This window comes from Neoarius graeffei, chromosome 7 (genome assembly GCF_027579695.1).
Source record: "Neoarius graeffei isolate fNeoGra1 chromosome 7, fNeoGra1.pri, whole genome shotgun sequence".
Lineage (NCBI taxonomy): Eukaryota > Metazoa > Chordata > Actinopteri > Siluriformes > Ariidae > Neoarius > Neoarius graeffei.
In genome coordinates this window covers 83,419,219-83,491,307 of record NC_083575.1, presented here as the reverse complement: position 1 = coordinate 83,491,307, position 72,089 = coordinate 83,419,219, and the positions used below count along the sequence as shown (strand labels likewise).

General features: G+C 40.9%; 1 protein-coding gene across 1 annotated transcript; it reads left to right on the top strand.

The window, feature by feature from the left end:
- The first annotated feature begins 16,334 nt into the window (after positions 1-16,334).
- smarca5 (SWI/SNF related, matrix associated, actin dependent regulator of chromatin, subfamily a, member 5) lies at positions 16,335-71,138 on the top strand. The gene is made up of 24 exons (XM_060926519.1): positions 16,335-16,616; positions 20,139-20,249; positions 20,353-20,519; positions 29,996-30,096; positions 38,146-38,246; positions 38,379-38,558; positions 38,639-38,794; positions 38,966-39,097; positions 49,054-49,122; positions 49,232-49,341; positions 49,443-49,669; positions 49,952-50,073; positions 51,611-51,763; positions 52,306-52,438; positions 52,534-52,682; positions 52,795-52,914; positions 55,912-56,019; positions 56,140-56,253; positions 56,395-56,517; positions 62,004-62,136; positions 62,234-62,352; positions 70,066-70,278; positions 70,404-70,514; positions 70,664-71,138. The coding sequence occupies exons 1-24, from the start codon at positions 16,512-16,514 to the stop codon at positions 70,727-70,729; spliced, it is 3,123 nt and encodes a 1,040-aa protein (XP_060782502.1). The 5' UTR covers positions 16,335-16,511; the 3' UTR covers positions 70,730-71,138.
- The last annotated feature ends 951 nt before the right edge of the window (positions 71,139-72,089 follow it).

Below are 72,089 nucleotides of genomic sequence, written 5' to 3'. Positions count from 1 at the left end.
CTAATACAGTGTCCATTACAATTTTGTTCATCTTGGGGCACCCCACACACCTACCAAATTTGACACGGATAGAGGAAACTATATACCAGGCAAAAGTCTCAGTGACATGTGGGGGCGCTATGGAGTCCCCAAGACACACCTGGGGTCAAGCCTCTATCCCTGAGTAGCAGTGGCCAGGACTGATGTGTGCACCAAATGTCATGAGTTTTCGCCCATGGGAACCACCTCAAAAATTGCCAAATGTTTAATAATAATAAGAAGAAGAATAAAGAACCTGTATGAAAACAATAGGGCCTTGCACCTCCAGTGCAGTGGCCTTTGGTGGACACCAGAGGCCTTGCACCTTCGGTGCTCGGGCCCGAATAAACATGATATCATAAAAGTGTAAGATAAGAATGAAATATGAAGGTGTGGTATAAATAATAAATGTAGCATAACCATAATATAAATGTAATGTAATGTACACATGTAAAATATGTGTACATCTGCAACCAAGTATACAACCCCGATTCCAAAAAAGTTGGGACAAAGTACAAATCGTAAATAAAAACAGAATGCAATGATGTGGAAGTTTCAAAATTCCATATTTTATTCAGAATAGAACATAGATGACATATCAAATGTTTAAACTGAGAAAATGTATCATTTAAAGAGAAAAATTAGGTGATTTTAAATTTCATGACAACAACACATCTCAAAAAAGTTGGGGCAAGGCCATGTTTACCACTGTGAGACATCCCCTTTTCTCTTTACAACAGTCTGTAAACGTCTGGGGACTGAGGAGACAAGTTGCTCAAGTTTAGGGATAGGAATGTTAACCCATTCTTGTCTAATGTAGGATTCTAGTTGCTCAACTGTCTTAGGTCTTTTTTGTCGTATCTTCCGTTTTATGATGCGCCAAATGTTTTCTATTGGTGAAAGATCTGGACTGCAGGCTGGCCAGTTCAGTACCCGGACCCTTCTTCTACGCAGCCATGATGCTGTAATTGATGCAGTATGTGGTTTGGCATTGTCATGTTGGAAAATGCAAGGTCTTCCCTGAAAGAGACGTCATCTGGATGGGAGCATATGTTGCTCTAGAACCTGGATATACCTTTCAGCATTGATGGTGTCTTTCCAGATGTGTAAGCTGCCCATGCCACACGCACTAATGCAACCCCATACCATCAGAGATGCAGGCTTCTGAACTGAGCGCTGATAACAACTCGGGTCGTCCTTCTCCTCTTTAGTCCGAATGACACGGCGTCCCTGATTTCCATAAAGAACTTCAAATTTTGATTCGTCTGACCACAGAACAGTTTTCCACTTTGCCACAGTCCATTTTAAATGAGCCTTGGCCCAGAGAAGACGTCTGCGCTTCTGGATCATGTTTAGATACGGCTTCTTCTTTGAACTATCGAGTTTTAGCTGGCAACAGCGGATGGCACGGTGAATTGTGTTCACAGATAATGTTCTCTGGAAATATTCCTGAGCCCATTTTGTGATTTCCAATACAGAAGCATGCCTGTATGTGATGCAGTGCCATCTAAGGGCCCGAAGATCACGGGCACCCAGTATGGTTTTCCGGCCTTGACCCTTTATGCACAGAGATTCTTCCAGATTCTCTGAATCTTTTGATGATATTATGCACTGTAGATGATGATATGTTCAAACTCTTTGCAATTTTACACTGTCGAACTCCTTTCTGATATTGCTCCACTATTTGTCGGTGCAGAATTAGGGGGATTGTTGATCCTCTTCCCATCTTTACTTCTGAGAGCCGCTGCCACTCCAAGATGCTCTTTTTATACCCAGTCATGTTAATGACCTATTGCCAATTGACCTAATGAGTTGCAGTTTGGTCCTCCAGCTGTTCCTTTTTTGTACCTTTAACTTTTCCAGCCTCTTATTGCCCCTGTCCCAACTTTTTTGAGATGTGTTGCTGTCATGAAATTTCAAATGAACCAATATTTGGCATGAAATTTCAAAATGTCTCACTTTCAACATTTGATATGCTGTCTATGTTCTATTGTGAATACAATATCAGTTTTTGAGATTTGTAAATTATTGCATTCCGTTTTTATTTACAATTTGTACTTTGTCCCAACTTTTTTGGAATCGGGGTTGTACATCTGTACCCCTCTATACTATCTTTACAGCTATAAATATATTGAGGCTATGACATGGTTATGCAAAGATGAAGTTTATCTTCAAGTGGTGAATATGTTTCATGAATGAGTGAAGATAAACTTCACATCTTTGCACCACAGTGTAATGCTCTTTATATTATATGGACACATCCACAAAAAAAAAATACACAAGTTAATCAAAAGAATTTTAATTTTAAACCTGTTTGCCATTTTGACAATGCACGTCTAGTCAGTGGGAAAACACTGGGAGTGACATCATTGGAGTAAAATATCGGAAATTATTATACATACAGGCCACTTTTTCCATGGAAGAAAAACATGTACAGGTAGTCGTCGACTTACGACTGCGTTTGGTTACGACTGACCGGTCGTAAACCGATCTGGTCGTAAGTCGGCCTATGTTAAATGAACGTAAGCATATTGTGACGTGTAATGATATTGTAATCATCTTAAAGTCTTATTTTATCAACATTTTCTTATTTCATTACCTTGGCTCATTATTTGGTTTAAGTCAAACACTGCATACTACACTGCGTACAGTACAATTCGTTTAATATGTGCAAAACAAAAAATACGAAATACAGGTGTGAAAAATAGAAAACCTTTCAGTTTGAAACATACCAAAATACAAATGTTAAACATAGCAAAATACAAAATTTAGTGACCGCTGGCATCACTGCTGCTTAGCTGTGGGTCATCTACGTCATCATCAGCTGTTGCAGCGCTCGGGCTGGCGGGAGGATTTGCTCGTTTCATAAACCAGGAGCTGGGGCGGAAACTGTATGACGGAGTGCGCGAGGGAGCCCGAGAGAGACTGCGCATGTGCCTGGAGCTGGGGCGGAAACTGTTGTATGCGGCGAGAGGCGCTGCCGGGAGCTGGGGAGGAAACTGTCGTACGCTCAGCTAGCTCAGCTGGGAAACACTTGCCAGTCATAACCAGACGGTCGTCAAGTCGATCGGTCATAAGTTGCATAGGTCGTAAGTCGACGACTACCTGTATTCTATTCCCTTCTAGTGGGTTTACTGATGGCATGCAATCTTGTTATCATATCGCTTATCCTTCATGTATCATACCACTCTCCCCAATGAAGAATGAGTGTGCAATATTGTTATAATATTGCATGTTGTCAAGACAACACGACGTCACACATCGGAGCTGATGCGAAGATCCAATGACAACAATTTTCTGCTGCACATGCACACAATAATTTCTTTGTCAGCCGGGAAAGAGAGAAGATCCAGTGCTAGGTTTAAGCATGAAATAAATAAACTGAAAAACTGAAACTAAAGACGCGCGGAACACCCGAAAAGCTACCAAAACTTCATTATATATTCTTCATGCATATTTCCAAGAGAAAAACATTCCAACGGACATTGAAAAACTGGAAAAGAGACACATTGGAGATGTAAAGCTTCCGTGCAAGCGAATGACTGTGACAGCTTGTACATAAACATGGCCGTGAGGTTTGCTTCATTAAAAGCAGAAGATTTAAAAAGAAAGACACGGTGGACACTCAAAAGGCTACAAAAACTTCACTGGATATTCTTCACGCACGTTTACAAGAGAAAAACATACCAATGGACATCGAAAAACTGGAAGAGAGAGCAAAAGCAGAAATATTGTCAAAGTTCTACTTGGAGGTGAGGAAAAGTGACGGAGACTTTTACAAGAGGACGTCACTGGTGGACTTCACTCAGCAAAGCCCTTTTGTTTTGAACAACTGCAATGGAACAATTAACTACGACCAAAAGTAACTTTGAACTCGAACTGTCAACCTGTAGATAGCTTGTATATAAGTTGGGTTGTTGTTCAGGCTTTTTGGACTTGTACCATTTTTATCGTAAGAACTTTGACTTTGTACTTTGGATTGACAGAACATTGAATTACATTCAATCAGAATCAGCATTCAATATTGGTAATTTACCACCCTGTTTTTAACTTTTTGTAAAATCTATAATTGTTCCATCAAATGTGTATGTACAGTATAATAATAATATTGGCTGTTTTTTTCGTCGTATATCATATATATTCCATTCAGCTATTCGTCTTTGACTCATTCAGTATCATGCTAGCTGAATGGAATATATAATTCAAATATGTCACTCAGATCTGTGATATACACTACTGTTCAAAAGTTTGGGGTCACTTTGAAATGTCCTTGCTTTTGAAAGAAAAGCACTGTTCTTTTCAATGAAGCTCACTTTAAACTAATCAGAAATCCACTCTATACATTGCTAATGTGGTAAATGACTATTCTAGCTGCAAATGTCTGGTTTTTGGTGCAATATCTCCATAGGTGTATAGAGGCCCATTTCCAGCAACTCTCACTCCAGTGTTCTAATGGTACAATGTGTTTGCTCATTGCCTCAGAAGGCTAATGGATGATTAGAAAACCCTTGTACAATCATGTTAGCACAGCTGAAAACAGTTGAGCTCTTTAGAGAAGCTATAAAACTGACCTTCCTTTGAGCAGATTGAGTTTCTGGAGCATCACATTTGTGGGGTCGATTAAATGCTCAAAATGGCCAGAAAAATGTCTTGACTATATTTTCTATTCATTTTACTACTTATGGTGGGAAATAAAAGTGTGACTTTTCACGGAAAACACAAAATTGTCTGGGTGTCCCCAAACTTTTGAACGGTAGTGTATTTCGTATGAAAAATATGAGTTTTTCAACACAAGAAGATAAACTTCATATCTTCAAGCCAGTGTGCAATTTTCTTTTGATTATATTGACACATTCACAAACAAAAAGTACCCAAATTGATTAAAACAATTCATCAATTTCCTCACGAGTGACATATAGAGATTTATGTCATTAGATTAGATTAGATTAGATTAGATTAGATTAGATCAGATTAGATAAAACTTTATTGATCCCGTTGGGAGGGTTCCCTCAGGGAAATTAAGATCCCAGCAGCATCATTACAGATAAACAGAGAAAAGAAATAGAGAAAACTTCTAGATGAATTAAAATAAATTAAATTATGGGTTTAAATTCATCTCATCTCATTATCTCTAGCCGCTTTATCCTTCTACAGGGTCGCAGGCAAGCTGGAGCCTATCCCAGCTGACTACGGGCGAAAGGCGGGGTACACCCTGGACAAGTCGCCAGGTCATCACAGGGCCGACACATAGACACAGACAACCATTCACACCTACGGTCAATTTAGAGTCACCAGTTAACCTAACCTGCATGTCTTTGGACTGTGGGGGAAACCGGAGCACCCGGAGGAAACCCACGCGGACACGGGGAGAACATGCAAACTCCACACAGAAAGGCCCTCGCCGGCCTCGGGGCTCAAACCCAGGACCTTCTTGCTGTGAGGCGACAGCGCTAACCACTACACCACCGTGCCGCCCTGGGTTTAAATTAATGAATTAATTAAAGTCATGGGTTTTGTTCTCCATGTCCCGGATGGAGCTCGTACAAAAAATACGAGTGGTGTATTTCCCAGGAAAACACTCGTGTCTCCAGAATGAATAAATATATGAACAGGATGTGTATGTCTATCGGGTGTTTGAGGTAATTTGGGAGTGCAGTCCCTGAGAAGTGTCCTAGTTTCGCACTCAGTCCACCTGAGGAAAGAAGGTCCCCCTGAGTCTGTCGGTGTTAGTTCTCAGACTGTGGTATCTTTTGCTGGACCTCAGCACTGAGAACAGGGCGTGGTCCTGGTTTCCTCTTTGCTCTGTTTCTGCACAGCTGTGCGTAAATATCTCAGAAATAAAACAAGTGCTGCCAGGCAAAACAAACCTCGCTCGGTAGCACTTATGATGAATATGAAGGAAGACATCGTGAAAAAAAACAGGTACCCTATGGGTACATGTGGCGACTGCTTATAAATAAATTGTTTTCTGATCCCATGTCCATACAGTAAATATAGTAAATATATTTACTCTATGAGACAGTAGCCACAAAAATGAAGCGCAATCCAAAATTGAACAATTTAAAAATCACAGAAGTAAAATATACCAAGTGTCTGTACTTTATATTATTCTACTCTTACCTCTTACAGTTTTCCAAACTGAAACCTCCGAACCGAGGCAGACATACACACGCTGTCGCCATGACCCAAACTCTTATTTCCTGGAAATGGCCTGGTGCTAGAGCTCAGTGGAACGCAGTTTCCCTCTGTAATAAGCATAAACATGTCTGAAAGCGATTTCTTTAGTCTAGTCCATTTATTTCGAATGGTGAACCAAATTGTATACACTCACCTGCCATTTTAATTGGAACACGTGTATGAGCATGCACAGTACGCGACTGTTACACTCTTACATTCTTTCAGCATGATGACGTAGTGACTACTGCCTCTACATGAGGCAGTAGCCACAACAAAAACGATTTTGACCCTCAAAATGTTGGAGGTTCTATTTGAGACCAATGCCCATCTCTCCTGAAAGTTTCATGAAGATTGATCCGGCCGTTTTCCCGTAATATCGTTAACAAAAAAACCCAAAGAAACGCGACCGAAAACAATACCTCGCCCTGCTTACTCCGTAGCGGGCGAGGTAATAACAGGTTTCCCACTCCAAGTCAAATATCAAGTTCCCGGACTTTTCCTTGACTTTCACTGACTACAAAGCTGAATTTCCATGACCTATAGTGAATAGAAGAACAGGCCACCTTCGTGCTGAGCAGAAAAAAAACAACATCAATGTGCGAGGTTTATTTACTAATTCACAGCTGTTTTCAGTACATAAATTAGTTTTCGCTGCTTAAAGGGGTACCAAATATAATATATACAGTTGCTGATGTGACAAAGTAACGTATTCTTAAGTATTCTATCAAATTTATATACTAGAAAACAACGAAATATCTTGGTAATTGTAAATATAATAGTCGGTACGCTAAACGGCACAAGAGTCGCCATTTTTAAAAGACCGTGACGTCAGCCCTACCCACTGCACTAGGAGAGAAGCATGTAATCATGGCGTCGGGCGCATCAAGTGAAAGCGACAGCTCTGTCGAATCGTACGAAGAGATCCCGCAAGACACACTGCAAGCAGGCTATGGCTTAGAAGGGTACCAGTTTGAACCTAGGAGAGGTACTCTCGACTCCGGTGATGACGAAAGAAGAGAAGAAAGCTCGAACTCGCTTGGTGTTTTTCAGCGGAAACGAGTGAAAAGACACGTCTGGAGGATCGTTATGCTTTTCATCGGTCCTGTTATTACACCCGAAAGCAACACACTGTGGCGTTGTGTAGCCGATCACTTACAATTCATCCTACTTTCCGATTCACACGTGCTATTCCCAACCTCAATGAGCCAACACAACTGGGCACATACATACGTCATGAGTGTTACGCAGAGAAAATGAACGTGCATTCTGATTGGATAAAATTAATATCATGGCGGGCTGTTCAAACTGTGGAAATAGTTTGCTCGAGCTACTTTCAAAACACTATAACTTTCCAACCTTAGAACAAAAAACTTCTGTAAGTCTTGAATAAGGTTCGTTCATGTGTGTTTTATTGTTATATTTACTCTATATATTGCCCTCTGTTCCCCTTTAAAGCTAATGAAATACTGTATCTACAGTTGTGGTCAGAAGTTTACATACAGTGACGAATGTCATCTTGGAGATGAATGTCATGGTAATATTTGGGCTTTCAGTGATTTCTTGGAACTGTTCTTTTTCTGTGGCAGAAGGATTGTACAGCGTACATCTTTAATTAATAAAAACACTCGAATTTGGTGCACAAGTTTTAATTTTCTTTGGGTTTTCTGAAATCAACACAGTGTCAAAATTATACATACAGGGTCAAAAATTTACATACGCTCACTTAGATTATTAATTCAGAGGTGCTGAAACTTCCAGAATGTCTCTTATCTTGCCAAGTCCGAGGTCTGTTAACTTCCTGTTAGTGATCATGATTGACTACAGCTGGTAGCTTCTCTGTGCCTTCAAAAAAAGGGTTTGTTTACAGCACTCATTGGATTGACCAACACACAGTAAAATGGGAAAGTCCAAGGAGCTCAGTGCAGATCTGAGAAAGAGGATCGCAGATATACACAACTCCGGAATGTCTCTTGGAGCCATTTCTAAACAATTGCAAATTCCAAGATCAGTTCAAACAATTGTATCCAACTTATTGTGAGGTGTAGTCACTTTGCCAAGCCACTTTGCTTCAAGAAAACCCAAACTGTCACCCTCAGCTGAAAGGAAATTGGTTTGTATGGTCAGGAACAACCTGGGAACCACCATGGCAGAGCCCTGCCATGAACTGGAAGCTGATGGATCACTGTCTACAGTTCAGTTTTACATCACCATGGACTAAGAGGCTGCTTTCCAAGAAATAACCCCCTGATCCAAAATTGACACCTTCAAGCTTAACTAAAGTTTGAAGCTGACCACACGGACAAAGAAAAAGCCTTCTGGAGGAAAGCCGTATGGTCAGATGAGACAAAGATTGAGTTGCTTGGCCACAATTACCGGACTAGCTGGTAGTGGTGGTAGGATCATCATGCTCTGGGGCGCTTTTGCTGCCAGTGGAACTGGTTCATTGCACAAAGTGGATGGAAACACGCATCAGAGCTGGTTGTGGAGGATAAAGCAGGCTAACATTAAGCTTAAAGCAACCCTATTGAAAATATATGGACCATGCTTATAAGTTGAGTCCATGCCAAGAAAAAAAATTTAATTGAACTCTACCAGTTCTACCATGAATAGTCATGAAATATCCAACCAGAATTCTGCCAGAAACTTGTTCATGGTAAACAAAAATGTTTGGTCAAGGTGAATCTTGCGAAGAGACGTGCTGTATGTAATTTTTTGACCATATATGTATAATTTTGACCCAGTGTTGATTTCAGAAACCCCAAAGAAAATTAAAACTTGCGCACAAAATTCTAGTGTTTTTTTTAATTAAAGATGTATGCTGTACAATCTGCCACAGAAAAAGAACAGTTCAAAGAAATTGCTGAAAGCGCAAATATTGAAGAAGAAGAAACCTTTATTTGTCACATGCACACTTCAAGCACAGTGAAATTCATCCTCTGCATTTAACCCATCTGAAGCAGTGAACACACGCACACACACACCCATGACCACATCCAAGATGACATTCATGTCACTGTATGTAAACTTCTGACCACAACTCTATCTATCTATCTATCTATCTATCTATCTATCTATCTATCTATCTATCTATCTATCTATCTATCTAAAGGCATCATCTCTTCTCGATCTACCCATCCATCCATCCATTAGCCGCTTATCCTGTGCAGGGTCGCAGGCAAGCTGGAACCTATCCCAGCTGACTACCGGCGAAAGGCGGGGTACACCCTGGACAAGTTGCCAGGTCATCACAGGGCTGACACATAGAGACAAACAACCATTCACACTCACACCTACGGTCAATTTAGAGCCACCAATTAGCCTAACCCGCATGTCTTTGGGGGAAACCGGAGCACCCGGAGGAAACCCACGCAGATACGGGGAGAACATGCAAACTCCACACAGAAAGGCCCCTGTCAGCTACTGGGCTTGAACCCAGAACCTTCTTGCTGTGAGGCGACAGTGCTAACCACTACACCACTGTGCCACTCCTTGTCTGTCTGTCTATCTATCTATCTATCTATCTATCTATCTATCTATCTATCTATCTATCTATCTATCTATCTATCTATCTATCAACAGTGTGCATGCGCCAGCTCGTGTGAAGCCTGCAATGAATGCTCCTTATCCGTTTTCTCTATTTTCTATTTTTCCTACTTGTCTTATCTTGCCTTTTTTTTTTTTGCTATTTTTTCTCCGTTACCATAACACTGTAATCAAGCCACTATGAGGGTTGCAAGAGTTTTGGTGTTTTTGCTCACAGTTGCAAAACTTTTTTTCATCGCAGCCACGCAACAACTCCACGCCGCCCACATTGTTTACACCAGGGATCAGCTGATTGAACTGAAGCCGGCCACTCTAGCGACAAGACCAGAAGAGATCCCTGCGGTAATTTGGTGTAAAACACATAGAGGATGCAGAGGAAATAAGAAGCTATGGAGGAAGAGGGTGGCTTTGAGATCACGGAAGCTGATTGAAAAATCTTATAAGCCGTGTCTCCCCTCTATCATCATGGGGAACGTGAGGTCCCTTGGGAATAAAGTGGACGAGCTGACAGCACTGGCCTAGAGTCAGACGGAGTATCGGGAGTGCAGTTTAATGTGCTTCGTGGAGACATGGCTGCACTGGGATGTTCCCGACGACAACGCTACAATCAAGGGCTTCCACATGGTGCATGTGGACAGAGACTGCGCCAGGAGCGGTACATGTAAGTGCAAAGGGGGAGGGCTTGCCGTTCTTGTGAACAACCGGTGGTGTAACCCAGCTCACATCACCATGAAGGAGCGCATCTGCAGCCCGGATGTTGAACTGTGTGCTGTCGGACTTCGTCCATATTATCTGCCCAGGGAGTTTTCTAATGTTATCATGGTGGCTGTTTCTGTTCCCCACTCTGCAAACCAGAACACTGCTTGTGACACTATTTACTCTGCAATAGCCTGGCTACAGACTCAGCACCCGAATGCATTCATTGCTATCTCAGTTGACTTTAATCATGTTAATTTGGACAAAACACTTTCCACTTTCACCCAATTTGTGAACTGTCCTACCAGAGAGGGAAGAACAATAGACCTGCTGTATGCTAATGTTAAAGAGGCTTACAGCTCTTCCCCCCTCCCCCCACTGGGCAGGTCAGACCACAACCTGATTTACCTCTCCCCCTGCTATGAGCCTCTGGTGAAGAGACTGCCCACCACATCAAAGATAGTGAGGAGATGGACAGACGAGGCCAACGAGACACTGCAGGGATGCTTCGATGTGACAGACTGGCAGACACTGTGTGAGCCCCACAGAGACGACATTGATGGGCTCACAGAGTGCATCACGGTATACATCAACTTCTGTGTGGACACCATTGTCCCAGCTAGGACTGTCAGCTGTGACCCCAACAACAAGCCATGGGTAACGAAGGACATCAAAGCCCTTTTAAATGAGAAGAGGGCTTTCAGAGCCGGCAACATGGAGGAGGTGCGAGGAGTATAGCGTGAACTGAGAGCAATGATCAGGGAGGCCAAGGAAAAGTACAGGAGGAAGTTGGAGTGGAAACTCCAACAGAACAACATGAGAGAGGTGTGGAGTGGAATGCAGACCATCACTGGTTACAAGCCAACCAACAGTGAAGGAGTGAATGGCAATGTGGAAAGGGCGAATGAGCTGAATCTCTACTTCAACAGATTCGATGGCGTGACCCCAACCCACCACCACTACTCTTCTGTGGGATGGCTACAACCACACACTTCACATTCTCTCCCCTCCTCCGCCTCTTCTTGCCCAACCTCATCCCCATTTCAGGACCTCGCTTGCACCTCCTCAACAGACCCCCTGGCTGAGCACCCCCCCAAGAAACACCTTCATCCCTCCCCCACCCATCACCTCCACACCGATCATCAACAAGGAGCAAGTGAGAAGACAGCTGAAGAGACTCCATGCAGGAAAATCAGCAGGCCCGGATGGTGTTAGCCCCAGGGCCCTGAAGACCTGTGCCCTCCAGCTAAGTGGAGTACTTCAGCATGTCTTCAACATGAGCCTGGGTCTTCAGAGGGTCCCCGTGCTGTGGAAGACGTCATGCCTCGTCCCTGTACCGAGGAAACCGCGTCCCAGTGATCTCAAAGACTACAGGCCTGTGGCATTGACGTCACACATCATGAAGACTTTTGAGAGACTCATCCTGGAGCAGATCCGGCCTATGGTCCAACCACTTCTTGATCCCCTTCAGTTCGCCTACCAGCCCTGTCTTGGAGTAGAGGACACAATCATCTACCTGCTCAACAAAATCTACGATCGCCTGGACAAGTCAGCCAGCACTGTGAGGATCATGTTTTTTGATTTCTCTAGTGCTTTTGACACCATCCGGCCAGCTCTGCTGGGTGAGAAGTTGACAGCGATGCAGGTGGATGCCCCACTGGTGTCCTGGATTGTGGATTGTTTGACTGGCAGACCACAGTACATGCGCTTGCAGTGCTGCGTGTCGGACAGAGTGATCAGCAACACCAGGGCTCTGCAAGGGACTGTCCTTTCTCCTTTCCTTTTCACTCTCTACACCACTGATTTCAACTACTGCACGGAGACCTGCCACCTCCAGAAATTTTCTGATGACTCTGCAGTGGTTGGCTGTATTACCGGTGGTGATGAGAGCGAGTACAGGATGGTGGTGGACAACTTTGTCACGTGGAGCAGGAAGAACCACCTACAGCTCAACATGACGAAGACGAAAGAACTGGTGGTCGATCTGAAGAGAATCAGGGCTCCAGTGAACCCTGTTAACATCCAAGGGGTCAGTGTGGACGTGGTGGAGGAATATAAGTACCTGGGGGTGTACTTGGAGAATAAACTGGACTGGTCCAAAAATGTGGACACTGTATACAGAAAGGGCCAGAGCCATCTCTATTTTCTGAGACGACTGAGGTCCTTCAACATCTGCCGAACGATGCTGTGGATGTTCTATGAGTCTGTGGTGGCCAGTGCCATCCTGTACGCTGTCATCTGCTGGGGCAGCGGCTTGAAGGTGAAGGACACTAACAGACTCAATAAGATCATCAGGAAGGCCGGCCATGTTGTAGGCGTGGAACTGGACTCTCTGACAGTGGTGCTGGAGAAGAGGACACTGTCCAAAATAAAAACAATCTTAAACTGTCCTTCCCACCCTCTACATGAGGAGCTGATCAGCCACAGGAGCACGCTCAGTAAACGGCTGATTCTTCCACGCTGCACAACTGAGAGACACAGGAAATCATTCCTACCTGTTGCAGTCAAGCTGGACAATGCCACTGTATAACTGTGGTACACTGTCTTACCATGTATACTGTATCCTTTACTCAGGTGCAATATATGAATCATTAGTGTGCTTGCCAAAGGCAAGCACACTATTGTTCTTCTTAAGTTTACTTATTCTGCCTTATTCCGACACGTTTTTTGGATCCACTACTCCTCCTAGGGCGTTCGAGATAGAGACACCGTTCCAACTCTGACACGTCTGGCCCAAAGTGGTGTAGTGTGCTTGTATACAGCTTTTGGATCAACGCACCTGTTCTCTTGTTCTTGTCGTTTTTCTTTTGTTTTTTTCCCATAGAGAATGAATAGGGCTCATAAATCGAATCGTCCTACTCGGACACGCTCCATCACAGATGCACCAAACCTCATGTGATACTTCAGGCCAACTCACCCAACACATACATGCAATCGGTTCTGACCCGCACTCATATTTTTCCTTTCTTTTTGCTCATCCCTTTTTCCTCCATAGGCTTGCATTGATTTTTGGCCCCATTGAAAATGAATGGTGTTTCAGGAGAAAAACTTTCACTCTCCATCAATTTTTTTCACCAAGTGACCAAACTTCAAGAAACTTCACTTGATGCCTCAGGCCAAGTCACCGCACAGATCCATCCCCTCATCTGAGACCTGCACTCATCTTTTCCTTGGTTTTCACTCATCTCTTTTTACCTCCATAGGCTTCCATTGATTTTTGGCCCCATTCAAATGAATGGAGTTTTGCTCAGTAACACTTCACCACACATCCACCAAACTTCATATGGCACCTCAGGCCAAATCACCATCACACACATGATATCGGTTCTGACCCGCACTCGTCTTTGTCTTGCCTTTCATCCGTCCATTTTTTCTCCATTTTGCCGCTAATCAATGGAAGCTTGACTGAGTCATTCCTCCCTTCCCCCATAGGTGATGATGCATTTGGCAAGGATCTGCTCATTTGAGACTTTGACAGCAAATCAACTTCAACTCAATGGCCACTTTATTAGGAATACTTACATGCACACATGATAGCAATTAGCATATAAGCATTCACGTGTTACCAAGCTAGCTGTTAGCATGTTACCCATTACAATATCATGCCTGCTATTAGCTCACGAGTTGTTAGCATGTTCACCATTAGCATGATATCATGAGAGCTGTTAACATGTTAGGATTAGCATGGTAGCATGCAGAGTTCGCATGTTTGCTGTTAGCAAGTTAGCCTGAGCATGTTAACATGCTAACTGTTAGCATGTTAGCTGTTAGCATGTCACCCTCAGCGTGTTAGCATGCTAAAAGTTAACATACTAGCCATTAGCATTAGCCTGTTAGCTGTTCGCATGCTAAAAGTTAACATACTAGCCATTAGCATGTTAGCCTGTTAGCTGTTAGCATGATAGCTGTCAGCATATTAGCCTTAGAGTGTTAGAATTTTAACAAATAGCATGTTAATCATTAGCATGTTGGAATGCTAGCTGTTAGCATGTTATCTATTAGCATGTTATCTATTATCATGTTAGCATTAACATGTTAACATGCTAGCTTTTAGCATGTTAGTATGCTGTCAGCATGTTAATATGCTAACTGTTAGCATGTTAGTATGCTGTTAGCATGCTAGTTGTTAGCATGTTGGCATTAGCATGTTGGCATGCTAGCTGTTCTGCTACAGCTCAGCAAGCACACTTTGCATTTTCTCTGCGGAAATGCAGTCTAGTTTTTATTTATTCTTTTTTCAGACAATTTTATCTTCTATTTTTAGACATGTTTACTTCTTCTTTGATTCAGGAGCTTGGCAGCAAATTTGAATTTCCCTCCGGGGATTAATAAAGTAATTCTGATTCTGATTCTGAAAGTTTGTGAACCCTTTAGAATTTTCTATATTTCTGCATAAGTATGACCTAAACATCATCAGATTTTCACACAAGTCCTAAAAGTAGATAAAGAGAACCCAGTTAAACAAATGGAGACAAAAATATTATACTTGGTCATTTATTTATTGATGAAAATGATCCAATATTACATATCTGTGAGTGGCAAAAGTATGTGAACCTTTGCTTTCAGTATCTGGTGTGACCCCCTTGTGCAGCAATGACTGCAATTAAACGTTTCCGGTAACTGTTGATCAGTCCTGCACACCGGCTTGGAGGAATTTTAGCCCATTCCTCCGTACAGAACAGCTTCAACTCTGGGATGTTGATGGGTTTCCTCACATGAACTGCTCACTTCAGGTCCTTCCACAACATTTCGATTGGATTAAGGTCAGGACTTTGACTTGGCCATTCCAAAACATTAACTTTATTCTTCTTTAACCATTCTTTGGTAGACCGACTCGTGTTTAGGGTCGTTGTCTTGCTGCATGACCCACCTTCTCTTGAGATTCAGTTCATGGACAGATGTCCTGACATTTTTCTTTAGAATTCGCTGGTGTAATTCAGAATTCATTGTTCCATCAATGATGGCAAGCTGTCCTGGCCCAGATGCAGCAAAACAGGCCTAAACCATGATACAACCACCACCATGTTTGAAAATCTGATGATGTTTTAGGTCATATTTATGCAGAAATATAGAAAATTCTAAAGGGTTCACAAACTTTCAAGCACCACTCTATCTATCTATCTATCTATCTATCTATCTATCTATCTATCTATCTATCTATCTATCTATCTATCTATCTGCTTCTTCTCTATCTATCTATCTATCTATCTATCTATCTATCTATCTATCTATCTATCTATCTATCTATCTATCTGGGTTCTCTTTATCTATTTTGAGGACTTGTGTGAAAATCTGATGATGTTTTAGGTCATATTTATGCAGAAATATAGAAAATTCTAAAGGGTTCACAAACTTTCAAGCACCACTCTATCTATCTATCTATCTATCTATCTATCTATCTATCTATCTATCTATCTATCTATCTATCTGCTTCTTCTCTATCTATCTATCTATCTATCTATCTATCTATCTATCTATCTATCTATCTATCTATCTATCTATCTGCCTATCTATCTGCTTCTTCTCTATCTATCTATCTATCTATCTATCTATCTATCTATCTATCTATCTATCTATCTATCTATCTATCTATCTATCTATCTATCTATCTATCTGCTTCTTCTCTATCTATCTATCTATCTATCTATCTATCTATCTATCTATCTATCTATCTATCTATCTATCTATCTATCTATCTATCTATGTTGGATGAAGAAAAGTGAAAAGAACCTGTTGGGATCCGAAAGAATCGACTCTTAACATGTGGTGAACTGATTCAAATGATTTGACTCACTGAAGTGATACGAGTCAACAGAAATCTCGCGATATTTTCAAGGTGGCCCGAAGGTTTAGAATTTGAAGTCTCGCGATATTTGTAACGGGCCTCACTTTTGCGGGAAACGGAGGCAAGTAAAAAGCCGGTGGGAAGTCATTGACGAAGCGCGTGGCTTTGTTGGTCTCATTGTTGTTTAGTGTTATAAATTCGTGTTGAATCGGATATTTAAATCGGTTCTGGGGGGATCAAAGCTCTGGATTTAATTTGTTTTTTTAATTAGAAGAAGATAAAATAGTAAAGGATGTCTGAGACGGAGGGAAGCGTGGACAAACAGCGGGAAGAAGAGGCTCGAGTTGATACAACAACAGCAGCAACAACAACAATAACAACAATCACAACAACACAGGTGAAATAAACAACACCTCAGACAGGGCGATAACCCGGGGTTTTATTACGCGTTAATTTACCGAGAACTGAGGAATAACTGTGTAAGACCGCTGTAGGTTTCTGTGAACATCATCGAGTGGACTAACTTTTGGGCGAAATGAATCAGCTATAGCGTGTTAGCATGTTAGCTCGCTAGATCTGCAGTGTATTGTTCTTTAGCTTAGCTGTGTGATGAGGTAAGCTAATAACGCACTGTTCGCAGGTTTTTTTTATTATTATTTCTCAAATTATATTTTGTGTCGACAGTTTTGATGCTTAACGTTTTTGTTCTTGGGTCTGTTATTAAAAACACAACAACCACAAAAAAGCCCAACAGGAAATTAATTATACTACTTCCGGAATATGTAGTCATATAAATTCGGCAAATTGTTTTTCTTCATGCTAGTCACAAGCTTTTTTTTTTAGCTTTTATTTATTTAAATCATAACTTCTAAGTCGAAAGAGAAACGAACAAACCCTGGGGAAGAGCTGTTGCTGTGGTATTAAAGCTAAAGATAATGCTAACAACCGAGCAAAGCAGAATCAATGGAGCTCCATGTTTGTGTTGAGGAAGCTACAGGTTTACATTCCCATCACGTCACATTATAGAACACAGAAGTGCCTGGAGAGCAGTGGGGGTGATGTGCCTTGCTTAAGGGCACTTCAGCCATTCTTGCTGGTCCAGGGAATCGAACCAGCAACCTTTTGGTTCCAAAGGAGGCATGGTGGTGTAGTGGTTTGCACTGTTGCTCCCTGGTTTTGAGCTTCCTGAAGGTTATTTTCGCATGGAATTATTCAAAAGAGGTATTAGGACGCCCTTTAGCCTTTACTTCAACACAAAACTTGATTTACGATTGAGCAGATTCCTGAAGAGTCTGGGAACAAACAATAGTGAAAGAATTAGATTTTTCTCGTCGATTTATGAACCGAACACAGAATGACACTGTGTTTGTCCTCATAAATTCACTACGGGGACTCAACATGCCACGCCGCCTGAAATGTTGCTCTCTTCACTTGCTTGCCAGCTGACAGCACTTTCACTGTGGCGTTTTTTTAACCGACCCCTGTATTACTGACACTGTCTGATGTGCTCGGAGACAGTCAGGGCTCTGAGTGTTTTTAACCGACCCCTGTATTCCTGATGCTGTCCGATGTGCTCGGAGACAGTCAGGGCTCTGAGTGTTTTTAACCGACCCCTGTATTACTGACACCGGGGTCAGGGGATGATCGGGGCTCTGAGTGTTTTTAACCGACCCCTGTATTACTGACACTGTCTGATGTGTTCGGAGACAGTCAGGGCTCTGAGTGTTTTTAACCGACCCCTGTATTACTGACACTGTCCGATGTGTTCGGAGACAGTCAGGGCTCTGAGTGTTTTTAACCGACCCCTGTATTACTGACACCGGGGTCAGGGGATGATCAGGGCTCTGAGAGTTTTTAACCGACCCCTGTATTACTGAATCTGTTCGAGCTGCTCAGAGACATTCGGGGCTCTGAGTGTTTTTAACCGACCCCTGTATTACTGACACTGTCCAATGTGCTTGGAGACAGTCGGGGCTCTGAGTGTTTTTAACCGACCCCTGTATTACTGACGCTGTCCGATGTGTTTGGAGACAGTCAGGGCTCTGAGTGTTTTTAACCGACCCCTGTATTACTGACACCGGGGTCAGGGGATGATCGGGGCTCTGAGAGTTTTTAACCGACCCCTGTATTACTGAATCTGTTCGAGCTGCTCAGAGACATTCGGGGCTCTGAGTGTTTTTAACCGACCCCTGTATTACTGACACTGTCCAATGTGCTTGGAGACAGTCGGGGCTCTGAGTGTTTTTAACCGACCCCTGTATTACTGACACTGTCTGATGTGCTCGGAGACAGTCAGGGCTCTGAGTGTTTTTTTTTTTTTTTTAAAGATATTTTTTTGGGCTTTTTGCACCTTTATTGGATAGGACAGTGTAGAGACAGGAAATGAGTGGGAGAGAGAGAGACGGGAAGGGATCGGGAAACGACCCCGGGCCGGAATCGAACCCGGGTCGCCCGCATTCACGGCATGGCGCCTCAACCACCTGAGCCACGACGCCCCCGCTCTGAGTGTTTTTAACCGACCCCTGTATTACTGACACCGGGGTCAGGGTATGATCAGGGCTCTGAGAGTTTTTAACCGACCCCTGTATTACTGAATCTGTTCGAGCTGCTCGGAGACAGTCAGGGCTCTGAGTGTTTTTAACCGACCCCTGTATTCCTGATGCTGTCCGATGTGCTTGGAGACAGTCAGGGCTCTGAGTGTTTTTAACCGACCTCTGTATTACTGACACCGGGGTCAGGGGATGATCGGGGCTCTGAGAGTTTTTAACCGACACCTGTATTACTGAATCTGTTCGAGCTGCTCGGAGACAGTTGGGGCTCTGAGTGTTTTTAACTGACCCCTGTGTTACTGACATTGGGCTCGGGGGGGATGGTCAGGGCTCTGAGTGTTTTTAACTGACCCCTGTATTACTGACACCGGGGTCAGGGGATGATCGGGGCTCTGAGTGTTTTTAACCCACCCCTGGATTACTGAATCTGTTCGAGCTGCTTGGAGACAGTCGGGATCTGAGTGTTTTAAACCGACCCCTGTATTACTGACACTCTCCGATGTGTTCGGAGACAGTCGGGGCTCTGAGTGTTTTTAACCAACCCCTGTGTTACTGATACCGGGGTCAGGGGATGATTGGGGCTCTGAGAGTTTTTAACTGACCCCTGTATTACTGATGCTGTCCGATCTGCTTGGAAGCAGTCGGGGCTCTGAGTGTTTTTAACCGACCCCTGTATTGCTGACACTGTCTGATGTGCTCAGGGACGGTAGGGGCTCTGAGTGTGGCTCCTCCGTGACTGTTTCAGCCCTTAAATCATCTTCAGTGCTTGAAGAAGCCCGTCTAAAAAACTTCCTCAGCTTAGACTGCACCATTGTTTGGTTTACGCAGAGGTAATTACTCCACCGCACCAGGCCGACTTGCTACGATTGGTTGAAGGCTTGGTGCCTATTTGGTTGTTGTGTAGTTGAGTTTTACACAAAGAAAAAAAAATGTTTAAAAAAAAAAACCTTATGTAATTGAACCCAAGTATGACAACTGTGTATTAATCCAGGGTATGTAACTGTCGTCTTTATCCTCTCTGGTGATGAAGCTTTTGTGTCCTCGACAAAATGGCAGCAAGTCTTTGGCTTGCATTCGAGCGGTGATGTTCTCTTCTCATTGGTAAACGTGAGATTGGAGTACGAGTCTCTAAAACTCCTCGCTAAATTCCGACCTCTGGCAAATAAAAAACATAAACACCGTCTCAACTCGATTCCTTTTCAAATCTACAGTGAGTAAACTCTCACTCACTCGGCGCATCACCTCTACCGTGGAGCTTGTCATGTTTCTCATGCCATCATAAGACAAAAGTAAAAGACGGTTCTGTTATTCTTTGGAGGCTCTTCTTTCTGTAGTCCCGTTTGAGTAACCACTCCATGCCTGTCTTTAAGGATGGTGTTTCAGGTGCTGAAGCAGCAGCGCAGGATGGAGGTGAGCAGTCGTCCTCTCCCGTGGCTGAAAAGGTGAAGGTCGAGCAGTCAGCAGGTTATGAAGAGAAAGTGGTAATTGTGTGCTTTGGCTTTACTTTTATAGCTGGAAATTCAGATGGAGAAGGTGGGCGGGACTAACCTTCCTGGCCTAAACCATTTTTTATCCCCACGCTAGAAAACGGACCGGACCAACAGATTCGAGTACCTGCTGAAGCAGACGGAGGTGTTTGCTCACTTTATTCAGCCTGCTGCCCAGAAGACCCCTACCTCTCCGCTGAAGATGAAGCCCGGCCGTCCTCGCATTAAAAAGGACGAGAAACAGAACCTCCTGTCTGCCGGAGAGTAAGTCCTCCTCCTGCTTCTCTCACGTGATTCTTATGAGTGTTCTTCTGTAGCAAGTCACTTTAGTCACTAGGTACTAGAGCAGCGGCGACAATTATTGACACCGTTTTGGATTTATCAATTAAAAAAAAAAACAATTTTACAAAGGTGAGTTTCAGTTCCAACAGTTATTATTGGTTAATTAATCAACCGAAAGACCCGCCCCCTCGCCCTTTGATCTTGTTGTCTGATGACAGCTTGTTACCAGAGATGGATTTTTTTTTTTTAATAAAAAGCACGATCAGCAATTTGAGGAAAACCTGGATGTTCTCATCGCATGGTGGAAAGATCATGGACGTGTTTTTACTCATCAAATTCACCAATATTTCTTTATCTCCTTGTCGAAACCTACTTTGTTTCTCTTTCATTTGACAGCCGGCATTTTGTATCTAAACCTGCGTTTGAGAAGTCACGTGCGTGAGGTGTCGATAATAGTGATCACTCACCAGTGTCCACCGTTATCGACACCCTGTGGAATTAAGGGACATTTACAGCTGTTATGGATCCATCTTTGTGTAACATTGTTGAAGTCAATGAAGTACTTTAAAAAGATAAGTCCTGCGATTTATAATACATTTTTTTTTTCTGATTCATAACAGAATGGAATGTTTATAGAATATTTGGAATCTGATTGCAATAAATAGAATTAGACCAGAATTCAATTCCTAGCATAGAAAAAAATGACATGCTTGAAATATTCAGATTTTTCTATTCCATTCAGTGTGTTTGTGTGTATATATATCTAAAAAAAAGTGTTTTTTTGGTTACAATATTGGTAGACATTTTATATCTTTTAGATGTAAGTTTAAAATTTCAATTTTAAAAATCGACCTTTGACGTGGAGTTTCATGTGGTTACAATGTCAGTTGCCTGTTGACTTTTATTGGTAAACTAGAAATTAATACAAACAACGAATGATTCACAAAATGTGATCTACGAAAGTGGAACAAAAAAGATTTTCTGACAGGTTAAACGTTATCGGTTCATTTGTCGACAAACATTAGAATTACTTCCTCATTCACGTCAGCATCGGCATCGATTATATTTATATAAAAAATATTTTGTATGAAATATAAGTCTATGTCAAACAAATTTAAAATTAAATCTGTTTTTTGTTAACTGAATACCACATAGTGATGTTTAAAAAAAAAATAAATTATTTATATATATATATATATATATATATATATATATATATATATATATATATATATATATATATATATATGTTATTTACCAGCTTAAGGTCGGTCCATATGGTGAAATACTTTTATTTAAGGCCGAGGTCACGGTATTTCACGAGACGGATCGACCTTAAGCTGGTAAATAACATATTTAAAAATCATCACTATGTGGTATTCGGTTAACAAAAAACAGATTTAATTTTAAATTTGTTTTACATAGACCTATATTTCGTACATGTAAAACAAATTTAAAATTAAATCTGTTTTTTGTTAACCGAGTACCACATAGTGATAATTTTTAAATATGTTATTTACCAGCTTAAGGTTGATCCGTATCGTGAAATACCGTGACCTCGGCCTTAAATAAAAGTATTTAAGGCCGAGGTCACGGTATTTCACCATACGGACCGACCTTAAGCTGGTAAGTGATATATTTATTTTTTTTCTTTCCCAAATTCTAACAGAAAACGAGAGCACCCGAAAGGGAAAACCGAGCCGAGCCGCCATTTTGAATCCTCATTCACGGCTGTAATGCAAATGGCTTCCTCCTTGGTATACAAGTGCACTTCCATGGCAGGAAAAAAACCCTACATTTTGCCGCCTATGTAGTCCCCTATTTATACAAAATTGACTCATTCAGGATTCAGCCATGTTTTTGCTCGGCGTTAGCAACAGTTAGAGGTTTTTAGCTTTCTCCTGAAATGTTTTCTTTTATTTCTTCTTCCTCAGGGTAGTAAAACTCGCTTTCGCTGTGAACACTGTCGTTATCGCTATCCATGCTGTAAAATTAATGCTGCTATTCTCCTGAGAAATCCGAAAATAAATGTTGACAAAAATTGCAATGATGTTTGTTGTTGTGAACGAGCGAGTCGCCAGAGGTCCGTATTCGGGGTCCGTATCGTAGGATACGGACCCGCTCACCAGCCAATCAGAGCGCAGGATTTGATGGCAACCGGACCGCAGAAAAAAAATATAAATAATCATCTGGGTGTCGATAATTGTGGAACAGTGTCACATGATCTGATACACTAAGTAATCAGGAATCAACTTTTTTTTTTTTTCTTCCTTCAGTCGAAGTTTGAGTAACTATTCATGCACAATTTATGGATTGAAAGTCTTTTCTACTTTGCAAAGGCTAAAAGGTTGTTTAAGGTGTCGATAATTGTAGCTGCCGCTCTAGTTACTTTTTTTTTTTTTTAATATAAACAGTATCAGACATGGTACTAGGGCTACACAAATATTATGTCAGTTTGTGGCTGAATGCAGCGTCTTGTGCAGTAAAACCGACTCGGGTATACAGACCTGTGGGGAAAGTAAATGTTTATGACGTGTAATCCCACTTCGCTTTGAGAAATTAATCTCAAGACTAAACTTCAGTGGAAATCCCACGCATAATGTCTCATTAAATCATGAATGTGGTTATTTTGAGCACCCACCAACACAGTTGTATTCCTTGTTTTAAAGTTCAGCACTTCAGATTTGTTTTTCAAAAAAGACTGCACACTTTTTTTTTTTTTGAAACGTTAACTTGATCATTGCAAATCATTAAAACTGCAAAATCAACAGTGTTAATTTAACACCTATGCCTTACTTCAGCTTGTATGCTTGTCTTCTGTTCAGATTACATCCCCAACAGATGTTTTGGGGTTTCTCTTTTCATCATCAATCTTGGGTCCTAATTTTAGACCAGCGTGTTTAACTCATTTTCACCGAGAGCCACATCGCTGAATTTCCACGTCACTAAAGGGCAACCATGAAATCTGCCTGGCAAAATTAGTGTTTTCAACAAGTTTTGAACACCGTTTCATTGGGAATCAGTAAAAAAACAAGATGAGTTTCCCATTCACTTCATTTGATTCCGTTTCAATACATTTCCAACTTTTTTTGTTTGATATCTTTTAACATCGAAACATGAAAATGAGTGCAGTCAAGAATTTATTCAGCATGTCGATAGACTGTAAACTCATCTGTCATCACCAGTGTGGCAGGAAAAACTCAAGTTTGGTTTCAATAGGAACATCTTTAAAAATCAACTTCCATACATTTCCCATTCATTCATTCCCAGTATATTCAGGCTTATTCTGTCCACGTTCACTGGATATGAGCAATTGTGCGCTCCGATTGGCTACTGTACTGCTAGGATATCAGCTCATATACCGTGAGTAGAGAGAAACAAAATGGTAGTGTTTTACTGAACCAACCGAGGACGAAGTAAAAACTACTTGAAAACAAAACCACAAAAAAAGCAACAAAACATGGAATAAAAGTATTTGATGGTAAGAACGTGCCTTTTTCTTGTTCAGGAAATATTCTAGCATTTTTCACAAATACCCCTTTTCCACCAAATCAGTTCCAGGGCTGGTTCGGGGCCGGTGCTGGTTCACAACTCGTTCAACTTGCGAGCCAGCTGAGAACCAGTTTGCTTCTCCATAGCTCAGGGTGCTAAGGGAAGCCACGTCAGTTACGTCGCTGTATACATCAGTTACATCGCTACGTTTGCATAAACCTTGGTGCGAATATCGAAGCAAAAACACGGAAGAAGCAGCAACAACAACAATAATAATAATAATGGCTGACTTCGCGTTTGTACAGCTGCTGCTTCTCGTCGCTTAAAAATGGCATTCTTTCGCGGTCTTATTGTTGTTGGTCTTAACCAGGGCTTTGAACCGGTTCAAGGAACGAAAACGAAAACTTTTTCTATTTCACATGGACCAGAAACGAAACCAGAAACTTTATTATTTTTTATGTTTTGGAACAGAAACGCTTATTAAAAATAATGGTAACCGGTTAATACCGGTTTTTATTTCGTTCCTCAAAGTTTCCGTAGCCTACAAATAAAAAAGTCATTCTTCTCCTGCGCAAGTTTCTATGACCCGCTGGGTTCACTTCCTGTGTGACGTTCGCTGACTGAATGGAGAGAGCGGGAGGGTGGACTACTATCACGTCTCCACATCTTAAATAAGAGGTAAATATTACAGTCTATTGTTATTCAAAAATGTCAATTTCAAACACGATATCAATATATTTGTCCACGTTAATGAGAGGCTCGCGAACATTAAATGACGTTAACCTCTGTTAGCCTATCAGTGCATAGGGCCTGACTAGCCTTTGGTAACACACTAAACGAATTATCTTTCATTTTTGGCACTTTTTCTGTTTGTGTAGATGGGAAGACATACTGAGAATCCAAATCGCCAACATTTGAAATAATAATCCCATCTCGTTATCTCTAGCCGCTTTATCCTTCTACGGGGTCGCAGGCAAGCTGGAGCCTATCCCAGCTGACTACGGGCGAAAGGCGGGGTACACCCTGGACAAGTCGCCAGGTCATCACAGGGCTGACACATAGACACAGACAACCATTCACACTCACATTCACACCTACGCTCAATTTAGAGTCACCAGTTAACCTAACCTGCATGTCTTTGGACTGTGGGGGAAACCAGAGCACCCGGAGGAAACCCACGCGGACACGGGGAGAACATGCAAACTCCGCACAGAAAGGCCCTCGCCGGCCACGGGGCTCGAACCCAGACCTTTTTGCTGTGAGGCGACAGCGCTAACCACTACACCATGCCGCCCTGAAATAATAATTGTTTTGAATTATTTCTTGTCTTATTTAATGAAGGTTGTAATAGAATTAGCCTACATTTGGCTTAAGCTGGATGAGACAGAGACATAATTTTATAGCCACTTGTTAAACAGCTGACCGGGAACGTAATTAACCGTTCTGGGAACGAAATGTTTTTGTTCTAACCGGTTCGGGAACGTCTATTTAATCGTGGAACCCAAAACCGGAAACGTTAAAATTCCGTTTCTGTTCGGAACGAACCAATAGGAAAAAAATTCTGGTTCAAAGCCCTGGTCTTAACAACTCCCCGCTGACGTAAGCGGTTCTTTCCTCTGGCCCAGCAGAGAGTTGGTGCTAGCCTGGAACCGGTTTTTCTGGCCCCAGAGCCAGTTCTTTGTCAGTGGAAACAGAAAACCCGGTTCCAAACTAAGCACTGGCCCCGAACCAGCCCTGGAACTGCTTTGGTGGAAAAGGGGCATTATTGTTCCTGTCATTTCACTGTTCTGTTTACATTCTTCATCTTCAAGCATTTAAAAAAAAAAAGACTGGTTCAAAAGTTTTGAAAATTACAGAACTGAAATGTCCAAGGAAGAATTAAATAAATGACGAAAGCTATTTTATACCTCGGCATGACAGCGAGACCACTTTCTACAAAAAAACAACACTAAAGTCAATTTGTGCAGCCATCGATAGGTTTTTAAGAAGTCCTCCGAAGCGGAAACTTTGTCAGAAGTTTTGTATGAAGTTTTTATTGATCAAATTTGCAAAAAAATAAAAATGCTGTTTCTCAAAATCCAGTTACTGTGGATAGAATGAAACCATTATTCCGTCAATGATCGTTGTACGCGGCTTATAGCTGTCAGCTCATGTACGACTCGATTTGGTGGAATAATTAAAATATTCCAGTGTGTTTTGTTTGTTTTTAACATTAATGAAAATAAGCGCAGTAAACAATTTACATTCAGTATCAGAACTTGCCTGTCCTCACCATTGAAAAACTGTGGCGATATAAAGTGAGAGAGAGACAGACACACGGAGAGAGCGAGCAAACTAAAATTGGCTCACTCTTAGCTTCCCAAAACAAGCAGACTTGCGTCCGCTTTTCCTGAAAGCGTCAACTCTTTATCAACTTTCCTTTTCTTTGACAACATCTTGATGCCTGACCGCAAGAAGCCAGCTCATGATCATTCTTTAGTCATTGAATGACTAGCTGTTTACTTGAAATAGGTTGTCACCATCTAGTGGATGGATGATGAATTGCATTTCATGGTTGAGGTAAAGAATGGAGAAGCTTTGGTCGCATGCGGCCTGTTTCGAATCTTTGTGTGGGCCGGATTTGACACCCCTGTTTTAGACTACGTTCAGACTGCACCCTGAAACGACCTATATCCGATTTTTTTTTTTTTTTGCCCATATGCGACCTGTATCCGATTTGTTATTGACAATCTGAACGACACCGATCCGATTTTTTTCACATGCGACCCAGGCCGCTTGGATATGTGGTCCTAATTCCGATGCATATCCGATATTTTCACATGCGACTGCAGTCTGACCGGACAGGTCGCATTCATGCGACCTACACGTCATCAACAAGAGACAAACGTCACTATTCTGCGTTGGCTAATCCCGCCTCTTTGGTGGAAAACAACAACATTTGTACAGTTTTCAGAATTTAAATAGACTTTTTTTTTATAGAATTGATCAAGCTAATGGTGGATTTGGTAGGGACCTGGATGTTGATCTGTTAGCCTGATTTAAATAAAACAGTTTCTATAACTGATTTATAACTTAAACCATCCTGTATTACAAGATTATAAGATTGTTCTGGAAATTTCCAGTAATTTGACACCTTCGGTCTCATTAGTCTGCTGTTAATCAGATTATTGTGCGAGTTCCGCCGCTGCCACAAAAACCACATCGCCAGGTCTCGCCTCATCTCCATAGCAAACTGCACTGGTGTTTATGCACCTTGAGCCAGCGCTGAGAGAAGTTGCAGAATTCAGCTGGCTATAAACAATCTAAATAAATATTTATAAAAATGTAGAAAAAGTTTATTAATATGACGAAATAAATATGTGCAAATTATTAAGCCTGAATTAAGAGCTTGGTAATACAGCGGCCGTATCCCAAATGACTGCCTACTGAAGCTCGAGCGCACTATATGGAGTTTAAAAATCCATTACTTCCTAGTAACATGTAGTGCACTTATATAGAAATTAGAGACATATTTAGGAGTCAACCCTCGTTACCAGGCTACACGTTTTCATTTCAGTTCAGAAACAAAAACACACACGAGACCTCACACTTTAACACTAACCAGATAATTAAACAAACAAACAAAAAAAAAGAAATCATTAAACATGGAGTGCGCTTTTTTCGTTTACGTATTACGTAGATGTGCTTATTTTTTTTTTGAACTTCTTTTATTATTATTTGCAGCCATACAGTGCATCGAGATTTTAACAAAAAAAAAAAAATAAAATAAGATGAATATCAGAGATGTCACTCTTAGCAGGTACAAACAAGTAAGTTTTAGTCCACAGTTTAAATACACACAACAGTCCTTAGGGTTGTATCCTTCCAACATCAATTCACATCGTTTCGGTACATACATTTAATTATCTTAATATATGGTATTATTCCTTAACCTCAGTCTTCATGTTTCAACAAGTAATATACATACACATAAATAAAGCAAAATCAAGGAGAGAAAAGGAAAAGAAAAAAAAAAGGAAGAAAATAAAATTGTTATAGTTAAATCAAGTGGAGATGCATAACAATATGTGTCCAGTTGTAAAGGAATGATTCTAATTTGAGCTGTAAGACTGCAATGATCTGTTCTATGTGATACATGTCCTGAACTCTATCCCTCCATTGGGCTATTGTGGGGGGTTGTGGTTTTAGCCAGGAGGCCGTAATGACTTTGTTTGCAATTAACAGGAGTGTCCTTAACATTTTTGTCTGATTATTCTCCAGGAAATCTTCTGGTACTATGCCCAACAAAAAGTATATTGGTTCCAACGGTAGATCTATAGAAAAGCATTTATTTATTTCTTTGTGTATATTTTTCCAATATTCTGTTAATTTTGGACAATCCCAAAATATATGTGTGTGGTCCCCTATTAAGCCACACCCCCTCCAGCACTCAGGTGACATGTTATTCCACCTTGATGTTACAAGTGGTGTTCTAAAGTATCGCGTCCTTAACTTCCAACCATATTCCCTCCAGCTTTGACTACTTGTTACCTTATGTCGCTTTTCACAAGAAATTTCCCATTGCTTATCTGTAATGATTGTATTCATCTCCAATTCCCATTTTTCTTTAATATCTGTTATTTTCACCCATATCTTCTTGTATAGCCTTATATAAGTATGATATTAAATATTGTGTCACTGTTCTCTTTATAAATGAAATGAAAATATGTTCTATTTTAGATGGCAAAGAACAGAGCTTATCCCATTCTTTGTTTCTTTAAATAATCTCTTAATTGTAGGAATCTGAAAAAGTCTTCATTTCTTAAATCATACTTTTTCTTAAGTTGTTCAAATGACATTAATACTGTTCCATCAAATAACTGATCCAATACCTCTAAACCTTTATCCTTCCACCTTTCAAATCCTCTATCAAGTCTTGCTGGGATAAATTCTACATTTTTAGCAATACTTATCAGGCTTTCGTCTAAACCGGGGAACAGGGGCGCTGCGCCCTCTTACTCTCGGCGTGCGCCCTCTTACCGAAATGCCGACTGAACCCCAAGTCACACTGAAGCCATGCACTTGTATGCTACTGCACAACATGCAATCTCTCAAAACGATCTTTTCTCCGTGAAAACATCCCAGCAACACCACGTGACAATGTGTCTGATCATCAAATACGTTATAATTACTCCAAAAATATTCCAATCCTAGTAGATACACCGCCAGACGGTGCAAAAACAATCCCAATTGGCGTTTTCCAGACTGAGGCGCCATGTTTGTTTACTTGTCGCGGCTGCTCTCGCGAGATTTGACATGGGTTACATACAAGGTCAGCTGACTTGTAGAGCGAGACTGAATGACCTTTCACCCACCGGCGCGTGAGCTTTTGACAGAAGTAGTTCGCGAGCTGTTTTTGACGACACTTGGGCATTTAAAGATGTCATCCCGCGGCACGAAGCGGAAGAAAGCCAAAGACTGTCCGGGGCAGAAGATTACTTCTTTTTTTTTCAATGTTGACAGACAATTTGTTACAATTTCCCTCTCAGATAGCCTCAGAATGTCCCATTGTAGCCTCAATTTTTCAAAGGCTTCGCACGGCGGAGAGGGGGGGACAACCGGCACCATCCCCCCCCCGCTTCGCTCCCTCACCATGGTGAGCGCCCTCATACTAAATTTTCCTAGAAAAAACCCTGCTTATGGCTCTGGAAATTGTCATTGGTGATTTGTATTTTTTTCCTAGATGTGCTTATTACGTGTCAATTTGCGCATACAGGACACTTTTGGGTCGTTTTCCGTTCATATTGGAGATCGCATACAAGTCTCATATAATTGGTAATGTGAACGGCCTAACAAAAAAATCGGATTTCACAACAAATCGGATATGGGTCGTTTCAGGTTGCAGTCTGAACGTAGTGTTTGACCGTGATGCTCGTCAGGTTTGTGTCTTTGTTTGCTCACACCGACTGACCCTTTGGTTTTCGCAGTAACCGTCACCGTCGCACTGAGCAGGAGGAGGATGAGGAGCTGCTCAGTGAGAGCAGTAAGGCTGCCAACGTGTGCACACGCTTTGACGAGTCTCCATCCTGTAAGTTAAAACCTTCCCACACTCATGCTTGAGATTTTAGTCGTACAATTTCATTCCATGGATTGCAGAAGTAATAGTGAGTGGCTTGTGTGTGCAGTATTGACTGAATTAGTCGACTTGGGCAGATGCTCCTCATAATACATAACTTTAAACATGCACATAATGGCATACATGTCAACCTTTGGTCAATCAAACCTGTATAACCAACCTCCAAAATGCGTATTTCCTTTATAAAATCCGTATAAGATGCAAATTAAAATAATTTACCTAAAATTTGAATGATAATTAACAATGATGTATCCAAGTTACTTTTTATTCAATATTAATAACAATAAACCTTCAGAATGAATACAAAGCTCTAATGTTCGACAAAAACACAAAGTGTCACTCTAATGTTCTAAATTGTACTCCATGACAGCTTTTTTTTAGCACTCTGCACCAATACCTCACGAGGCTGCATGTCACAGCAAGTGTCTGTGTTGATCTTGCCGGAGTGCCCATTCAGAATCTTTTCCATGGATTAAAGTTTTCCGTCGTGTGACGGATTTCCGTCAACTGAACTCTCCCAAGGCCAAATGTGAGGTCGGTGCTGATCCGAGGAGAATTAAAATGACGGGTGGTTGGGTAGAGATTGGGTTATAACACTGATGTGTTGCAACACCATCAACTGTCAGCAGGCTTTATTTCACTTTTTTGTTTTTGAGCTTTGTGTCATCCATTTCCTATGTTTGATCATGTTTAAACGTTCGCTGTCTACAGTGCGGCATTAAAAAAACATGCGCTGTCAAAATTGGCAAAATACATTCCCATGTGCTTGGCGTGCTTGTGTCTGACCATTTCTGTTTTGTATTAAATTAAATTAAATCTTGCCAAAATGACTTGGTTCAAACCTGGACATATAGAAATAGAGCTGTTAAAAAAAATTAGACCTAATTAGACCTAAATTTATAGCTAACAAATCAGCAGACGCCCCAACAATTATTATTTTCGTTAGGCCAATGTGTAAGGTATGTTAGAACCGTGCCTTATAGCCAGTGTTGGGCACGTTACTTTCAAAAAGTAATTAGTTATAGTTACTTTTCCCAAAAAGTAACTGAGTTAGTAACGGAGTTACTTTGTCATAAAAGTAACTAATTACCAGGGAAAGTAATTATTCCGTTACATTTTGTTCCCCCTCAAAAAAAATCAAATTCAATTAGTGTAATCATAATAAAAGTGAATGTTAAATGTGTTTAATGACTGAAATGGACACTTAACAGAACCAATTAGTAACGTTATCTACACTATATTAATATTTTTGTGGGACAATGTGAGAAGACATCTATCAAATTTAATATATTTTTGTAGTTATTAAAATCGTTACTAATTACTGGCCACTGACGAGGACAAACACTTTGTTCCTCGACATAATGTGCATTGCACGTAAACACTCGCGCCTTTTATTTCAAGTAATGAAAAGTAATGGCTGTATTTCCAGTGTGAAAGCGCAGTGCTGGGCTGACCGCTCGCCATCGCTGTGTCTTCCGATTGAAAGAGCGCACAGTCGTGCAGTAGGCGTGGCCTACCTACGTATCTATGTTGTCCAAATCTACTCTGATTGGCTTACTGTGCCGTTGTCTCGCGTCTCCCCGCCCCACACGAAAGCAGAGTAAAGAAAGGCTGAATGAGCAGCGTGCCAGATGAGAACAGTTTTAATAAAGTAACGCATAGTATTTTATTGTAAGTAACGGGAACGGCGTTATAACGATGTAAAAAGTAATTAGTTAGATTACTCGTTACTAAAAAAAGTAACGCCGTTAGTAACGCCGTTTATTTCTAACGCTGTTATTCCCATCACTGCTTATAGCCTACGTTGTATCACAATTTAAAGGCCGTTTGAGGAGTTGGAGGCTGCGAGCGCAATGATGTTCCGACATGCGCTAAACTTTATTCCCTGAAAATCATACACCAGCGTTCAATGCCCCAAACAGTCAAAATGTCTAGAAGACTACGGTTAAATAATAATCATAGCCTACTAAGTTAAATTACGTCAAAACATCTGTTTCTGGCCTATGAAATGATGGAGGAAAATGAGAACGAACGCAAAGTAGATAGCAGCCAACTTCACGCGATCTTTTAGGTAACTTAACACTCGTGTTGGCCACAATATTTCTCTTAATAAAATCTTGAATTGTTTTTGAAGTCGTATTCAACACAAAGTAAGGTCAAACCCCAATTTTAATTTAAGCGAAGATCCAAATTTTTTTCTATATTGACGTCGAGCATAGAGGAGCATGTCATTCTGCTTTCGGTTTCGGCAGCATGGATGCGCTTTACATGAAAGAAGGCACTGATGTGTCTGCCATCGATAAAGGTGTAAAACAAGTGGAGGTGGGCTTGGCTGTACGAAATAGGTGAAAACGGAAAGCCATTTAGTTCATGGTGCAAAAAACTAAACATTCCAGGCGCTTGCATTTGTGTGGTTTGCCACAAAAAAATAATATACGGAAGCAATGGAAAGAAAGTGCAATAAATTGAATATATTAATCCATTAATTAATTGATAATAAGTTATCAGTTCTAAGTTATCAGTTCTAAGTTAATCATTCGTAGAATTTCATCGAAATCCACCCATAACACCCCCCCCCCCCCCCCCCCCCCCCCCCCCGTAAATTTTCAGTCAAATAATTTTTTTTTTTGCTTTAATCCATGCTTTTCAGTCGCTAGTGAAAGTCACTCAGGTGGAAATACGCGTTTCAAACAAAATGTTACTTCCCGGTTGGCGGGATTCTCGCAATGCGGTGTGCGCATGATCAAAAGTGGAACGAAGTCTCGCTACCACAAGATAACGCGCGATTTCATAAGACTCTTTACTGGCTGTTTGTGCTTTTTTTTTTTTTAAGAATTTTTTTGGGCTTTTTTCACCTTTATTGGATAGGACAGTGTAGAGACAGGAAATGAGCGGGGGAGAGAGAGAGACGGGGAGGGATCGGGAAATGACCTCGGGTCGGAATCGAACCCGGGTCCCCGGATTTATGGTATGGTGCCTTATCCACCTGAGCCACGACGCCCCTTGTCTGTGCTTTCTGTGGTGTACAGTACGTTTGTAAATGTTATGCGCTCTTTTATCATCGTGGGAATTGATTATAGCTCTAAATAAATATTGAAGTTTTTTTAAAGAATCCGTATAACTTTATTTGTATGCCCGTATACTACGTTTATTGAATCAAATCCGTATAAAATACGGACATTCTGTATAGGTTGACATGTATGTAATGGTGAAGTTTTCTGGAAGGAGATGCAGTACTGTGCAAAAGTCTTAGGCACCTGTGTGTGTGTGTGTGTGTGTGTGTGTGTGTTTTTTTTTTTTTTTTTTCCCCCTCCCCTTCCCCCCACACAAACTGTTATACATTTCTATTTTATGACTTCTACATTATCGAGTGGGCGGCACGGTGGTGTAGTAGTTAGCGCTGTCGCCTCACAGCAAGAAGGTCCGGGTTCGAGCCCCGTGGCCGGCGAGGGCCTTTCTGTGCGGAGTTTGCATGTTCTCCCCGTGTCCGCGTGGGTTTCCTCCAGGTGCTCCGGTTTCCCCCACAGTCCAAAGACATGCAGGTTAGGTTAACTGGTGACTCTAAATTGACCGTAGGTGTGAATGTGAGTGTGAATGGTTGTCTGTGTCTATGTGTCAGCCCTGTGATGACCTGGCGACTTGTCCAGGGTGTACCCCGCCTTTCGCCCGTAGTCAGCTGGGATAGGCTCCAGCTCGCCTGCGACCCTGTAGAACAGGATAAAGCGGCTAGAGATAATGAGATGAGATGAGACATTATCGAGTCAGCACAAAAACATTTTAGAGCTCCAAATGTTCATTTTCAGCACAAAATTAAATGTTACAGGAAAAAAAAGTTTGTATCTGAGCAGCATATTACGTACGAGAGCACTTTTTAGATTAAAAAAGAAAACATAATGAAGGCTGCTGGGTTTTGGTGCAAAATGAAGACGCGAGTGTGACTGTCAAAGTGTCCAGAAGAACTGCGGCTGGGTCTGTAAGATGCTCAGTAAAACCTACAGCTCATTTCCTTATAAAACTGCACTCACTGTACCTGAGACGACTACTATGTATTTTTAAAGCAAAGAGTCGTCTCACACCAAATATTGACTGCTTCATTTATTATTTTTTATGCCTCCGCCACCTTAAGGTGTAGGAGGCATTATGTTTTCGGGTTGTCCATGCGTGCATGCGTCCGTCCCGAAACCTTGTGAACACGATATCTCAAAGGCTAATGAAAGGAATTTCACCAGACTTTCACCATTTGTGAGCTTTGGGACAAAGATGAAATGATGAGATTTTGAGATCAAGGTCACTGTGAGGTCTGTCCGAAAACCTTGTGACCACAATATCTCCAAAATGAAAGGAATTTCACCAGACTTTCACCATTTGTGCGCTTTGGGACAAACATGAACTGATGAGATTTTGAGGTTAAAAGGTCACAGGTCAAGATTGCTGTGAGGTCAAATGTCCATCCCCAAATCACAACTTAATAAGGCGTGTAGTCTACCAGGCGGAGGCATCCCCATCGACACCGTTGGCGTCAAGTTCTATCTAGTTTTAATGCTGAAACATTTCATTTCATTATTTTTAAGCCATTTTTGGTCTACAGCATTTCTTTATATGTGCTTAAGACTTTTTGCACAGTGCTGTGTGTGTGTGTGTGTGTGTGTGTGTGTGTGTGTGTGTGTGTGTGTGTGTGTGTGTGTGTGTGAGATATGGAAGGGGACTCCTGTTTCAATGCTTTGTAGAAATCTAAGTTTTCTACAACAACAGAAGTCTTGAGTTTCTGATTTCTTCCTCAGCTGCAGCTTTTTTTTTGTCTCAGAAAGGGAAAAAAGAGGCTGGTGAGGTCTAGGGATGTTAACCGATGACCGTTTGACCGGTGGTTGACCGAATCAACGTCAACCGGTTAATTTTTATTTTTTTTTGGTTGTCGGTTAAAAAAAAAATCAATCGTTTTGAAGCTGCCGATTTTGGAGCGGAGAACCTGCAATTCTGTGTTGTAAACGCTTGGGGCATGCCATGCGGTGTAAGGACGACGGCTGACAAATCAGAAACACCCATTCAGTCATGTCCCGCCCTCCCGCCCCAGTTGAAGACAGCTGACAAATCAGAAACACCCATTCAGTCATGTCCCGCCCTCCCGTCCCAGTTGAAAACAGCTGCCACTCGGTGAGAGAAAAGTGTAGAGACAGGCTTTTTAGCTTACAAATTACTATTCTGTTTTTTTTTTTTTATATTATTATTAGAAGGCACATGGAGTTTAGTCCTGCCTTGGCCAGTGCATTCTGAAAGTATGTTTCGGTCTGTAGCCAACAATGCATGTTATTGCAGATCATATCTCTCCACACAAACTAAAGGCGCAGATGCCGACTTTTTCACAGCTGAATCGTGCAGATCCGATTTTTTTTGGGGGGGGGTGTCGGAGTGTCTGAATAATTTCATCAGAGTAAATTCTGTATTAAAATTATTAAATAAGCAAATGCCGTTGAAATTATTCAGACACTCCAACGCCCCCCCCCCCCCCCCCCCCCCCAAAAAAAAATCGGATCTGCACGATTCAGCCGTGAAAAAGGCGGCATCCGCTAAAAGGCGCGCCGTTTGCATCCCTGTTAAACTCATAGGTTAACCGGCTAATGAGGCTCGGTGGTCGGTCAAGATTTTTTTTAGTTTTCGCCATCTCTAGTGAGGTCATGATGTTTATAGCTGCTATAACCAGTGATAACAGGAGCCATCTTGTTTTGCAGACATTGTACAACATTAACTATAAATGGACAAAATACGACATGTTCCTGAATAAATGTTTAAAAATCGCTCTGGTGTAAGAGGAATAAAAGATTTTAGGATGTGGTGATATTAGAAAATGATCAAGTTGGGAGTTGAAGCAGGAATTCTGCCCCACCCTTAATTGTTTTCCTGTAACAGCATGCCACCAAATGTTTTATTCCTTGCTTAATATGATCTGTACCATATGTAACACACCGGTGTGAATGCAGCCTAAGGTTCTTAGTGCCCCTTTGTCAGCCATGAAGGTTAGAGAAGCAGTCTTGGGCCCAAAGGGTTGCTGGTTCGAGTCCCAGGACAGGCAGGAAAAATTTTGAAGGGAGTTGGGTGAATGAACAGCGCTTCCCCCTCCCTCTGTATCATGGCTGAAGTGCCCTTGAGCAAGGCACCGAACCCCCAACTGCTCTCTGGGAGCTGTAGCATAGCTGCCCACTGCTCTGTGTGTGTGTGAGAGCTCATTGCTCACTTGTGTGTTCTTTCGTTAGGCCAAAAAAAAAAAAAAAAAAAGTGTTTCCGGTTAATGTAGATTTCAAAACTAGGGTAGGTAGGTAGGCAGGCTTTTTTTTTTTTTTTTGAATTTTTTTTTTTCAAGATGACTGCCATAACCTATATTTAGACAGGAATAATTTCACAAAATATAATGAATTTCTTTGCAGGTCACCTGAGTTACCACCTTCTGATGACTCTGATGCAGCATGAGACACCTTTTAACATGAATTTTTCTGTAAATATAACAGCTCAATACACCGTGTTTGTTTCAGTTCAGGGTCTATGGTTATAAAGGTGAAGAACAACAGCTTACTGCATTCACAGTGGTGTAATGGTTAGCATGCTGGCCTGTCACTGCAGAGACCCGGGTTCGAATCCTGGTGGAGACACCAAAAATTTGTAACCTGGTTTCTCAAACTGCGTAGTGTCCCTGGGCAAGACACCTCATCCACATTGCACTCAGTCCACCCAGCTGTATAACTGGGTACCTGGCAAAATTGATTCTCAGAATAGTGTATATATAGGAATCCACTTTTGATAGCAACATGATAAATATTACTTTTACATACAGTTTTGCTATGAAACTAGGACAGTATTTAGAAATTTGATCTTTTGGCCATATATTTATAATTATTGTCATGTTCATAATTTATTGATTCAGTGCACCTCCTTTCTGATATTGCACCATTTAAAAAAAAAAGGTGTCTACGAATTCCCCTACATTTCGTCTACGAATTTCTATCTACGAATTCACTTTGTCTACGAATTCACCAATCCCCTTTTTCTAATTGTACAGATATATTTGATGTATATTTATATATTTAAGGTAATGTAATGCTTTTAATGTTCATGCACTTTTTAAAATGTGATTTTACAAATACAAATTTATGTTTATAATTTCAGGGTTCTTCTTTAATTTATTAAATATTTGTGGGTTGGGGGATCTAAGGGATAGCTTCATGGCTAATCCTTTGCTAGATCATGCTAGAAAATCGTTTTGACTTGGACACACGTTCAGCAATTTTCAGATTTATCTATACGCACCTACTGGTCGTCTTCGGTGGAAACTCGCGTCCTCTCGCCATGAGAATCTGAAAAGCGTCGATAGTCTTCGCTGTAGCTTCGTTGGCAGCCGTTTCCAAAGGGTTGTCCACTGGGATACAAGTATACTTTAAGTTTTTTACGCCAAAATTGGCCACAAGGTCACCAATTATAAGACCAGGATCCACATCAAAATATTTCGTTGGCGAGTTTATGTCCGGATCTGTGGAGGCCTTGCTTTGAAAGATTTCCCCTTTACCGTGTTCACTATGGTAGTGGTAAAAAATGTCTCGCACAGTCAACAGTTTTGAAAATTATGTCAATGCCTTAATGCCGCCAATGTAGTTTACAAGGATCAATTTCAATCGCCACGACCACATGTGAGAACATGGCAGCCGCCATTTTCCCAGTGAGTGACAAAACTTCCGGTTCACGCGGTTGGGTTATATGTAAATGTCGTGACTGGGAAAAAAACGGAAAAAAAGTTTAGGGTCGGGCGGTACGGATTAGGGTCGGTCGGGTAACCGGAAACACACTTTTTTTTTTTTTTTTTTTTTTTTTTTTTTTTTTTTTTGGGGCCTTACAGATGGGTTAAACGCAGAGGAGGAATGTCACTGTGCTTGAGTGTACGTGTGTCAAAAATAAAAGGCTGCTCCTTTGTTGTTAGTTGGGAACTTTGACGTCGAGCGCGATTTGTTTTTCATACAGATGTGAAAACGGGCAAACTCCGAGATTATCAGATCCGTGGACTGAACTGGCTGATTTCACTGTATGAGAATGGAATCAACGGCATCCTGGCTGATGAAATGGTATGACGCTTTGCTCCTTACTTTAAAACCCTTTGCGTGCACTATGAGGAGGCGGGGAACATTAGTAAGTTCAGTAACGGCGCATCAAAAGTGAAAATCTCTCTTCTCTTCTCTGCTCTGTTTCTTCTTCAGGGTCTTGGAAAGACTCTCCAGACCATTTCTCTCCTGGGCTACATGAAACACTACAGGAACATCCCCGGGCCTCACATGGTTCTGGTTCCCAAGTCCACGCTGTATAACTGGATGAACGAGTTTAAGCGCTGGGTGCCCTCGCTCCGAGCCGTCTGCCTCATCGGAGACCGGGACGAGAGGGTGAGCGACGAGGACTTCGACTCTGTGGGAATGTTTAGACACAACACGACTAACTGCTTTACTTTCCTTTCTGCTTGTAGACGGCTTTCATCCGTGACACTTTGTTGCCGGGAGAGTGGGACGTGTGCGTCACTTCCTATGAAATGCTCATCATTGAGAGGGCTGTCTTTAAGAAGTTTAACTGGAGATACCTGGTGATTGATGAAGCTCATCGTATCAAGAACGAAAAATCAAAGGTCTGCACTTTATAATCTGTTATTGAATATGTATTAAAAAAAAAAACAAAAGCAATACTTTCTCTTGTAAATTTTATTTTCTGTTCTTGATGAATTTACCAGAAAGTCTGATCTTCTTTACTTTAATAAGGTCAGTTTGCGAATGTAAATTTTTGCCTGCCTGTCCGATAGCTGTCAGAAATTGTGCGAGAGTTCAAGACTACCAACCGGTTGCTGCTCACAGGAACCCCTCTACAGAACAATCTACACGAGCTGTGGGCCCTGCTCAACTTCCTCCTGCCTGATGTCTTCAACTCCTCCGAGGTAGCTTCCTAACTAACCGCAGCATGTCGATCGAGCTTTCGCAGAATGAAAATGTTACTCAGCAAAATGGTGTGTTTCCTAAATGTTACAAAGCATTCATGTAGTCAGACTTTTCAAAGTGAAATCAACGTATACACGCTCGGATCATACGAGAACAAGTAGTCTTTATTTCTCGCACATACTGTATATTACAGGACAGTCAAATGCTTTTCTTGGCAAATTAGAGCGCAGGGTCAGCAAAAAGGGTTAAGGCCTTGCTCATAGCCCCAATATTGAGGTTTTTCACCCACGTGACCAAGTCATATGACTGCCATTTTGGACGTCATGGCTCGAATCAGTTTGAATGCGAGGAAGGCGACAAACGAAAAACATAAAAGAAAAAGGAGCGAGATGCAGAAAACACCTTCACTATCCAGCGACGTAGGGCATTTACAGGGCGAGCAGAGGGAGAGGTATTTGCAAAAATTGAGGTTAGCAGGCTTAGAGAACGACGTTTACCTGCTTCCACCAGGATTGTTCACTGACGTACGGAAGTACACCAAGCCCTCATCTTTACCTGACTTCGGCCCACATGATCTGTATACCTATGCCGTTAAAAACCCATCGCCATACACAGGTATTGATCTGAAAGCGTATAAGAGTTTGGATGCCTACAAATATTTTGTATCAGGCTGGGTAACATGCCTACATCAGCGGGTCGTCCCTGGAGCCGGTGGTCGCCATCTTATTACAGCTAAGGTTTGTTCACATTTTCATTTACTTTCGGTCCTCAGGATAAACAAAATGTTATTAAATGTCATTGAAATAACTTCTTAGTCTGTTGAGACCTGGCCCGTTATAAATTTGCTGTTACCAGGCAGTGACCAAGAACTGTATTATTAGGGTCGGTGTCTGTGTTGTAGCAATGCACTAGCAGCTAGCTGTTAGCACTAGCTAATGTCAACAACATCATAGCTGGTATGTTACTGTAGCAATGTTTGCGTTCAGTCATTTGGATGACTGTTAAAACCTTTCAGTCTCAAGTTTTTCCTTTACTGTATTTACTAGTTTACTGTAATTATGATCCGGCAGCTATTTACACCGGATCCAGTGTAAATAGCTGCCGGAGCGCGCTCCGGCTTGCTCCCCCTCAAATTAAGCAGCGCGCTCCGGCACCTCGGCCGGAGCACTCCGGGAGCAAGCCGGAGCGCGCTCCGGCAGCTATTTACACTGGATCCGGTGTAAATAGCTGCCGGATCATAATTACAGTAAACTAGTAAATACAGTAAAGGAAAAACTTGAGACTGAAAGGTTTTAACAGTCATCCAAATGACTGAACGTAAACATTGCTACAGTAACATACCAGCTGCTATATTGTTGACATTAGCTAGCTTGACCTTCAAAATGGCGGACACCGGGGCGTCACGTGACCCTGTGACGTCAGGTGAAAAACCTCAATTGGTAGCTTGGAGGGGCGTCAAGGTAAACTTTATTATCCCCCAGGGGGAAACTCAAGTGGTCCATATTGCACATCTCCTCAAAACATACGAAAGACATATAGACAGACAGACAGACAATAGACATACCACATTAAAATAAATCTGCGATAAAAGGTGTGATGAGATAAAAACAAAAGATAAAAACTGTGCGCTACATAAAATAAAATAAATAAAATGCATAAAAGGGAATTTGTACAGATGAGTCAACTAAAGTGCAACAGGTGTTTTTGGTTTGTTATTGTATAGTCTTATTGCTGTGGGTACAAATGATTTGTGGTACCTCGCTGTCCTGATTGGCTTCTGCAGAAATCTGTTATTAGACCTGGTGCTTCTTAAAAACTTTGGGAATAGAGGATGTGTTGGGTCAGTTAAAATTTGATCCATCTTTCTTAGGTGGTGTTTACATTAGACCGTATCAGCGGATCATCAGATTAACGTTTTTAAAACGATTAGCGTGCACACAGCAACGCCAATACACGGATACGCTAATCACATGACTAATTAGACGGCACGTAAGTTGAAATGTGTCAGTGCGGCTCAGCGCTTCCTCCTCAGCGGCTGTGCTCCAAATCACTCCGCCCTGAACAGCGAGTGCCCTCTGGAGGGTGCGCACTCCGGCCCTGCGCAGCTCACAGAGCGCGCGAGTGAAGCGCACGAGCAGTGATTCGGGACTGAGCCGCTGTGTGTGTGATCCCAGTGCATATCGGGCATGCGCAAGTCACTCACCACTTGCAAGTGGAAGGATGGCAAGCCTAAAGACAATCATAACTACACAATGGGCAGTATTTGCATCTTACCATGAACAACATTAAGAATGGCAAAGCATTATATTCATACTTTTATACTCTAATGAAAAACAAAAAGGTGATACAAGGCGGAAACAATAGCAGGAAGTGAAGTCCGCGCCGTTTTTCAGCAGTCGCGTCACATGACCAACGTGGCATGAACAACGCCAGCGAATCAGGAAGGTGGATGTCACAGTGACGTTGTCCAATGACGACGTCAGCTAGAGCTCAGCACTGCGTTTCCTCATATCTCAATATTTACACAGCACCGGATCAGATACGAACTGGGTTGAATACGTGGGCCCTGGCGGATTCAAGTTGTTCCACCTGTGGAGTCGTTTCCCGGTGTTTTAATGTGAATGGACAGTGCATCCGCGACGAAAATGAGACGGATACGGTCTAATGTAAACACCACCTTAAAATAAGCTCATTGTACAGCTCGACTGCAGATGTCTGGTCCACACCAATAACCCGGCTGGCTGATTTACAGGGCTGTGAAAAATCCGCGGAATTCCGCGAATTTGGCTGCCAAAAATATAATTTTAGCAAATCATCTAATTTTGCAATAACAAATTGGGGGGGGGGGTAAGGGTTGTTGTCTACCGACCGCTAGTAGTCTCATACAGCGAGTGTCACCGAGCCGGCGAGTCTGGGAAAGAGCCTACGGCAAATTGTTCTTTCTGTAACGACATTGTAATTTTTTTGGTATCTTTTTTTTTTTTTTTCTTTTGCGACAATGACAGACCAGTTTACGGCATTTGTGCCATGCTTACAAACCACGGCGCGAATCTTGTGTTCTTTTCGTTTTACCATTGTGCTCTTTAAACACGCTTTCGATATCAACGGTTTTGAAAAGGAGAATTTCGCGGTATGTCAGCGTCACGGAGGGACATCGTTCAGAGGGAGGACGGTGAGACCGACGATGTCAAAAACATTGACAAGGAAAACGGCATCAAAAATCCATGGAATTGGCGATGGCTGGAGTTTAAAGCCGGTAGTGAATATCTCCATGAGCACATACGGAAGATGAAAGAACCGGGGAAAGCTTACCGCATCTTGTGCCATCAGGATGTGAAGTACGGTTCTGGTGGAAGAACACGTTTGGTTGACCATGTTAAAGGAAAAAAACGTGAAATTGAAGCTGTTGAACTATAGATTACCAGGTAGACCATCTTGTTCACATTTTATTATTTATGTAGTTTTAACTTGTTATTGTTCATAATGTTCATTGTTATCATGAAATATGTAATGAAAGAGAGACCAAAAGAGCAAGGGACAGCCATATAGAAAGTCAGAAAGAAAAGAGTAGGCTTTCTAAGCTGAAGAAACTGCTAACAAAGAAAAGGAAATAAATATAAATATTGACTTGTAAATAGTTGTATATAGTTTTTGACTAGAATCTGCCTAACATGAACAAGAAAGACATTTTGGTATTGAATCAGTTCAAAACAGGGATCCCAGACGTCCGCTATTTAGCGGAATTCCGCTATTTTTCTAGCCAAAGTGGTGGTGTGGTGGGTATTTTTTATTTTTTTTTTAAAATCTCTTGTATATCCGTTAAAAATATGTTTAAGTAAAAAGACCAGCAGAATACGTTCTGATTTGGTTTGCTTGTTTAGCGATGTTTTTGTCAGCTTCGTTTGTTCTCGTTGACATTCGGGAACACTCGGAAGTTAAATTGATGTAAATACCGCGAGACTGTACGCGATAGAATGAGAAAACAATACGGCTGCGCCCGTTTGCTAGAAAATGTGTTTTAACTCTGTTCGTGCTTTTGTTTCTAATGCGTTCAACTTAATTCAATATGTCGTGGAAAAAAGATATCGTCCATAAAAGAGATAGCGGAACAGTGTCTGGGTTAGGAGAAGTATATTCTTCAAAGCTACATTTTCATCTAATTTTTATAAAAAAATTTTTTTGCCACTTATGTCATTGATTACAAAATATGGCATCAAATAGATACACATTATTGTTAAATTCTGTTGCTTTTCTATGTTAAATCTATGTAAAAAAATGTGTCTGTAGCATCTTTTAAATGTTAAAATCTCAACAGCTTCAGGGGGCTTGCAGCCCCCTTGACCCCTGCTGATAGTTTCTTACATTCCTCTATTTTTTTCAATTACTGCTGGGATCCCTGTCAAAAACAAGAACATTAGTGACTATTATTTAATAGTCAGTCTAGAATTTCCCCCCTGGAAAAGACATTATGGGACCCAGTGAATTGATACAAATCGACACAAGAATATGAGTGAATTTACAATATGAGGTATGTTATTGATGATATATTTTCATTCTTCAAGTGAACCCTTATCAGTTAAAAGGTAAATCAGTTCAAATTGTATTATTTCAACATAATAATAACAGTTCAAATTGAATGGCATGGTTGAGAAAATATTTGCTTTCAGGAGATGCTTCAAATCTATCAATATAGACCCTTTTCAGTCACGTGACCTTCGTAAACGCGACCGCCATTTTGGACATGTAGTGGACTTCGGCTCGAATCAGTTTGAATGCGAGGAAGGCGACAAACGAAAAACATAAAAGAAAAAGGAACGAGATGCAGAAAACACCTTCACTATCCAGCGACGTAGGGCATTTACAGGGCGAGCAGAGGGAGAGGTATTTGCAAAAATTGAGGTTAGCAGGCTTAGAGAACGACGTTTACCTGCTTCCACCAGGATTGTTCACTGACGTACGGAAGTACACCAAGCCCTCGTCTTTACCTGATTTCGGCCCACATGATCTGTATACCTATGTCGTTAAAAACCCATCGCCATACACATACACGCCAACGTCCGAGGTTCCGGAGCGCGCTCCGGCTTGCTCCAGGAGCGCTCCGGCCGAGGTTCCGGAGCGCGCTGCTTAATTTGAGGGCAACCTCGGCCGGAGCACTCCGGGAGCAAGCCGGCGCGCGCTGCTTAATTTGAGGGCAACCTCGACTGGAGCACTCCAGGAGCAAGCCGGCGCGCGCTGCTTAATTTGAGGGGGAGCAAGCCGGAGCGCACTCTGGCACCTCGGACGTTGGCTCCGGCAGCTATTTATACTGGATCCGGTGTAAATAGCTGCCGGATCATAATTAGAGTAAACTAGTAAATACAGTAAAGGAAAAACTTGAGACTGAAAGGTTTTAACAGTCATCCAAATGACTGAACGTAAACATTGCTACAGTAACATACTAGCTACTTGTTGACATTAGCTAGTCAACAATAGCTACTACAGAAAAACAAAGAGGTTACAATGGGTTATTTTAGCCTATTTGGTTACACACTCGCCGCCACAGAATGTTAACAGCAATGTAATGCCTTTTCTGGCTAATTTTATTCGTCTTGCCTCCAACAAAGTGGTCACTACACAAGTGCTGGTATGCCGAGAGCTGCCAATCTGTTAATGGCCGCTATCCATCTTCTCCGTCGGGATCCGATAAAATGATGATAAACCTTGCCTTGTGTGTTGATGGTTACTACATCCAGGTGCACAACAATATAGTGGCATGATGGAAGTCTTGCTGAAAGTAAAAACTTTCTTTGCTGCCGTTCCTCAATGCTGGCTGTGGTAAACTACTGGTAGTACACGTCCAAAATGGCGGCCGTGTTTGTCGTGACGTCACGTGAAAAGGGTCCATACACAAAATCTGTTCAGCTTCTGGGGCCCTGCGCCCCCCCCCCAGGCCCCCTGCTAAAATTGTTTCCTCAGATTTTGTCATTTCTATTTCACAGTCCTGGATTTAATGATGCGCTGCAATTTTTTGTGGTCCTGTACGTGCATATTTCCATAGACTCAGATTAGCCCAAATGATAAAATATTCTGTAAAAGTGATTTATAAAACAATTGGAGAATACTGCAGTCTAATCTAAAATCTTTGAGTTTCCTAAGAAAGAACATCCTCTGTTGTAGCTTCTTACGTTTAGTCTGTGCACACTGGTTAAAACACAATCTATCATCTATCTCTATTCCCAAATGTGTCAGATAACGGAATCCAGGGACACATGTCTGCCCGGGGGCATTTTGAGTTACTGACAGATTCAGAAAGTACAGTTTCTAAGCTTTCCTATGATGCCTTCCATGTGGAGATCTGACAATATTTGAAGAATGTGTGGCCTTTTGAAAGTGTATACCTCTTAAAACAGGAAAGGGAGAAAATCGCCCTCAGAGTTTTCCATCTCAGCTACTCTGGGTGCAGGGCGGGCACATAATGCTGCTCATCTGCATGACATTAAGGAAAGCCCTACCCCCTACGAGCTAGCACGATACTACTTTCATGTAAACAAAGATCACCACGTCAATTTTCCTTCCATGCAAAGTATGCCCAACACAATTATGAAGTACAAAAATAAGTCCTAAAGTATACTTTAATGTTTTGTGGTTGAAAAATTACTCACACCGTAAGAAAGAAAGATAGCACGATGATGACACAACTAACACAACGCTAGTTTCATGTAAAGCCTCGGTCACAACCGGCTGTACAGTACGCGCTCCTACGGCCGGTCTACGTGCAAAAAATGCAAGAAACGCACGGAGGGCGCGTGTGTGACGTGCTGATTTTTGAGCCGTAGGCTGGCCGCAGACGGGCCGCAGAGGTTCTTTGTCATGTCAAACAAACTCTACGGGCGCTTACTTTTTTTTCAGGTTGCAAGACAAACTTGCGGCCAACGCGCATCTTTCTCCATGAACAAAAAAAACCGCAGCAATTTGGGAAACGCCAAAAATCGCACGGCCAAAAAAATCGTACGTCCGGTTGTGACCTAGGCTTAACCAAACCACAACACTCTCCGTTACATGCAAAAATAACCACACAGCCTTAGATTAATAAACTTACCCCATCAGAAAGAGAAACGGCGCCTTGCACACACCAATGCCTCCGATGGAATGTAATCCTAGAACGGTCCGTGTATCATCTGATCATTCAAGTATTCCATTCAATCTGGAAAACGAGGTTGTGGGTTTTTTTTGCTAGAAATGGTGATCTCTGATGTAAATACTGTGTGTCTGTTTGTGTCGCGGTGTTTCAGCTCCTCTGCGCTCTGTTTAGCTTGCTCATTCCATAGTGAAATCACATGCCTGTATGCAGCTAAGTAGCCACGAGCTCAGCTTGTATCATACAGCTGATTCACGAAAAAAAAACAACAAAAGACTTAAATCATCATGTGAATGGCCCATATGGTAATTTACCCACACCCCCCAGCAGGCTACAGTCCTGACAAAAATGAGACAATTTGCAACAAAAAATGTATGCTTTTTCCAACAAAACAATCTATTATCTGAAATACTGATTGCATTCTTCAAGATCTCAACTTGCACATGATGGAAAAAAACGAAAATCACAAATTTCGAAAAAAAAATGCTTCTGTTGTGATCATCTCGGATTCGTTTCGGCCGACATGCGTCCCTGGATTCAGTGAGGGGTCACAAATACTTGTAAGATGAGACCCGCTCTATCTGTTCGCCATTAATCTTGGATGGGGAGATAGGTATTCCTTTTTTGCTAAAATATATCACCATTTCCTTTGTCTTTTTAACATTGACCAATAAAAAGTTGTGTGTACACCACCTAATAAAACCCTGAACCTCCCTTTCAAAACCTTCAACGGATAAGGTGTCAGAATGTAGGAAGCCCATTAGTGCTGTGCCGTCGGCGTACTTAAAAAAGGTTTGAGCTGGGGAGGATGCCTGGCAGTCATTGGTGTACAGTGTGTATAAAACACTGGCTTAGGTTTGAACCCCTGACGTTCTGATCAGTTCTCAGTTGAATTCGCCAGTTCTAAAGAATTACCAACGGTTACAAAGCACTGATCCTGGGCACTCCTTCTATATATGTTGTTTCCAGTGTTTCTTCTAAGTTTACTGGCTTGGGGGCTGCTGGATGAGGATGGTCACGTGCAGGATCCCTCCCGGTGGCCCCTATTACAGAGCATTTGGACTTGAACAAACAGTTAAAGGAGAACTGAAGTCATTTTTAAACTTGCTTTATTTCTTAATTAACGTGTTATTCAATTACGTTTTCGGTTTTAGTAACCTTATATCGTGACTCGTATTGGCAACTAATTGCCGTTAAATATTATACTTATCGGCCTATTCGGTTTTTAGCCATGTTGAATTTTTAGTTCGTTTGGTCCACGGCAGGCGTCGCTTATCCGCGCGATCTTCACGAGACTTGTGCGAGACTTTGAAACGTGAAGAAGTGTCAGCCAGGTGTCAGCGCCGCCATTTTGAAAACTGTTTTCCAAACGAAATATTGCACAAAAACGAGTTTAAATGACGATTGCTGCCTACTTTTTTCAAACTTTCCTGATCGCTATCAAAACAAACAAAACTTCCGGCTTGATTACGTCAGCATTCGAAAGAGGGCGCGCGCGTCTTTTGACAACGTTAGCAGATGTCGGTCACTTTGATTTCCGCTGTACATTTTACTTCCGTCCTACCATGTCTCGCACAGGTCTCGACAAATCTCGTTTACGGCCATCGCTTTGACATATGGATTGGTATTACACAACATATTTCAAACACTCATAACTTGCTATAGCAGTGACAAAATAGCGATCAAAAATGCATTCCGATATTTAATAAAATGAGAAATAGAGTTTTGATGATGATAAATTTGCCTTCAGTTCTCCTTTAAAGGAGTCATTTATGTCTTCGTATTTATTTTGGAACAATAATTCGAACAATTTTTACGGTAGAGCTCGTTTTAGCTAACTTGAAGATGTAACACATCGTTAGCTAATCTTAAAGGAACAGTCCACCGTACTTCCATAATGAAATATGTTCTTCTCTGAATTGAGACGAGCTGATCCGTCCCTCTCCGAGCTTTGCGTGACCTCCCAGTCAGTCAGACGCGCTGTCACTCCTGTTAGCAATGTAGCTAGGCTCAGCATGGCCAATGGTATTTTTTGGGGCTGTAGTTAGATGCGACCAAACTCTTCCGCGTTTTTCCTGTTTACATAGGTTTATATGACCAGTGACATGAAACAAAGTTCAGTTACACAAATTGAAACGTGGCGATTTTCTATGCTATGGAAAGTCCGCACTATAATGACAGGCGTACTAACACCTTCTGCGCGCTTCGACAGCGCATTGATACCTTCAATTTGTGTAACTGAACTTTTTCATGTCACTGGTCATATAAACCTATGTAAACAGGAAAAATGTGGAAGAGTTTGGTCGCATCTAACTACAGCCCCAAAAAATACCATTGGCCATGCTGAGCCTAGCTACATTGCTAACAGGAGTAACAGCGCGTCTGACTGACTGGGAGGTCGCGCAAAGCTCAGAGAGGTATGGATCAGCTCGTCTCAATTCAGAGAAGAACATATTTCATTATGGAAGTACGGTGGACTGTTCCTTTAATATAGAGCGTGTCTGAAGAAATCACTCATACTCATATTTTGAGCAGGCGCACTTTCCGCATGGTCCTAGTGCCTGCATGCCTGTGTGGGTTTGTTGCGTGTAGGGGGGTTGGGACCCGTGGGGGGCGCAGGGTCCAAACAACAATATTAATGTAATTAACGGAGCTGTACATCTGATTGGCTTCAAGAGTGGCTCGCTTGTGTACATGTAGACACACTTGCAGCCTTATTGTTTTAAAGCAGCTGCACTTTTTATTCCCGGGAAAAACTCAGCTAGTTTAAATCTGCATGAAGTCTGTTTTTGTTTTGAGATCTCTATTTAACTTTTGTCTCCTATTTCCAACCTGTAGGACTTTGATTCCTGGTTTGACACAAATAACTGTCTTGGAGACCAGAAACTGGTTGAGCGTTTACACACTGTGAGTATTCCTCCCCCCCGAATTATGATTGAGCATGCGCAAGGGTGTATTTTTAATAGAAACGACGCTAAACTTAATTTTTTTTTATTTAAACATTTTAACCGTGTAGGTATTGCGTCCTTTTCTGCTGAGGCGTATCAAAGCTGACGTGGAGAAATCGCTGCTTCCGAAAAAAGAGGTCAAGATGTACGTTGGGCTCAGCAAGATGCAGAGAGAATGGTATGGAAACATCATTACAGAAGTGTCAAAATGGTGAAGAAACATCCCTGATATTGGGAAAGCAAAACTGATTACCTGGGGCTTGTTATCTTTCCCTACAGGTACACTAAAATCTTGATGAAGGACATTGATATCCTGAACTCGGCAGGGAAGATGGATAAGATGCGTCTGCTGAACGTTCTGATGCAGCTCAGGAAGTGCTGTAATCACCCGTACCTGTTTGATGGCGCAGAGCCCGGCCCACCGTACACCACTGACCTCCATCTTGTCGTCAACAGCGGCAAGATGGCCGTCCTCGATAAACTGCTGCCCAAGCTGAAGGAGCAAGGTAAGCTGGTATACGTGGTGAAGATCAGATCTATCTTGCAGGCACCAAAGTAGAATAACTGTGTGTTTGGAAGCTGTAATTAAAAAAAAAACCTTCATCCGGCCCACCGAATGAATTTAGAATCTGCCTTCTATATTAAAATTGTCATTCAGAACGCACCTTTTCCAGAAACTAAAGTTTAGTCTACGACAGGTTTTTTTTTTTTGTTTGTTTTTTTAAATCCATCCCACTTAACAATGTTTGATGCTCCTGGTTTAATCTAATCTCTCTCCACGATGAAAGGTTCTCGTGTGCTGATCTTCAGCCAGATGACCAGGATGCTGGACATTCTGGAAGACTACTGTATGTGGCGTAACTATGGTTACTGCCGCCTGGATGGACAAACGCCTCACGAGGAGAGACAGGTACGCCCAATTTTAAGGGAACGCCATTATCATCATCCCCCCCCCGGCATATAGAGATCTTGCAGTCACGTGACCGGAAAGTACACAACCGCCATCTTGTTGGTCAAAAACACCGCTGAATACTGCTGCACTCGTGTACAGAATGGATCAATTTCAACCGACGGACTACACGGCTCATTTTTCTAATGAACAGATAACTAGATATATGTCTAAAATAAACGATCTACAGATTAGTGACCCTTATGGCTTTCCGTACGGAGTTTTCACGACCGGATTTTGAACTGCCAGCGGAATACCCGGACGTGTATAATTACCTCATTTAACTTTCCCTCGCTGTTCAGTGGTGAAGCACTGCGTGCCTATAAATCTCTGGACAGTTATCTTTACAGAAATTCAGGATTTGTCAGCGACTCAGATGTGGCATCTTGTAAACAAGAATCCTCATTGGATGGGTAAGTCACTTAAGTATTGAGTATAGCACTGACCAGCCGATTATAGAATAGAATAAGGTAATTCCAAATCGTCCGTCTTGTTTACATGGATCTGGCGTTGGAGAGGTAGAGGCTTAGCAGTGGAGGTTTGAGTGGCTGTTTTCTGAGCTTAGTCAACAGGCCGGCTCTGCAGCCTCGCTTTTGCTTCCGCTCCCGGCACCGCCTCCTTCGCTTTGCTTCCGATAACAATCCACGGAGACCCCGCTGGTCTCGCTATCTCGTCCGGAATGTTGTGCATGCGATGGAAATCGCTACAAACCGTCATTTTCTGCTGGAAACCAATGTCCAGTAAGTCCATACGGTTGTAGTGGATATTGAAGTCCGGTACAGACGAACAACACGCAAAAATACACACAAAAAACATAAACGTGCACAGGTAGGGAGAGCTTGTAGCCGCAGCCGTTGTAGTAGAATTGTATATAGTAGGGTTTTCCAGAAGAAAAGGTAGAAGTAAAAGCAGAAGTAGAAGGCGGAATATGGCGTTTGACCGACAAGATGGCGTCTGTCACAATCTGGATCGGCTGTGACGTCACATGCAAGTGCTCCATAATGTGTGGGGGGGGATATAGCAATTGCTCTGTCTGTAAACATTTTAGTTTCCGGAGCGTAACTCAAACTATTAGGATTCTCCCCCCCCCACTAAACCTCAGTTATGTGAAATGACTAGAGGAGTTGTGCCTTTTGACATTTTGGGATTTCTGTTTTTTTTTTTTTTTTTTTTTTTAAATTTGTTTCCATATTTCCATGGCAACTAATTCAACTTTGGGGAAATTTGGAGTGGGGTTTCATGTGGGTGGAGGAATGTCATCTCCTGATTGACTCTTGTTTCAGTTGCATCTAGATACATCAGAAATATTAACACTTTTTTTTTTAAATAATATACAGGAAACCAAAATGGTTAATTTCATTTAACACCTGGCTGCTTAAATGTTTTTAAATCAGGCTCCCGAAAATTTAATTACTGAGGGAGAGATGCAGTGTTTTATATTCTAATGAATTCATGATTTTTTTTCCTTGGCTCTGTTGTTTTTCCTTAATCTCCTCAGGTCTCCATCAATGTCTTTAATGAGCCCAACAGCCCCAAGTTTCTGTTTATGCTGAGCACTAGGGCTGGTGGGCTGGGGATTAACCTGGCTACAGCCGATGTGGTCATTATTTATGACTCTGACTGGAATCCTCAAGTGGACCTGCAGGCCATGGTCAGTGTACATCATTAATAATGGTTCATTACTGCCTTTCAGGTTAATGAAGGACTTTTTCAAGTAACTTTGAACTTGTTTAAACAGGATAAAATTATGTACTTTTTGCATGGTGTGAAGACTGCTTGGACTCATCTCATTATCTGTAGCCGCTTTATCCTGTTCTACAGGGTCGCAGGCGAGCTGGAGCCTATCCCAGCTGACTATGGGCGAAAGGCGGGGTACACCCTGGACAAGTCGCCAGGTCATCACAGGGCTGACACATAGACACAGACAACCATTCACACTCACATTCACACCTACGGTCAATTTAGAGTCACCAGTTAACCTAACCTGCATGTCTTTGGACTGTGGGGGAAACCGGAGCACCCGGAGGAAACCCACGGGGAGAACATGCAAACTCTGCACAGAAAGGCCGCTGGGTTCGAACCTGGACCTTCTTGCTGTGAGGCGACAGCGCTAACCACTACACCACTGTGCCACCCCTGCTTGGACTGTTGTGTTTTTTTTTTTTTCAATTGACTATTTTTTTGGCTTTACAGGATCGCGCTCACAGAATTGGTCAGAAGAAGCAAGTCCGCGTGTTCCGTTTCATTACAGAGAACACCGTAGAGGAGAGGATAGTGGAACGTGCCGAAATGAAACTACGTCTAGACTCCATCGTCATCCAGCAAGGTGAGGAACTTGTAAGACGAGTGACCAAGCTTTCAGGTCCTAATCAAAAGCATGGGCTTTCTTTCAACCACCTTCTGCTCTCCTGCGACTTCCAGGTAGATTGGTTGATCCAAGCATGAACAAGTTGGGCAAAGACGAGATGTTGTCCATCATTCGGCACGGCGCCACTCACGTCTTTGCTTCCAAGGAGAGCGAAATTACTGATGAAGACATTGATGTCATCCTGGAGAGAGGCGAAAAGAAGGTACGGAACACATGCACGTGAACTGAATCTACTGCACTTGATGGTGGTCTAAAATATGAAGCGAGTTTTGCCTTTTAATTGAAATTGAAAATTAAACTTGTGTTCTTTTAAGACAATGGAGATGAAGGAGAAGATGTCCACACTTGGTGAAGGCTCTCTGAGGAATTTCACCATGGACACAGAAAACAGCGTGTACAACTTCGAAGGCGAGGATTACAGAGAGAAGAAAAAGGTAACCATAAACTAAATTTACCTCCTATAAGGCGCTCTGAGGAATTTCATAAATATTATTTTTGAAAAATATATTTTCCTCCTATAAAAACGTATTTTTTATTTTTATAAAAATATATAAAATTTAATTATAGAGATTTTATATAAATGTATAAAATTTAATACAATTATATTGTGGGCGGCACGGTGGTGTAGTGGTTAGCGCTGTCGCCTCACAGCAAGAAGGTCCTGGGTTCGAGCCCCGTGGCCAGCGAGGGCCTTTCTGTGTGGAGTTTGCATGTTCTCCCCGTGTCTGCGTGGGTTTCCTCCGGGTGCTCCGGTTTCCCCCACAGTCCAAAGACATGCAGGTTAGGTTAACTGGTGACTCTAAATTGACCGTAGGTGTGAATGTGAGTGTGAATGGTTGTCTGTGTCTATGTGTCAGCCCTGTGATGACCTGGCGACTTGTCCAGGGTGTACCCCGCCTTTCGCCCGTAGTCAGCTGGGATAGGCTCCAGCTTGCCTGCGATCCTGTAGAAGGATAAAGCGGCTAGAGATAATGAGATGAGACAATTATATTGTGAAATTTATAAATATATTTATAAAATGTATAAATATATACACGGGTGCAAGTTTTCCAGCATGTGCCGGAAGCTCCGGTTTTTTCGGTTCTGAAAGTCATTTTTCCAAATCGTGTAAATCCGTTGAGATTTTCCGGGGGGGTGGCCCTCTCACTGTCTCACTCTCAGCGTATTACCGGGTTACCGCGGTACAGTCTCCTGCACGAGACACATCTTTTTCATCTCATCTTCGCCACAAACCTTATTCAATTTATACGCCGCTCACCAACGAGCGGTCCTGACTAGCCCGTTGTTTCACGGTGTTATACATGTGTGATATGTTTCACGCACGTTGTTCGACCAAATCAACACAGCTATTCCCATGAGTCGCCGTTTCTTTTGGTGCAAGTTAGAGCGGTGCTTTTGATTGGCTCACTGTTAACTGCCGTCCAATGAAACTTCAGCTTTTATAATAAGCCTTATTTCGCTTCCCTCCCTTGCGACAGATCCAAGTGCTTTGCCTCTGGTTGCTGATCAAAATATGTCAAAATGAAGTTTTTATCGGAAGGGTCCAATATAAAAGAATTAGAAAAGACGTCTAGAAATAAACTGAGATGGGAATGGTTAAGCGAGTGTGACAAATGGGGAATATGGCTGAGAAAACCGGACGTCCCGGGAGTTGCGTATTGTGACTGCTGTTCAAAGACAATCAAGTACGGCTCCAGCGGGAAGAAGGGACTTAAGTCACGCCGATGAGACGAATCACTTTTCTGATTTTTGTGCTATGTAGTAATAAGTGAATTAATTCAAAACATTTATTGGTGATTTAAATTATCATCTGATATTGTGTGATGTGCAAATGCAATGTGCTTTCTTCTAGAATTGAAATTATTCATCACAAATATCTGCTTTTATGAATTTTTTTTTTTTTTTTTTTTTTACATTTGATTATCTTTCAATTATTAAATAAAAGTAAGGCAGGTCTTGAAATAAGCTTGTTAGCTTTTTATCATCTTTTCTAATGTGGTTGTTAGGTTGAAAACTCATTTGTAGTCAGTAATGGATTATAAAATATAGATATTTTTGTATATGGAAAAAGCTGAATCTTGTTGTTTGCTGAAATCCAGGAGTTTCTGAGGACATCAAGACATGCGGCCCCTTATTTTAACTCAAGCTGTGTATATATTGTAAAAAAGGTATCACAGCAAAAGCATATTAAGAATGGTTGTTTCAACATTTAAATTAGTAGTTGCTAGATGTTTTTGAAATATCAAGCCTTGTACTTGAAATATTATTTCAGATGAATTGATGAAATGTATTCAACATTTGATGTGAATATGCAAATCATAATAACTATTAACATTATAAATGTTTGCATGTGAGACAACCATTTTAACTTGTAATTAATTTTTTTTTTAAATGACTGTCAGACTTTTCAGGTTTTTGAAAATGTTATACTTGTACCCATGTATATAAATTTTATAAAATTGCTATAAATAAAATACAATTATAAAAATATATATATTTTTTAAATTATAAAAATATATAAAATTCAGTTAAATATTTAAATTATATTTTAATAATCCTATATAAAATATTTTTGATACATATTTGTGTAATAAATTACAAAATACATTTAAAAATATTTTGTATTAATGTAATATTTATATTTTTGTGTAATAACATTTAATTTTGAAGTAAAAGTGAAATTAACTATAATACGAAGTATTGCCTAATGATTGTTACTTCCAAACCATCAGACTAAATAACTAGAACACAATCCCTGTGTCTGAAATCGCTCCCTACTCACTACATAGTGGACTATATAGTAAGGTTGCCATTTTGTAGTGCTGTGAAAATTATTATACCCGAAAGAGTGCACTCAAAGTATCCCACAATGCATCACGAAAAGTAGTGTACAACCGATGGTCACTAACCAAAGCAATATATCCCATCGTGCATTGCGGTTGTGCTGAAAGAAATCGACTCAAAAGCCTCAAGTTTGATTTAATAAAAGGCAGCGGCAAAGAAGAAAGTATTCAGCCTTGATTTAAAAGAACTGAAAGATCCAGCAGGTGCAGTGTACTTTGTTTGTTAATGTGGGAAATACGCTCAGTATAATATGGATTTATCACACAAATACATGCGTGTATTTATTTTGAAAACCCACCAGCCGACTGATCTGGCACGTTTTAATTGTGTGACGGTAATGACGTAAATAACGGTGTGACGAAGTAGTGTCCAAGATCTTCCCTCCTCCCCCATTTTATCAATGAGCTCACTATATAGTCCTCGATATATAGTAATTCCCTATATAGTGAGTAGGGAGTAGTAAACGAGTGAGTGAGTGATTTCGGACACGGGGAATTTCTTGGTTTTAATAAAGAATAAATCTTAATGTATTTGATATACAGTTTTTAGCTTCCTTATAAATAAGATTTATTGTACTGTTATCTCAGGTCATCACCAACTGGATCGAACCACCAAAAAGGGAGCGTAAAGCCAACTATGCTGTTGATGCCTACTTCAGAGAGGCCCTACGTGTCAGTGAGCCTAAAGCACCAAAGGTATTCTCTACCAGCTTTACTTCATTAACCACAACGAAGCATTAAAAAAAAACTACACAGTGGAGCAATAAAGAAACACTTCAAGTCTGTCCTTCCTACTTTCCCTACGTTCTCCTTCAGGCTCCTCGGCCTCCCAAACAGCCCAACGTTCAAGACTTCCAGTTCTTCCCACCTCGGCTTTTTGAGCTGCTCGAGAAGGAGATCTTGTACTACAGGAAAACTATTGGCTACAAGGTGCATCTTTATCCTTTCTCTCTGCGTGAATTATTTGTTCGGCTGCGGTTCTCGGATTGCTGCATGGTAAACTTGGGAACGCTGTGTCTGTAAAGAGGCAGTCATCTTTAGAAAGCCTGTGTTTTTAACTCTCATTATCAGGTGCCAAGGAATCCTGACCTACCCAATGCTGCTCAGGTGCAGAAGGAAGAGCAGGCGAAGATCGATGAAGCAGAACCTCTCAATGAGGAAGAGCTGGAGGAGAAGGAGAACCTCCTGTCGCAGGTAACCTTGTGCACTTGCTTAGTGTTCTCAGACTAGTGTAATGCGTTTTTCATAACCTGTTGAGCTAAGATTATTTTTAGCCTCAGTCACAACCGGCCGTACGTGCTCCTACGGCTGGTCTACGTGCAAGAAACGCACGGAGGGCGCGCGTGTGACGTGCTGATTTTCAAGCTGTAGACTGGCCGCAGACCAGCCGCAGAGATTCTTTGTCATGTCAAACAAACTCTATGGGCGCTTACGTTTTTTTTCAGGTTGCAAGACAAACTTGCGGCCAACGCACGTCTTTCTCCATGAACAAAAAAAACTAATTACTTTTTGAAAGTAGCGTGCCCAACACTGGGTATAAAGAATGATGTATTGCCGCTTTTCCACTACAAACGCGGCTGAGTCGGGCTGAGCCGTGCCGTGCTGAGTCGGGCTGAGCGGGGCTGTTGGAGTTGCATTTCGACTACAGTTGCGCTGAACCGTGCTGGCTGGAAGTGGGTGGACACATTGGGTGGAGTTGGCGAAAGTGGGTGGACGTCACGTGATGTCGTTAAGCAGCGCAAACAGTGACATCAGTGATCTTTTAAGCGGTAGTCTCACGACCCGAATAGTAAACAATAAACATGGAGTCGTTAGTGTTGCTGGTCTTGGTGCTGTGGCTTGTTGTCACCGACAACGCCAACAGATACTGGCAAGAGCGCATAGATGAGGCGAGGCGCATAAGGCTTCAGAAATTCTCGTAATTCTTCTTCTTCCGGGTTTACGGTGTTTACAGATCCCAGCGTGCTCGCGGGGCGTGTGTGGGCATGCGAGGACACTCCTCCTCACCAATCAGTGCACAGGGGAGTGTCTGCTCACGCCCCCAGCCTCACTCGGCTCGTTTTGGCTCGCTTCAGCCCCACTCCAAAACGGTGCGAGTTTTAGGGGCTAAGCAGGGCTGAAGTGAGCTGAGTCGTGCTGTTCTTTGGTAGTCGAAACGCGAGCCGTGTCGAGCTGAAGCGAGCTGAAGTGAGCTGAAAAAGGGTAGTGGAAAAGGGCCATAAGTGCATCCCTTTTGGAGCTACCTGTGGTCAAAAAAGCACTTTTTCTAAATGACACGAGTAATTTTGCTAAATATGACCCACATTGCCATACATTCACCAAAAATAACGTTATCACCAAATTTTTTTTTGCATGGTAAATAGAGCTATCACAGGGCTACAATAAACAACCAAGTTTATTTAGTCAAGCCTTTTGATATTGAAGATAAGTGTTAAATGTGATTTTTAGCTTGTGTACCCTGATTGTAAAACAACCCGTAATAAAGTTTCAGTAATGTTCAGTAGAACTCCATTTAAAAAGTTTTTTAAGCTGCTTTGGACACAAATCAGGTACCTGCAGATTAAGTCGTCTTACACTGGAAGCGATGTTTGCATACCTGATTTTTTCATTTCATTTCATCATTCATTTTGTTGTTTCTCCGTTTTACATCCATCAAGCACTGGTGAGACAGTCTAATTGCACTGGAAATAATGTACATACTTGATTCCATGATGTAAAACATGCCCCCATTCCACCAACAGTTAACCAAATACCTCCTATTTAATATTAGAAATGAGGCTGAAGGAGCATCACTACTTAACAGTGAGAAATACATGTGTTATTTACCAGCTGCGAGGTCTGTATCGTGAAATACAGTGACCGAGGTCTTGAAAGTACTGAGCGAGGCCCTCTGGGCCGAGGTCAGTATTCAAGGCCGAGGTCACGGTATTTCACCATACGGACCGACCTTAACTCTTTACCCCTTAATGACGACCCCGTGTATATCCCTTAATGACGACATATGGTGCCTTGTCTAAAACCTTGTCAAAACCTTGTCTTTAGACTTTTTTTTTCTTGTAAATATGTTCTCAGGGTGAACAGTATATACATATACAAGGGTGGCTGTAGCAACTGCTTTAAGGGGTTTAGTTAAGCTGGTAAATAATGTATATATTTTTTTCTTTACCAAATTCTAACAGAAAACGAGAGCTCCCGGAAGGGAAAACCGAGCCGAGCCGCCATTTTGAATCCTCATTCACGGCTGTAATGCAAATTGCTTCCTCCTCGGTATACAAGTGCACTTCCATGGCAGGAAAAAAACTACATTTTGCCGCCTATGTAGTCCCCTATTTATACAAATAGGAGTCATTCAGGATTCAGCCATGTTTTTACTCGGTGTTAGCAAATTACAGGTTTTTAGCTTTCTCCTGAAATGTTTTCTTTTATTTCTTCTTCCTCAGGGTAGTAAAACTCGCTTTCGCTGTGAAGACTGTCGTTATCGCTATCCATACTGTAAAATTAATGCTATTCTCCTGAGAAATGCTGGCAAACGTATAAGATTTTTGATAATCTTATAAAAAAAAAGATAAATGTTGACAAAAAAATGCTACTATGTTTTGTTGTTGTGAACGAGCGAGTCGCCAGAGGTCCGTAACTGGGGTCTGTACTGTAGAATACGGACCCGCTCGCCAGCCAATCAGAGTGCAGGATTTGGACTGTGGAAAAAAATACTGTATATTATGTGTAACGATGGTAATGGCAGTTTGATTTAAAATGGTATACGTAGATGAAATGGAATTACAATCAGGAGAAAAAGTACGTACACCCTCCTGCAATTACAGTGTGGTGGGATTTTAAGAGAGCTTGAAGCAATGTTGTGAAGAAGAGTGGGCGAAAATGATACGAGACTGTTCTCTGTCGGAACTTTATCATTTACATGAGGCCTTGGTCACGTTACAGCTTGCAATAGGTTTGCAAATACTTGACAATGAAAAATTGGTAGCATCGCCACCAGTCATGTCATGCGCGGTGAGTTGTTCTTTGTTGTGTCTCCACCTTGAGTGTCCAAAAATTTCAGTGCATACAGTGAAATTTTGTGATGTTTCCATCGGCAAACTAGGCGGCGAATACTGATAGGTTGGGGAATCTTCGTCAAGCTTCTTGATGTATTTGTCTCAAATCCATGTCCCCGATGCTTATGGGAGCCTCATCAACACAGTGGCTCGGCATGGCCTAACCTTTGCCAAGACTGAAAGTGTATTTACATTTGGGGATCCTTTGGAGTGCGTTGTGCGTGTGCTTCGGACCCAGTCGTTATGGGAAACACCTGATGTTGATTTGAGCACGATAAGGCAAGATCAGAGTAACAAAACGCAAACGAAACCAAAAGCAAAACAGAAAGCAGTGTATTTTAAACCAGAGTCATAAATATGGCTAGAAATACATGTGATGGTGATAATACTTCACAAAGCCTCTGTGAAAAGTGTCCTTATATGCTTGTGCTGATTACGCTCTAATCGGCATTGCCACCAAAACGCCTCATTTTCATCGATAACCCATCGCGAGCTGTAGTGTGACCATAGCTTTACGTTACATTAGACATTTAACAGACGCTTTTGTCTTATCCAGAGCGATGTCCAACAGGACCTTGACACATTTGCCCACAGCAGTAGGCAGCCTGGTGAGCAGTTGGGGGCTAGACGCCTTGCTGAAGGGCACTTCAGCCATTCTTGCTGGTCCAGGGAATCAATCCGCTGACCCTTTGGTCCCAAAGCTGCTTCTCTCACTTTATCCCCTTTTTCACCAAATCAGTTCCAGGGCTGGTTCGGGGCCAGTGCTTAGTTTGGAACCGGGTTTTCTGTTTCCACGGACGAAGAACTGGCTCTGGGCCAGAAAAACCGGTTCCAGGGTAGCACCAGCTCTTTGCTGGGCTAGAGGAAAGAACTGCTTACGTCAGCGGGGGGGGGGGAGTTGTTAAGGCCAACAATAGCAAGACTGCAAGAGGTTGCCATTTTTAAATAAGCGACGAGATATCATGGATGCAGTAAAGCAGCAGTCATCCATTATTGTTGTTGTTGCTGCTGCTGCTTCTTCTCCGTGTTGTTGTTGTTGCTTCGATGTTCGCACCAAGGTTTATGCAAACGCAGCGACGTAACTGACGTATACAGTGACGTAATGACGTGGTCCCCCTTAGCACCCCCAGCTATGGAAAAGCAAACTGGTTCTCAGCTGGTTCGCAAGTTGAACGAGTTGTGAACCAGCACTGGCCCCGAACCAGCCCTGGAACTGATTTGGTGGAAAAGGGGTATTTGAGGCCATGGCTTCCCCATTTACTTGAAGATATTATTGCTGAAGGTGTTTGTACATGTCGCTCGATTATAGGGTGTATATTTTCTTTCTCTCTCATGCCCACACACCTCAACCTACATAACCACATCTGTTTTTTTTTTTTTTTTTTGGGGGGTCACCTGAGGTTGGTTGGTCGTTTTATAGAAGTTGGTGAGGACCACACAATTAAATTGTGTTAAATGAAAATGTAGACTTGAAGGGGGGTGTACCCCCCCCCAAAAAAAATGACTGTATATAAGGATGAACTGTATGCAAGAAGCAGTTTAAAAATATCTATAAAGACAGTGCCTGTCAGGAATTGGTGTAGGATTTTGCAGCTGGATGTAATGGATTTCTAAAACCTCTGAATGTGTTAAGGCCAAAAAAAATATTACCTTTGTTTCGGGTTTCCCAACCGACCCATTGAAATGGAGCCGACTGTGCATGTCTAAATGCCAAAATATGAAAAAAAAAAATTTCTGTTTCGGGTTTCCCGACCAACCCTGAAATTAGCTGGCAAATCTAACTATTTTATCAGATTTTCTAAAACATATATGTACACCTTGACAAATAAAAAACGAAATGCTTATCAAACATTTCACCAAAGTTAGACTGGAATATCGCCGGTGCCATATTGAGGCTGTTCCAGCACACCAACCAATCGGTGTCCACGTTACATACGGGAAGTTGCTGTTGCTAGCGCGAGAAGATGGACGCCATGATGGATGCCGAGAATGTTGTTGTCAATATTTTACAAGATTCTTGCAAAGACGGAGGAGGATTGAACATATTTCATGTTTTGGATACCCGTAAAACATTTGAAGATATTAAATCTGACTTTGCGTGTTTGTCAACAACAAATCTGGAGATATCGATGTCAGAATCAGCTAAAGGGCCGTGGACAACTTTGGATAACACTGACCAAATGTACAGACAGCCACTCAAAAATGTGTTTGGTGTTTTTCAAGAATCTAAAAGGTTTAAAGTTGAAATGTATGATACAAAATGATTGTGAAGCAGCTGCTGAACCCCCAAACAAGATAGCACGAACCCATGTGTTTGATATCATGATGAAAGCTACATCCCATCGTGCCAATTATTCTCTGCCCAGCAAAAAAGTTGCCAGGTAAGGTGGTCTATTACTATGAATACTATACTATGAATTGGGAATACTATGAATTGGCTGCCGGGAAATCTCGATGGGTAATAAAAAATTTCTAAAACCTGGCCTTATTTTATCATCTCTCAAAAAAAAAAAAATCCCTACCTACCGCGCCAAACTCAAAACAGCATGAAACCCGAAACAAAGTATTAATTTTTTTTTTTGGCCTAATTTCCTTTATAATGTTATAATACAGTTCGTCTTTGAATAGGGCTTCACCATTTGGAACAAGCGAGATTTCAACCAGTTCATTAAGGCTAATGAGAAATGGGGAAGAGACGATATTGAGAACATCGCCCGTGAAGTGGAAGGCAAAACGCCTGAAGAAGTCATGGAATATTCAGGTAGCGTGTAACCCTTGTCTTCCACACTCTCAGATGGTGGCCATTATTTGCAGCGTTGTTTAGTTAAGATTAAGTGTGTGTGTGTTTGTGTGAGAAGCTGTGTTTTGGGAGCGCTGCAATGAGCTGCAGGATATTGAGAAGATCATGGCTCAGATTGAGAGAGGTGAAGCCAGGATTCAGAGGAGGATCAGCATCAAGAAAGCACTGGACTCAAAGGTAAGGGACTGGGCTGATGTGCTTTACCTTAGTAGATTTTAGTCTCCTTTTATGGATTTTGGTTCAAAGACTCCTCCCAAACACCCCCCCCCCCCCCCCCCCCCCCCCCCCCACACACACACACACACACACAAAGTTCAATATTTTAAATATTTTTATTCTCTAATGCTGATGTAAAAGAACTGATTCAGGTAAATTTAACAAAGAACCTTTTTTTTTTTATATGGCTGTGTTGGAAATTGTACAGGATTCAACACAATGCACATTTAAAGTGTGAATTGTACAGGGTGTCCAAAAAGTCGTGACCTAATGAGAGTATGTTGAGCAAAATTCGCAAAAATGTGAGACAGCGGCTGAGAAAATGTGTCGAGCCTAAGGGTAAATGCGTAAAGCATAAATACAAAAAAAGAACTCTATGGTGGATTTACTTTTATTGGTTCTATGTATGCTCTTTCAAAACTTGTGATCTCCATTGATGAAGAATGGAGATGAGAATGGATGCTTAACGCACTCTGTGACCATCTGTTTCGTATTTAGGTGAAACAGTAACATTCACATTTAATATGGGATATTTGTAATAAATATGGCACTTAAGTCATGCCATCATAATAGTCCTATTTTATTTGATCAAGCAAAGCTGTTCAGAAGTGAAGCCTTAATCACCAAGCCATCACAATTCCCATATTGTGATTCCGCACTTACATCCGAATACGGTATCTGAGAATTCCGTTCATGTTCTGCAAGGGTACTTCAAAAAGTTCTCGGTGTCACCCAGAAAACATCACAGGAGAAAGATTGTTCTTGCATTATTTTTCAACATGGTTCCCTTTAACTTCGTTGCGCTCGGTCCACCGAGGTTCAAGCTTCACTATCCCTTTGTGGAAGGTCACATCTTGAGCCTCTGGATACTCTTCAACAGCATGGATAATTTCGTTATCACCCTGAAAACAGCGACCATGCAAGTAGAATTTCCATTTGGGAAATGGATAGAAGTCGGACAGTGCCAGGTCGGGTGAGTAAGGTGCATGGGGCAACAGTTCAAAGCTACATTTGGCTGCTTCTGCCCCTGCCACCTGTGCTGTATGGACGGATGCATTGTCTTGGTGCAAGAGCACACCAGCTCGAAACTTTCCTCTCCTTTTTCTTCAGTTGCTTCTTTCAGTTGTTGCAATTCTGATGCATAGTCCCTATTAATTAGTTTGACCCTTTTGCAAGAAGTCCACTTCCTCAGTGTCCCAAAACACAGAAGCCATCACCTTGCCGGCAGATGCAACTTGGTTGAACTTTCTGGGAGGCAGAGAACCGGTGTGTTTCCATCGTTTCCTTTAATTCAGGATTAAAGTGGTGAACCCATGTCTCATCCTTGGTCACAAATCTCCTCAGGAATTTGGCTGGAGCAGCCTGAAAACGAGCCAAAAGCATCCTTGAAATTTCCAGTCTGCTAATCTTTTGATCTGGTGGCAACATTCTGGGTACCCGCCTTGCAGACATTTTGCTCATCCCCAAGATGTCGGTCAAAACAACATGAACTGAGCCAACACTGATGTCCGTGGTTTCCGATATGTGTTGGACAGTCACATGTCTATCATTCATGACCATGTGGTGGATGGCCTCCACTTGATCATCTGCTGGTTGGACACTGATTTTGGGCGTCCTGACTGTGGGTCATCTTTGGTTCTCTCCGCTTGAAATCAGCAACCCACTTCTTTCGGGTTGAAAAGTAAGGGGAGTCCTCACTAAGCGTGTTGACAATGTCTTCATGGATTTCCTTGGAGGTCATTCCCTTTTTTGATGCAGATACTTGATTAGAGCTCTGGCTTTTTTTTTTTTTGCTTATCCGGCCGTAGGGTACGCCAGATGAGGTTATGCGATCACGCGTCGTCCATTGTCGTCTTCCGTCCACAATTTACAAAAATCGCTACTACTCCTACAGGATTGATGGGATTTCGATCAAATTCGCACGTTTCCCAGGTGGGTGTGCATAAAAGTTGTCAAGATGGTGGCTAGGGTGCATCAGTTGCCCCCTAAAAATGAAACGTTCCTCCGATCATGATGCATTTTTGTTTTTATGCTCCTTTTGGTAAGAAAACGCAATTCAAAAGTTTAATAGTGGCACCAGGAGCTCAAAGTTATGGAAAAGGCTGCTATTTTGACTTTTATGACAAAATTTCGATCACTTTTCATGAAACATTATGGCACCTTATAGAGTATACCAAATATCTTAGATACACATTTTTAGTACATATTCTAAATATATTATCAAGCACAGTTTGAGTTTGAGCTGTTCATTGAATCATTGTTCAACTACTTTTAAACAATACAAATGTATTATGAATCACATTAATGCTTCTCAATCCCTTGCAAAGGTTCTTAACATGATCTCTGGCTCACAAGAAATCAATAAATGGAGTCCAACATTGTGATTCAAACCTTACGCGAAAACCTAAAATAAGCGTTTTTTTTTGGCAAAAAAATGAACCTCATGGTGCCACCATTAGACTTTTGAATACGGTCAAAAAATTTTACAGGATGTCTTTATCGGTGAAAAGGAACACCCAAACAAAAATGCATCAGATTTTATAAAAGTGAGCGCAACTGATGCACCCTAATGGTGGCACCATGTGTCATATTTTGCAATTTTATGGGTGTCCTGAAATTTTTGGATGACTCGTCACATTAAATGCTACTCTTCATAAACTGCTGGGACATTTTTCACTGAAACTCACCCCGAAGATTCTGACATGTACCAACAAAAATTGTTCACCAGGTGGCACCACCTACCATGAATGAGGCTACAGAGGGGTCATGTGCAATTTCACAAAAATCGCTGCTACTCCTACAGGATTGATCAGATTTTGGTCAAACTCGTATGGAACGTTCCTCATGTTGGTATGTGCAGTATAAAAGTTGGCAAGACGGTGGCACCACCTGTCTCATTCAACATTTTATGGGCGTTTTGAAAATTTTGGGTGACTTGTCATACCAAACACTACTGTTGGTAAACTGCTAGGATGTTTTCACTGAAACTCACCCAGAAGACTCTAAAGACATTATATATTCCAACAAGAGTTGCTTACCAGATGGCGCCACCTGCCATGGATGAGGCGACACAGGGGTCATGTGCAATTTCTCAAAAATCGCTGCTACTCCTACAGGACTGATCGGATTTCAAACTCCCACACAACAGTGGCTGGTATGAGCTATAGCCTCATTTAAGACTTTTTTTTTTTTTTTGTTTCCCTCTCACTTAGTAAATTTCAAAGCGTGTCACCTGCAAAGAAATGACACACACGTTTGAGTTATTGTAAGCAGTCATATAAGGCTTTAGAGCAGGGGTTTTCAAAGTGTGGGAGAGTCAGCCCCCCCCTCAGAGAGCAAATAAACAGAATCCCCCCCTTACAATTTTTGTTGTTGCTATAGACCCCTTTCACATGACGTCACCGCGCCGCGAGATTTTGTTAGGCGCCATATTGGAAGACCAAGTGCATGCACTCACAATATAAAACAAAGTACGAGCGAGAGTAAAGTGACACGATGGATGATAATTCGGGTTATGTGAGTACATTACCAGCTGCAGAAAGGGCACGGTATGTGGGGAAACTGGCTGTGATTGATGGGTTTGACCCATATAAGACTCGCGGCAAGGGAGAATGGAAACATAAGGAGGACCGGACACCAATTCTGCCATCTGTTTGCTACCCAGACATTGTAAACTATTTGTTGTTTACACCCAGTGCCTACACTCAGTGTTCGAACTATGCCGATATTTTCAGGGGGGTCCCTTTTTTCCCTTGGGGGGGTGCTTGCCTCGGAGCGCGGATCTCCAAACACATGAGAAGCCTATCTTACGCACATATCACGCGGACTCCACACCTCCACACACGCATCGCGTCTGAAGTCATAACTCATCAGGGGAAATCGTGTCCGCATTGGCATATTCAAAAAACAACCTCGCGCCAACAATGATACCACACGCAAGAAAAAAAAAAAAAAGTCAGGCTACTCAACAACCAACCTGGCAGCAGCGAGCAAGCCCCAAACCATCCTAAATTATTATTATTATTATTATTATTATTATTATTAAATTGTAGAAGTCTGGGAGGCTTGCTCCTCATACAGTTATCAACTTGGGGCCACTTTAGCATGTTTTAAATCTGAATTTCTTGCGTTTGCTTACCTCAAAGTGTCCGCAGATCATGCACAGACTTATCCATTATATCCACAGTTTTTTGCCAAGTCTCACACAGGTTTCTTTCAAGTCTACTGTTGGGCCAATAAATCATAAATAAAACAGCTCAGATTTGTTTGTTTAAGTCGTTTGCCACTCCACTTTATTCTCGTGGGTTCACATACCGCTGCTGTTATTTCCCCCAATCACGAGTTTGTTGGTCTTCCAAAATGGCGCAGGGTCTGTTTACTTCCGGTTTCGGGTGATGTCAGTGAAAGGGGTCTATACTTAATGTCCCATTCGTATTTAAAAAAAAAAATGGTTGTACACTTTTTTTTTTTCTTTTACACATTTTAAACATCTGTGCTTTTTGAAAACATCTTTTTTTACACATTTTAAACATCTGTGCTTTTTTTTTAAAACTTTTTTTGTACACATTTTAAACATCTGTGCTTTTTTAAAACATCTTTTTTTTTACACATTTTAAACATCTGTGCTTTTTTTAAAAACTTTTTTGTACACATTTTAAACATCTGTGCTTTTTTAAAACATCTTTTTTTGCACATTTAAAACATCTTTTTTTTTACACATTTTAAACATCTGTGCTTTTTTAAAACATCTTTTTTTACACATTTTAAACATCTGTGCTTTTTTAAAACATCTTTTTTTTGCACATTTAAAACATCTTTTTTTACACATTTTAAACATCTGTGCTTTTTTAAAACATCTTTTTTTTGCACATTTAAAACATCTTTTTTTACACATTTTAAACATCTGTGCTTTTTTAAAACATCATTTTTTTGCACATTTAAAACATCTTTTTTTACACATTTTAAACATCTGTGCTTTTTTAAAACATCTTTTTTTTGCATATTTAAAACATCTTTTTTTACACATTTTAAACATCTGTGCTTTTTTAAAACATTTTTTTTACACATTTTAAACATCTGTGCTTTTTTAAAACATTTTTTTTACACATTTTAAACATCCGTGCGCTTTTTTAAAACATTTTTTTTACACATTTTAAACATCTGTGCTTTTTTAAAACATTTTTTTTTACACATTTTAAACATCTGTGCTTTTTTAAAACATCTTTTTTTTGCACATTTTAAACATCTGTGCTTTTTTTAAAAACTTTTGTACACATTTTAAACATCTGTGCTTTTTTAAAACATCTTTTTTTGCACATTTAAAACATCTTTTTTTACACATTTTAAACATCTGTGCTTTTTTAAAACATCTTTTTTTTTACACATTTTAAACATCTGTGCTTTTTTAAAACATCTTTTTTTACACATTTTAAACATCTGTGCTTTTTTAAAACATCTTTTTTTGCACATTTAAAACATCTTTTTTTTACACATTTTAAACATCTGTGCTTTTTTAAAACATCTTTTTTTTGCACATTTAAAACATCTTTTTTTACACATTTTAAACATCTGTGCTTTTTTAAAACATCTTTTTTTTGCACATTTAAAACATCTTTTTTTTACACATTTTAAACATCTGTGCTTTTTTAAAACATCTTTTTTTTACACATTTTAAACATCTGTGCTTTTTTAAAACATCTTTTTTTTGCACATTTAAAACATCTTTTTTTACACATTTTAAACATCTGTGCTTTTTTAAAACATCTTTTTTTTTACACATTTTAAACATCTGTGCTTTTTTAAAACATCTTTTTTTACACATTTTAAACATCTGTGCTTTTTTAAAACCTCTTTTTTTGCACATTTAAAACATCTTTTTTTTTACACATTTTAAACATCTGTGCTTTTTTAAAACATTTTTTTTTGCACATTTAAAACATCTTTTTTTACACATTTTAAACATCTGTGCTTTTTTAAAACATCTTTTTTTTTGCACATTTAAAACATCTTTTTTTTTACACATTTTAAACATCTGTGCTTTTTTAAAACATCTTTTTTTACACATTTAAAACATCTTTTTTTACACATTTTAAACATCTGTGCTTTTTTAAAACATCTTTTTTTTTGCACATTTAAAACATCTTTTACACATTTTAAACATCTGTGCTTTTTTAAAACATTTTTTTTACACATTTTAAACATCTGTGCTTTTTTAAAACATTTTTTTTTACACATTTTAAACATCTGTGCGCTTTTTTAAAACATTTTTTTTACACATTTTAAACATCTGTGCTTTTTTAAAACATTTTTTTTTACACATTTTAAACATCTGTGCTTTTTTAAAACATCTTTTTTTGCACATTTTAAACATCTGTGCTTTTTTTAAAAACTTTTGTACACATTTTAAACATCTGTGCTTTTTTAAAACATCTTTTTTTGCACATTTAAAACATCTTTTTTTACACATTTTAAACATCTGTGCTTTTTTAAAACATCTTTTTTTTGCACATTTTAAACATCTGTGCTTTTTTTAAAAACTTTTGTACACATTTTAAACATCTGTGCTTTTTTAAAACATCTTTTTTTGCACATTTAAAACATCTTTTTTTACACATTTTAAACATCTGTGCTTTTTTAAAACATCTTTTTTTGCACATTTAAAACATTTTTTTTACACATTTTAAACATCTGTGCTTTTTTAAAACATCTTTTTTTTGCACATTTAAAACATCTTTTTTTTACACATTTTAAACATCTGTGCTTTTTTAAAACATCTTTTTTTTTACACATTTTAAACATCTGTGCTTTTTTAAAACATCTTTTTTTTGCACATTTAAAACATCTTTTTTTTACACATTTTAAACATCTGTGCTTTTTTAAAACATTTTTTTTTACACATTTTAAACATCTGTGCGCTTTTTTAAAACATTTTTTTTTACACATTTTAAACATCTGTGCGCTTTTTTAAAACATTTTTTTTACACATTTTAAACATCTGTGCGCTTTTTTAAAACATTTATTTTTTTACACATTTTAAACATCTGCTTTTTTAAAACATTTTTTTTTACACATTTTAAACATCTGTGCTTTTTTTTAAAACTTTTTTTTTTTACACATTTTAAACATCTGTGCTGCTTTTTTTTTTTTTTTTAAACATCTTGTTTTACACATTTTAAACATCTCATAGCATCGTTAGCTAGCACCTCTTGGCAGACAACACACTGTGGTAGTGGAGCATCTTCAGATCCAGTCCATGAAAATCCAAACTTTAAATAATCATGGTCATACTTCCTTCTTTTTTTGCTTGACCCAGACTCTGTCTCCTCACTCACTGTAGCTTTAGGTACTAAAAATCAATCCATGTTGTCTCTGGCAAAGGCTAGCTGAAGTTTGCTAAATGTCCGCAGTAGTAACTTATTTTGGTTTATTTTTCCTCACGTTACGGGCCCCCTGAAGAACTCTGGCGCCCCCTAGGGGAGGCACGCCCCACACTTGGAAAAGCCCTGCTTTAGAGTATATAGTTATGCCCCAAAATGGGAGTTGTACCCCTTGTTTCTGGGTGAGGCTGAGAACTTTTTGAAGCACCCTCATATACATAACACCTTCAGTCTAAAGTTCTGTTCATTAAAGAGTCAGCTTGTATTTATTTATTTATTTATTGCTTCCCCCTCCCAGATTGGCCGTTACAAGGCACCATTCCACCAGCTAAGGATTTCTTACGGGACCAACAAGGGGAAGAACTATACCGAGGAGGAGGACAGATTCCTCATCTGCATGCTGCACAAACTGGGCTTCGACAAGGAGAGTGTTTACGACGAGCTGCGCCAATGTATCCGCAACTCGCCTCAGTTCCGCTTCGACTGGTTCCTCAAGTCTCGCACAGCTATGGTGAGTGATGTCATCAGCATCAGCCAGGGGTACTCACTACATTCAATAAACATGCCACAGTGCCTCCAAAACTAATAATAACGTTAGTTTTAGTGTTACGTGTTTAAAATGGTGTGTGTTTTCAGGAGTTACAGAGGAGATGCAACACCCTGATTACTCTAATCGAACGTGAGAACATGGAGCTGGAAGAGCGGGAGAAGGCAGAGAAGAAGAAACGGGGTCCTCGCAATTCTTCCGTGAGTTTAATATTTTTAAATATATATATATATTTTTATGTACTTTTTTTTTTTTTGGACTGTACCTCAGGTGTACGTTTAATTTTACACTGTAATACTCAATGGAACGTATGTAGGTTGTACAGGATCTGAAAACTCTGGTGTTTCAGGCACAGAAACGTAAGCAGGATGGGACCCCAGACGGCCGCGGTCGGAAGAAGAAGCTGAAGTTGTGAATCTCACTTGAACCCCCACTGACGGATGAGGCGCTTTAGTTGAGCATTTGTGTTACGGGTCCCACTTATGTACTGTATCATCTTGCCTCACAGTAGCTCGTCCTTTTTAAAAAGGCGTAGTGTTGTAAAATAGATCAATCTTTTAGTTACGTCATAACCTACGGCTGTGCTGTTCTTTTTCTTTGTGGATTTTTTTTTTTTTAAATCCCTTTTGTATCTGTAATTTGTGAGCTATTGAAATAAATGTATTTATGCCTGTTGGTTATGTACTACATTCCACTTGCTTATCAGAATAAGTTTTGTTTTTCTTTTTCTTTAAAGAGTCGTCAGTATTGTATACATGCATACTTGCCCTGGAACATCCTTTGGAACAAGTCTGTCGAAATAATAAATTCCTTTGTTTTGTAAATCTGCTGATTTTTGTGATCTTTTGAAAGCGTAACTTGTGGCTTTGTCAAGGTTCATAATTAAAATATTTTCTTAGATGGCCGTGCACTGGAAAGTGTTTCTATCTCACAGCTCCAGGGTCGGTCATACACTGTTATTTAAGATAAATAAATGAAAATGTTTTATCGGTTCAGCTAACCATTATGTGACCACACCATGCTGGAATTGAAGCAATATTGATCTTGGGAATTGAATTGGTCATTCCTAAGAAAACAAACAAAAAAAAGGTTGTGTTGTAACCAAGAAATACATGATTATACAATTATTTCCTGTTAAATTGTGTTTTTACTCCATGATCAGGCTGATGTTATATGCATCCCTGTCAATGAGTTATTCCTTTCCGAACAATCCTATTATTTGCCTTGCAGGCAGTCAGACTTTCAGAGCTGCTGTTAGAGAAAATTAATCAACACACCTTGTCTAATCAGATTTGAGAATTCAGCAGCGCTGAGGGACAATCAAAATTAATTTCACTAAGGAGTCCAAGGATTGACCCCTGTGGTACAGTGGTACTTGAAAGTTTGTGAACCCTTTAGAATTTTCTATATTTCTGCATAAATATGACCTAAAACATCAAGAGATTTTCACACAAATCCTGAAAGTAGATAAAGAGAACCCAGTTAAACAAATGAGATAAAAATTACTTGGTCACTTATTTATTGAGGAAAATGATCCAATATTACATATGTGAGTGGCAAAAGTATGTGAACCTTTGCTTTCTGTATCTGTTGTTGACCCCCTTGGGCACCAATAACTGCAGCTAAATGTTTCCAGTAACTGTTGGTCAGTCCTGCACACCGGCTTGGAAGGAATTTTAGCCCATTCCTCCGTACAGAACAGCTTCAACTCTGGGATGTTGGTGGGTTTCCTCACATGAACTGCTCGCTTCAGGTCCTATCACAACATTTAGATT

Bases quoted from the DNA above. Each gene is read 5' to 3' on its own strand.
- smarca5 (XM_060926519.1), top strand. From the start codon at position 16,512: ATGTCTGAGACGGAGGGAAGCGTGGACAAACAGCGGGAAGAAGAGGCT. The intron at 38,559-38,638 runs GTGAGCGACGAG...TTCTGCTTGTAG, and splicing joins TCGGAGACCGGGACGAGAGG to ACGGCTTTCATCCGTGACAC. The intron at 39,098-49,053 runs GTAGCTTCCTAA...TCCAACCTGTAG, and splicing joins ATGTCTTCAACTCCTCCGAG to GACTTTGATTCCTGGTTTGA.